Source organism: Tamandua tetradactyla, chromosome 25 (assembly GCF_023851605.1).
Source record: "Tamandua tetradactyla isolate mTamTet1 chromosome 25, mTamTet1.pri, whole genome shotgun sequence".
Taxonomy (NCBI): domain Eukaryota; kingdom Metazoa; phylum Chordata; class Mammalia; order Pilosa; family Myrmecophagidae; genus Tamandua; species Tamandua tetradactyla.
Genome location: NC_135351.1, coordinates 15,868,562 through 15,940,650, shown reverse-complemented (window position 1 = coordinate 15,940,650; position 72,089 = coordinate 15,868,562).

The window sequence follows — 72,089 nt, the reverse complement described above, 5'->3', positions numbered from 1 at the left end:
CAGATGTGACCCGGCTGTGCAGGTTGGCACTTTCTCAGAACTGGGAAGTGAGTCTCAGGGCTGTGCGCATGCGTGGTTCTAGGACTGCTGTAAAATGCGGTTCCCAGAGCTGAATGCTGTGATTGGGGAATCGTGCGCATGCGTGGGCCTGGGAGTGCCATAAACGGATGCACTGAGCTCAGGGAGGATGGGGCGAGGCTGTGTGACACTTAGGGTGGTGGGGAGGGTGGGAGGGGTGGGGAACTGGGGGAGTGGGGGGCTGGGGGTGTGGGGAGGTGGAGGTGGGGGGTGAATGTAAACTAGGTATGGAGGTTGGTGCCCGCAACCTTTACGCACTGGCAATAGCTTGCAAGGAACAGGGAAGGGCAGGTAGTACTTGGGAGGAGTACTGGAGAGGTGAGTTGGGCTGCATTTGGGGTGGGGGTGGGGGGCAAGTACGTGCACTAGGGGCTGGTGGGGTGGGGGCCCCTGGAGCATGGGGAATGGGAGTGGGTTAGGGGGTTCAGGTGTGTGGGGTGTAGGGTGAGTCGCTGGTCACAGGGCTGTGCCTGTGAGGGTAGCGCACCCAAGGAATGTGGCCTGCCTTACTTTCTAGTCCCGTGTTCCCGTCCGTGCACTCCTGTGGGCTCCACCGCTCCACGCCTCCACACAAGGCTCTGCCTCTCAGTTTCTTGGCCTCTGCAACCAGAGCTGCCACATGTGGTGCAGAAGGCTTTCCCAGGTCAGCTGCACTCCCGAATTGCTGCCTCAGTCGCCCTCTTGTCCCTTCTCTAACTTTTCCGTGGATCAGGGCTAATCTCAAGCTGCTCTAGCTGGCCATCTTCCCGGAGGTCCCCCTATTACATTTAGATTGTGGGTGTGATGGAGTTAAGTTATCAGAGCTAATGGCCACAATGTGGAGAATATGGATTAGACACACCCCAGGATATTGACTAAAATTTGTTGTTTTGAATTTTTAGATGGATTTCTATAAAGCTCCAAACAACACATTCCTAAAGGAATTATCATCAAAAGAGGACATACAAATATTCGAAAATATTTTTTTAAAATTGATGATATATAACTGGCTTCTCTTGAAGTCTCTTACACTGATGCTCACATAAAAGCCATGCTCATGATTTCTCAAAAATGTATAACCCACCCGAATTGGGGCTGGGATTAATCTCTGGTGCAAAAGTGTAGGGTAATGATCCTTTATTTGTAGCTGCCTTACACCTATTTTCTTATCACAGAACACTTTAATTTCTTCTTCTGCACAGCCTCCCTTTGCCACATCTGCCAGAATGAATCACATGGAATAGTACCCGGTATCAACATGTCACCAACGACTGCTTCCTCTCATGTCCTTACTTTTAGTTTACTAAGCTGTGCTTCTATATAAAGTTGGTCTCCTGTCTCGAGTGGACAACTGTGATGGGTATTCTGCCTCTATTCATTGCATCAGACCCTTAGATCAAGTCGAGAAGTTGAGCTCTGAGGGGACAGAGATAATCTTGGTATTCATGATATAAATGGATCAGTGAGATCAGGTAGAAGGGGGCCAAGCCACATGACTCATGGAATATTAAGAAGAGGTAGCCTAAATAAACATAGAAAAAAAATAGAGAAGATGCAAATAAATAAAATCAGAAGTGATTGGTGGGGGGCATTACTTCTGACTCCACAGAAATAAAAAGAATCATAAGAAGATACTACGAACAATTGTAGGGCAACGAATCAAACAACTCAGATGAAACAGACAAATTTTTAAAAATGCAGGGTCAACCTATATTGACTCAACAAGAAACAGAAGACCAATTACAAGTAAAGGGATTGAATCTGTCATAAAAAACCTCCCCCAAAAGAAAAGACCAGGTCTAGATGACTTCACAAATGAATTCCACCAACATTTCCAAGAAGAATTAATAACAATCCTCCCCAAACTCTTCCAAAAAACTGAAGAGGAGTGAACACCACCTAATGCATTCTATGAAGCCAACACAACTCAGATATCAAAGCCAGATAAAGATACTATAATAGACCATTACAGACCAATCTCTGTAATGAATATAGATGCAAAAACCCTCAACAAAATACTTTCAAATCCAGTCCAATAGCACATTAAAAAGAATTGAACGTCATGATCAAAAGGGTTTCATTTCAAGTAAGCAAAAGTGGTTCAATACAAGAAAATCACTATAATATACTACATTAGCAAATTAAAGGGGAAAAAACCACATGATCATCTTGACTGACACAGGAAAAAGGCATTTGACAAAATTCAGCATCCTTTCTTGACAAAAACACTACAAAAAATAGGAATAGAAGGAAAATTCCTCAACACTATAAAAGGTATACATGGAAAACCCACAGCTAACATTGTACTTAATGGTAAAAGACTGAAAGCTTTCCCTCTAATATCTGGGACAAGACAGGATGCTCACTGTCACTGCTGTTACTCAACATTGTGTCAGAAGTTTTATCCAGAACAGTTAGGCAAGAAAAAGAAAAAAAAGGGATACAAATTGGAAATGAAGACATAAAACTTTCACTATTTGCAGAATAACATAATCTTATATGTAGAAAATCCCCCAAATCTACAACAAAGCTACTAGAGCTAGTAAATGAGTTCAGCAAAATGGTGGGATATAAGATCAACAAGCAAGAATCAGTAGTGTTTGTATACACTAGTAATGAGCAATATGAGAAGGAAATCAAGAAAAAATTCCATTTGCTATAACAACTAAAAGAATCAAATATCCCAGAATATATTTAACTAAGGATGTAAAGGACCTATACATAGAAACTACAAAATATTGCTAAAATAAATCAAAGAAGACCTAAATAAATGGAAGGACATACTGTATTTATGAATTGGAAGATTAAATATAGTTAAGATATCAATTCTACCCAAATTGATTTAATGCAATCCCAATCAAAATTCCAGCAGCCTACTTTTCAGAAATGGAAAAAACACTTATCAAATTTATTTGGAAGGCTAAGGGCTCCTGAATAACCAAAAACATTTTGAAAAAGAAGCAAAGTTGGAGGACTCACATTTCCTTACTTTAAAGCATACTTCAAAGCTACAGTGGTCAAAACAGCACGGTACTGGCATAAGATAAGACACATTGATCAATGGAATCTAATTGAGAGTTCAGAAGTAAACCTTCAAATGTATGGTCAAATAGTTTTTGACATGGCTGCCAAGTCCACTCAACTGGGATAAAACAGTCTCTTCAACAAATGGTGCTAGGAGAACTGAATATCCATACCCAAAAGAGTGAAAGAGGACCCTATTTCATTTCTTATACAAAAATGAACACAAATGGATCAAAGACCAAAATATGAGAGCCAGGACCAAAAACTCCTAGAAGAAAATGTAGGGAAGCATTTTCATGAAGTTGAGGTAGGCAATGGTTTCTTAGACTTGATACCCGAAGTACAAGCAATGAAAGAAAAACAGACAAATGGGACCTCCTCAAAAGAGAAAACTTTTGCACATCAAAGTACTTTGTCAAGAAAGTGAAAAAGCAGCTACTCAATGGGAGAAAATATTTGGAAAATACCCATCTAATGAGAGTTCAAGATCCAGAATATATAAAGAAATTCTACAGCTCAACAATAAAAAGACAAACAACCCAATTTTAAGATGTGCAAAAGATGTGAATAGACATTTTTTCCAAAGAGGAAATGTACAATGCAAAAAAGCACATGAAATGATGCTCAACATCACCAGCTTTAGAGAAATGGAAATAAAAACCACAATGAAATATCATTTTTTACCTACTAGAATGGCCACTATTTAAAAATCCCAGAAAACTACAAGTGTTGGAGAGCATGTGGAGAAATAGGAGCACTCCTTCACTGCTGGTGGGAAAGTGAAATGGTGCAGCTGCTGTGGAAGACAGCTTGGCAGCTCCTCAGGAAGCCAAGTATGGAATTACCATATGATATGGCATCCCCACTACTAGGTATACACCCAGAAGAACTGAAAGCAGGAACTCAAACAGATATTTGCACACCAATGTTCATAGAGGCATTATTCATACTTGGCAAAGATGGAAGCAACCCATTCATCAACAGATGAACGGATAAACAATATGTGGTATATACATATGATGGACTGTTATCTTGCTATAAAAGTAATGAAGTCCTGATGCATGCGACAACATGGATAAACCTTGAGGACATTATGTTGAGTTAAATAAGCCAGACACAAAAGGAAAATATTGCATGATCTCATTAATATGATCTAATTATAATAAGTAAATTCATAGTATTAAAATCTAGAATGTAGGTTACAAGGAGATAGAATGAGGGTAGAGAATAGGGAGCTGATGCTTAAATTTGTGCAGAATTTTAAATTAGGTTGATTGTAAGTGTTTGAAGATGGATAGAGGTGATGGTAGCACAATACTCTGAGGGTAATTAGCAGCGTTGAATTGTGTGTATGATGTAGTTGAACAGGAAAGTTTAGGGTTGTGAATGTTAATAGAAGGAAAGTTAGAGGAAATACATGGGATTGTTTAACACAGTGAACTTTGTTGTGGGCTATGACTGGAGTGAATAGTACACATATAAGAACATTCTTTCCTGAACTAGAATAAATGTTCATCACTATTACATCATGTTAACAATAGGGTGCTGTATGGGAAAAATACACCTATTAAAACTATGGACTATAGTTAGCCTTAATATTTTAATATTTTTTCATGGGTTGTAACAGAGGGACCACACCAATGCTAAATGTCAGTAGTAAGAGGATATAAGAGGTATGGAGTTTTTCCTTTTTGGAGAAATGAAAATGTTCTAAAAGTGATTGTGGTGACAAGGACACAACTCCATGATTACACTGTAAGCCATGGATTGTACACTTTCGATGGATTGTATGGTGTATAAATATATCTTGATAAAACTGCTTTAAAAAGACAAAAATAAAGAAAAAGAGACAGCCTAAGTCAAGTGCCCAGCTACTCTGCTTTCTGTCACAGGACAGGCCTGACTCTTAAGGATTCAAGATGGAGTAAAGGGAAACATAGATATCCTCTTCACTAACCAGCAGTTGGAGAAGGAGCATGTTTGCCGCTGTCTGGGTGTTAAGTTCACAGCAGCTAGAAGGGGGTAAGTGGAGAAGCAAGAGCTGACCCCATTCCTTGGCCACAAGGTACACATCTTATGCCTTCTTCAACAAGACAGCTGTACAACAATTTGAAGAGAGTATTTAGGCTCACCCTTATTCTTTGCATTTGTCATCTTAATGTTTTGGGTTCCTCATAGTAAGTTCTGAAGTTCTGAGATGGAACCTTTCTATGGTGGAATCCAGACCCTCCCATTTGTGAGCCATGTGACCTTGGGCAAATTCCTTAATCTCTCCAAGGCACACTTTCTGCATTTACAAAATAGGGACAATAAGAGTTCTTTGCTCACATGGTTGATGTGTTAGATCGTATATACGAAGCATTTAGAGTAACTAGAAGATAATAAATACGCAGCACACATTAGCCATTACCATCCCCAACCCCACGCCCAGCAGCAACAGTAGCCTTGTGATCACTAAATCGCTCACACTGTAACCCAAAAGTTAGGATTTAAGGGATAATTATGGTTACTGAATCATTATATAGATATTCTGTTTTGCTTTCTGGTATATTGGAATATATTGGAATAAATGGAGAGAAATAGCTGAAATATCTGAACTGTAATCCAATGGTCTTGATTTTTGATAATGATCATTTAGCCTTTATTTTGTGCCCTTGTGATTGTAAAAATCTCATGACTGACCCTCACTTGCATCCATTTTATCTGTCTTTTAGCTTTTGGAGTCTTCTGATCACTAAAGACAGCCCCTAATGTTGATTAATGAAGGGTCTTGGCTCAGCCCAGAACTAACTCACCCAATTACAAAGTTATCTTGGTAAGCTAAACTGTATCTAACCAAAATAGGCCTGCCTGACATGTGCGGTGGCTTAGACTTTAACCTATAAGTTGCCTTTACCTCATTAAATACTAAAAGTCATGCCCATCGTCATATTAAGGCTGCCATTTTCTTACATATGTTCTGTGACTAAGCATGCCATCCATCTGTGCATGCTCCATGATTAGATCACCTCTAATTATATCATCTGCGGCCACTGTGTTCGTTATCCTAAAACCTGCCTATGTTTGATACCTAAAACTATCAGAATTACTGCAGTTCAGGGAATCTGTTCTCCTGCTTTCTGGCAATAAATTCTTTCTCTCTTTGAAACCCCATTGTCTCAGGAATTGGTCCTTTGAGCCCATCAGGCAAAGAACTCACCACCTCTGTCCAGTAACAACATCTGCAGAAGACCCTAGTTCTCAGGGCCTGAGATGCAAGTTGGGAGTGTCAAGCATGGCCAAGCTCCCAAGGGAGCTAACACCTGCACTCTCGCTGTTCTGCCTCATGTTGGGGCTTGTGGCTAATTTTAACCACACTTAGAGAAATAAAATCAACAACCATTTCCAGGCTATTCCATGATATTGTTTTGTAGTGCTTTTGTAATTCTAATTGATTTAGATTCGCCATTGTTTTCTGAGTATATCTTAACAAAATGGCATCAAAAGCATGAACAGCAGGAAACGAAAGGCCTCCTATTTTCTGAAACTATATTTAACTGTTAGTTTTATCAAAAAAGGTTTAATTTGTTTTAAAACAATAAGTCTCAATAATTGTCATTGTGTTTTGCCTTTTTCTATCCTATGAAATTTATGCCTATGAAATTCATTATGCCTATGAAATTTTAAAGTACTCTCTTTAACTGGGTAGACAAAGGAGATTTTGATGGGCAGCAAGGTCATGGTCTTTGGAATCCAAAATCAGAGAGAGGAAGGGACTATGGAAGAGGACAAAGAGGAACCAGATATTGAACATGGCAGTGAGCAGACTCTGCACTGGCCACCATGATCCTGTCTCCCAGCTTTCAAGCCCTTGCATGATCCCTTCTTCTTGAGTGTAGGCAGGAACTATGCCTTGCTTTTAGGCAAAAGAGCACAGCAAGGCTGGTAGAATGTCACTTCTGTGTTTACTTATATAGTGAGATCCTCCCTTGATGGCTTTGAAGAAGCAAGTGGCCATCATCAAGTGGCAAAGAACTGAGGGCAGCTCCAGACTCCAGCTTGTAAGAAACTGAAGCCCTCAATCCTGCACCCAGAGGAGCTGAGTTCTGCCAACGACCACGTGAACCCGGAAGCAGTTCCTTCTCCACTTGAGCCTTGAGATGAGACTGTGGACCTGACTGACATCTTGATTGCAGCCTTGTGAGACCCTGAGGAAAAGAACCCGGCTAAGCCATGCCTGGACCACAGAGTGTGAGATAATAAGTGTGTGTCATGGTGATGTTGTTACACAGCAATAGGCAACTAATACAGACAAATAACATTGTCAGTCACTGGCTCGTTACTTTCATAAATATTGCTACAATATTCCCAAGAATTCTGTGAGATTTTATCCTCAGTTTTATAAAGAGAAAACTCGTTCTTAGGAATGTTTCTTAACAAAAGTTAACTTACTTGCCCAGAACCATACAGCTACCCTCAGACAGAATTGCGATACATAGAGAGAAAGGGATTTTTGTCCTTTCACTTCTGCTTCTTTTGTCAAAACTATAAGTTAATCCATTTGCATACCTTTTATTTTTTATATGTAGAATGGAAAAGCTTCTTTCTTTCATCCCAATAGAGCTAATAGATCTCATGAGATAATGACTTTAGGAATTCCTTGGTCCCTGGATTTGTAAATGCCAATGATGTGCAAAATAATTTTAAAGATTTTAAATTATAAGTGAATTGCTGAGGAGGTGCTTGCTTTCTTAGAACAATTCCTCCTTCTTTGTGATTAAAAGGTGGCAATATAAAAAGTATATAATTTACATCTCTAGTAATATTACACATAGCAGTATTTCACTTAGTATTTCTAGAAATGGACCCCAAAGCTAAATGAGTTCCTCTCTGGGATTCATAATTTCTCTTTCTATCATTCTTTATTGCATTCGGCCTGGCAAATCTGCAAATATGATAGCTCAATTAGTACTTGAGGATATTCTTCATTTTCCAGTACTGAAAATATTACTGGGAACTCCCCACTCTTATATTCAGCATAATATCCTCCATGTAAGACTAAGGCAATTCACTTCCCAGAAAGGAACAGAAGAAAGGAAAGGATAATCTCTTGATAACCGAAAATTCAAGAGAAACCAAGTTTTTTACTTTGATTTTTTAATTTCACCAAACTGTGCCATCGGAAGAATTCAGACCAATTGCCTGGCCCATGGTAAAAAGAATTTCATGTGTCATCATTTATCCTAAAATTGAAACTGAGTAATGAAATGGAGTTGGCAGGAGAGAGGAAGAGAAAGAAAGTTGAAATTCAGAGCCAAGCGTTCCTTAATATTTGAAATCACTGTGGGTATTTCTCAGTGGCTCTTAGAAGCCAGATGAGATAATGGTTTCTTGAGAGGCTTCAGAAAGCAGTTCAAGCTGAAACAAAGGCCCCGGCACTTAACTCATAAACATAACGACCAGTAGTATTGCTGTTTTTGTGGTATTAAATAAAAAACCATCCTGTTCTATGGGATTTTGTAAAGAAACAATGTAGGAATATTCTGATTTTAAAATTTTTGACTCAAAAGGCTTCTAAAACTGTGTGCTTTGTAGCTGTTCAAGAAGCCAAGGATGGGACATTTCATTTGCAGTTATCTTTCCCTGCCTTTGTGTCCTAAAAATTGAGTCTTAGTTTAAATATTTTCACTAAAATATACTTAGCCTTGACTATGCTTCTGTTAGGGCTTGAATTGTGTCCCCCTAAAAGATATGTTGAACTCTTAAGTCCAGGTACCTCAGAGGATACCCTTATTTGGAAATTTGGACTTAAGGTCATTCAGATGGAATTAGGTTAGTAGGATGAGCCTTTAATCCATTAGTACTGGGGCCCTTAGAAGAAGAAGAAACAAGACAAACAGGGATTAAGGTCATGTGGAGATGGAGGCAGACATTGGAGCGATGCATCTAAAGCCTTGAAACTCCAAGGGTTGCTGGCCACCACCAGAAGCCAGGAAGAGACAAGGACGGATTCTTCCCCAGAGCCATTGGAGAGAGCAGGGTCCTGCCAACATCTTTGATTTCTGACTTGTAGCCTCCAGAACTGAAAGAACAAATTTCTGCTGCTTTAAGGCACACCAATTGTGGTCATTTGTTTCAGCAGCCCTGAGTCACTTAACTTCTCTGAGCTGGTGTCTTTATCAGTACACAAGGAATAAAAACACCTGTCCTATGTACCTCACAAGGTCTTGATAAGATAACCCCTGCCAAAGAATACATCAGTATATAAAACATAGCACACTATTAATATTCAATTTGGGCTCACATCCTCCACTCGCTTCTTTAAAGTATCACTTAGAAGGGGAACGCAAGACCTTTGTAACACTGATTGGTGGGAAAGGGATTTTCTCACTTGTGTAGCCTTTTGAAACTTGAATTTTGAAAATGAATGCATGATCTTTTTAAATATAAATAAATAAAATTAGTGCCAATAAACACATGTTTAAAAGAATGTTTCCTTGATTTGGTCTTTCCTTTGAAGACCAAAGTCTTGGGCAAAGACTACTGCAGTCATCACCTCTCAGGCTAATGGTTTCGGACAATGTTAGGTGCTCTCATGGTACCAAAGCATGAATGGTGTTAGAGGGTCAGGAAAGGCCCCTCTAAAGGAGGGCAGCATCCATATGGAGAGATGAGTGATAAGAAGGAGCCAGCCAAACGATGATCAGGGAAGACTATTCTACACAAAGGCAGCAGTAAGTGCAAATTCCCTAAGGTTGCGGTAAGTTCCCTGTGAGTGTGTGTGTGTTTCTAATAGAAAATCAAATCAGAGCGACTGGGCTTAGTAAACAAGCCCAGGAACAAATGGGAGGTTGTTAAGAGCCTTTCATGAAGGACTTTCTAAGGTAGGCTAGGGGTTTGGGACAGTATACTAAGTTAGCAGGAGGCCTTTAGAGGATTTCTACTTAAACATGCTCACTCTAGCTGCCCTGTGGGGAACAGATTGCATGTAAACTGGTGGTGGGGGTGTGGAGTGGGGTGTAAAAGTGGAAGAAGAGAGACAATAAGCAATTCAGATAACAGAGAAGGTGTCTTCTACCAAAGTGGTAGCAGTGAAGATGGAGAGAAGTTGACAGACTCAGATTATGTTAACTCAAATAATGAAGAGGTTTCTAAAACAGTGGTTATCTGGTATATCAAAAGATACCTTAGATATGCTCAGCTTTGATACAAAAAAGGAAGCAAAATAGCAGATAGTATATGGATGGGTATGTTATGTCACAGCATTTTAGAGGTAGATGGGACCTCTGAGGTTATTTAACAGAGGAGAATGTAAAGCAATTTTCTCAAGGACACACAATTAGCTGGCTCTAGAACCAAGACTAAGTCTCCTCAAATCCTGTCTTCTCCCCTTGTTCAGGCTCATTGCTATTTTGGAATTTGCCTTTTGGTATATAGCTGCTGGTTACTGAAAGTTTCAGAAAGACTATTACATAAGTACCTTATACGTTCTAAGACTTTGGTTGTAAAGAGAAAGAAGGCAAGTCCCGGCTCAGAAAGAGAAGGCATTTAGTATTTAACATAGAGAAAAATTTGATGTTTTTTCACATCCATGTGCCCATTATTGGTAACCCCCCATGTGCTTGATAATATAAAAGGTGGGAGGATTTTCTTCTTATAAGCAATAGTTTAAAGATATGATAATAAATTATTGCATGACCCAGAGAACTCTGAAACAAGCAGTAGAGTAAATTTGAAATCTTAGGCACTAAAGCAAATTTAATAAAAGTCTTCCAATCTGGCTTGCTTTGGGAGTTCATTAACTTTCATATGAGAAGTTCTTGACTTCCTAAAGAGCTTATTTGCTTCGCAGTTACCTGGGTCAGATGTAAAAAGCCCTGAAGTGCCTCCTGTTGACAAAAGATGAATTGTCCAACTATTTGAGGCATACTACAGCCATGAATTATTTACTAGTGTTTACTGTTCTATATTCATAACTGCACTATGCTCAGCTCTTCTAATTATCATGCCAGAGAGTGACAAATGTGTTGGCCTGGTAAGGAGACCAACTGTCTGCAACTATATGTATATCTGTATGAGCATTCAACTCAGTTATAGGTTATAAAGCCTAGATTTCATTTCAGATTCCTGGCTAATATAAGATGTTATTTCTAGGTACTATCCCCACAACTAATGTTGTATATTGGAATTTCAGAGCGCTTTTCTTCAGGGAACATGGGGAGAGATTCGCTTGGTTTCACCATGGTTCTGACAGAGTTGGACAAACTCAGTTTTTCAAGGTATCCAGGTTAGGGGAGGGTATTGATTAGATGATATAAGATCTCTTTGTATCCCATAATGAAAGTTCTGAGCAACTATTCTCAGAACTCATTAAAAATTGCACGGGCCATGAGAGACCAAGACCATTTCCATAAGAAATGTATTTTCCAACCCTTAGACTTAAACCTTGTCTTTTCTTATTTCTTTAGATAGCCACCATGAATTAATGTCATTACCCTGGGAGCACTAATTGACCACAATGGTCATAAATCACATAATGATTGTTAAGCTTGTCATGCCTGCCAAGGAATGCGACTGAACATAAAACAATTCCAGACTGGCCAGTCTCCTAGGAGCTAAGAAACACCTCAAAGCAGGCCACACCTGGAGGGTGCAATGTGAATGTAAACAAGACCCAACTTCTGCTCTGTGCTTTGTGTCCAAGTAGGGTCTAGTATCAGCCATTCATTTATTAAAGACAGATAGAATTTTCTTCTATTTTAAGGATGTCACCCTTCGTCCTTAGGGCACCGAAAGACCAACGACAATAAATGCATATACCTGAAATCCTGCATGAAGGGTATGTTTTGGATGATTTCCTTCATTTGACACCAAGATACTTCATATATCCTGACAAACCTAATGTCTATAACCTGCAAAGACTATATCCCCAAACGTTTACATAGTTTTAAAGAATGCACCATGACTTCATGTTCATTCATTTATTTGCTCATTTACCTAGTGATCCAATGGCATTGGTTGAACATCTACTATGTGCAGTGCAAAGGATGTTTAATAAGAAAACAGGGAGAAACATTTCAACTTCACTTTCTTTGTGGGGTAAGTTAAAATACAGTAGTTCTATAACCTTGTATGCATAAGTTTGCATAATTTAACTTTTAAAAACATTTATTTATGATAAAAAAGATAATACTTCAGTGATGCTTCAGTTTTTGCATTCATCTATCTATCTATATATCCATCTACCAACCTATCTATTTAACTATCTTTTCATCATTTCTATTAAACTGTTTAGTATAGAAATTATCCCTGTGAGTTTTAAATATGGGGATATCATAAGGCAGAGATTTAAAGAAACAAATACCTTACCATCAACATCTTTTTCACACATTCTTCAGTCTACTAAGAGAATAGAGTTAAGATTCTGGGAAATCAGGTCAGCAATCCATTTTCTGTCTTCAGACTCCAGTTAGTTGCGAATTAAATAGAAACGGCATCAGACAAAATGAACTAATGTGTCCTTAATTTTATTTTATAGTCACTTATTCACTTCGCCCATTCTACCCCTAAAATTAAAGCCCAATTCAAGTTTCATCTGGGTTGTTTTAGAATAGCAACACCTTAAATTCACTCTACTATTTACTCCACGCCCCAAGTCATTTTACCCAGGGTTGCAGATAAATTTTTCTAAAACCTAGCACTAACCTCATCACCCACTCAAAAGCTTTCAAATGAAGTCCCATCACCTCCTAAAAGCACAAACTCCTCAGTCTATGTATTAAGCTCTGTGGCCTTGCATTAGGTATTTTTTTGCAAAGTGAAATTCCTTTTATTTCTTTTTTGCTCATTATAAAAGCAATACATTTTCATTACAGAAAAATCAGAAAATGAAGAGACAGAAAGCAATAGAAATCATTCAAAAATCCTTCCCACTCAGAGACAATTACAGTTGAAACCTTTCTGTATCTCCTCCTTTTGCAAGAATATGACATTTTAAGAAGTTCTCAAACATAGATTTAAAGTAATTCTAAGGCGTCAATTATTACAAATAAAAGAAACAAAAATGAACAGAAAAGCCACCATAGAAAACCCTTGATTATCTGTTTCCCCAAATTATTTTCTTATAAAAAGAACACATGCACATAATTTTACATTGTTTTATACAATCTAAATTTATTTCAATACGTTTTCTCATGTGTAATGCTTTTGTACTAAACACATGTAAACACACTATAAAAAATGCACAGTATCAGTCCCAATGATATTTAAGTAGGTAACTACAAGAATTGGTGGCAATTTCTTATTAGTAAGAGAAACATCATGTTCCACTTTAAGCCTAGAATTTTATGATCTTCTATAAATAAATCCTTTGGCCTCACTGGCATCATACATAGCAAAATCACAGAATGACAACTCTATTGCCTGCCCACTCAGCCAACTGTGATTGGTTAAGGTTAGATAGGTAATCAAAACCCACAGTTGGTCCTTTGTAGAGACGATTGCAGCTCTGATTAAACTGACGATCACAATCCAAAATTAAGTTTTCTGCTGGAAAATAGGGACATTAAACAATTGCTAAAAACCGAAGTGGCTGACGAGTATCAAAAGGCCCAGCTATCAAATTATAATAGCTCCTAAAGATTCAGTTTATTACAAGATTCCCCTCCTCCAACTGCAGCTCGTCCTCACGTTCATTTTTATGTGGTCATAAAATGGTTGGGAGAAAGTGACATCAGAATTTAGTTCAGCTTTCTTTATATCACCAGCAGGCTAGCTGAGCGTCAGGCTTCTCACTAAGTGTGGACAATTTTAATCTTGCCTTTGCTTCAAAAATAATAAATTTAGGCAGCCCCAGGAATATCAAAATTCTGCCAGTCCTAGTAAGTTGGATTTGTAGCTCTGTAAGGATTTATGCTGCTTTTTACAAGAATGCAAATACCTTCACAGTCTTGTCTATGGACACTGATGTGGTTATTTGAAATTGAGCTCCAGAGCTATATTTTTCACATGCAAGTTTTCTTTTATTTGTATAGATCTTAGAATAACCAGTGCTAAGTAATTTAAGTTAGGATGAATGGCAAATCTGTGGGTTTGTGAATCTTGTGGACATTAGAGAGTCTATGAATCCCTAAAATAACATGTAAAAATTAGTGTTATGAACCTTTTGGCATGTTCTGAGGAAAAGGTCCATATCTTTCATTTTCTCAAAGTGTTTGTGATCCTAAAATGTCTAAGAACTCTTGTCCTATACTAAATACAGTTGAGTGAATTTGCTTTCATATTTATGTGGTGAGGTTGTAGCTACTATTTGGATAGTCCCTGTATCTAAGGCAAAGTAAAAGACAGTAAAAGCTCTTTCAAGAAAATTATCCCACATAACTGTTTATTTAAATATTTTTTAGGATGGTATTAACAGCCTTTTAAAAGGCTGTTAAAATGATTAAGACAGGGCAACCGTAGCTCAGTGACAGAGTTCTCACCTGCTGTGCCATAAACCTGGGTTTGCTTCCCAGTGCCTGCCATGTTTTAAAAAAAAAAGATTAAGTAAACAGAACTTTTTCTACTGTGAGTTTGTCCTAAGAAAGTTATTCATCATATCACAGTGTGTTCATCTTCATAAGAAGTCCCAGGAGAAATCCCTGTCTGACCTTAGTTTCAATACTAACTGCCCTTAGTCTGAATTATTATTTTTTTCATATTAATTTATGGACACTGTAAATTATGCAAACCTACAGGTTCTCTAGTACAGTGTATTTAATATGCATGCTAAGTGATTTTTTTTTTTGCATGAGCAGGCACCGGGAATCGAACCCGGGTCTCCGGTATGGCAGGCGAGAACTCCGTCACTGAGCCATTGTCACACTGCCCCAAGTGATTTTTATTATTAATATTAAAGTAATATTAGAAGTAATTAGAGAAGCTTCAAGGATATGCTATAACAATGTCACAGTCACTTGAATTCTCATATACTTTCTTCTTAAGTGATGAAGAGATGGAATAACAAGTAGCAAACTGAGCTGTAATTACTACAATTAGGATCCTGCAGAGACGATATCCCTGAGGTAATAGATTTTCTTTTTTCTTTTTCTTTTTTTTTTTCAAACCTACCTATAGAAGAATGGCTCTGGCAAATTCTGAATTTTTTTTTTTTAAGCATGAAGGCCTTTATTCTTTAATAGCTGAATGAAATGCCTGGGTATATTAAGCAGATTGTCAAAAGATTTTGGCAAAGTCTCTTGAGGGATAAGAGAGAAAATATGAAGCTATTAAACTTTACAAACAGGGAAATCTCTGATACTCTATCAAATATTTCAGACACCCAAAACAATACGCCAAGCCCTTGATCTTGAGGCTTGCTCTTGTGAATCTTATGTATATAGTGGAGAAGCTTAGCCTACCTATAGGTATGCATAAGAGTTACTTCTGGAGGACCTCTTTTATTGCTTGGATGTGGCCTCACTCTAAGCCCAACTCTGCAAGTGAAAGTATCCTGAAAACATGTAAGAAACTACACTGGAATGAAACCATATATATGTAAGGAATTTGGGAAAGCCTTCAGGTGTTCCTCATACTTTTTTTTTTTATTAATTAAAAAAAAATTAACTAACACAACATTTAGAAATCATTCCATTCTACATATGCAATCAGTAATTCTTAATATCATCACATAAATGTATGATCATCATTTCTTAGTACATTTGCATCGATTTAGAAAAAGAAATAACAAGACAACAGAAAAAGAAATAAAATGATAATATAGAGAAAAAATACAAAAAATATATTTAAAAAAATAACAAAAAAAAACTACAGCTCAGATGCAGCTTCATTCAGTGTTTTAACATAATTGCATTACAATTAGGTAGTATTGTGCTGTCCATTTTTGAGTTTTTGTATCCAGTCCTGTTGCACAGTCTGTATCCCTTCAGCTCCAATTACCCATTATCTTACCCTATTTCTAACTCCTGATGGTCTCTGTTACCAATGACATATTCCAAGTTTATTCTCTAATGCCGGTTCACATCAGTGGGACCATACAGTATTTGTCCTTTAGTTTTTGGCTAGTCTCACTCAGCATAATGTTCTCTAGGTCCATCCATGTTATTACATGCTTCATAAGTTTATTCTGTCTTAAAGCTGCATAATATTCCATCGTATGTATATACCACAGTTTGTTTAGCCACTCGTCTGTTGATGGACATTTTGGTTGTTTCCATCTCTTTGCAATTGTAAATAATGCTGCTATAAACATTGGTGTGCAAATGTCCGTTTGTGTCTTTGCCCTTAAGCCCTCTGAGTAAATACCTAGCAATGGTATTGCTGGGTGGTATGGCAATTCTATATTCAGCTTTTTGAGGAACCGCCAAACTGCCTTCAACAGTGGTTGCACCATTTGACATTCCCACCAACAGTGGATAAGTGTGCCTCTTTCTCCACATCCTCTCCAGCACTTGTCATTTTCTGTTTTGTTGATAATGGCCATTCTGGTGGGTGTGAGATGATATCTCATTGTGGTTTTGATTTGCATTTCTCTAATGGCCAGGGACATTGAGCATCTCTTCATGTGCCTCTTGGCCATCCGTATTTCCTCTTCTGGTAGGTGTCTGTTCAAGTCTTTTTCCCATTTTGTAATTGGGTTGGCTATCTTTTTGTTGTTGAGTTGAACAATCTTTTTATAAATTCTGGATACTAGACCTTTATCTGATATGTTGTTTCCAAATATTGTCTCCCATTGTGTAGGCTGTCTTTCTACTTTCTTGATGAAGTTCTTTGATGTACAAAAGTGTTTAATTTTGAGGATTTTCTGTTCTATAAATTAGGGGGTGGTGGTGGTAGATATTGGGAACTATTACTATATTTGATCAGGTTTCCATTTTTCTAGTTAATTATATGAGCTCACCCCAAAAAAGAGGTTTGAGTCTTTATAATGCACATGCCCACTTCTTAGCTCTGCTTTGACCTTTACACTATTTTTAAGCTTTTTTCATAATCTCTTTTCTTTTTACTCGGAGGAGGTACCATTTTAAATTTAGGCCCTCTTGTCGGAGAGTATATATTCTAGTAAGCTACTCAGTTCCTTTCTGGAAAAAGATGATAAATACACAAATGAAAAAAATTGTAATAAATGCACACTTCAGGGGCTTTCTTGATTATAAGTCAATCAGTGAATGCTGGGATATTTGAAATTAGCCATGGGGAAAAATTATTTTCACTTTCAACATTACAGAGCTTTGTCATTTAAGTAAATGTACCGAACCATAGAAAGACACACTCCCAACCTATTGAAATTATTAATTAAAATTCAGACACCTTAATCTAAAGGAACAATCCCATTAGTAATATAAACTTAACAGGCAGCTGTGAAAAAAGCTAAAGTATTCTTTTACTACTAATAGACACGAGCGTCTGAAGGCTGGGCCTGCATGGTTTCCTTTAAAAGCGTTGTGATATAAGATGAGGGCACATTCTAGAAGCAGCAGCATAAATGGAGTGATGGGAGGTGGTGGTGGGGACCAGCAAACAGACCCTTGAGACTCCCTGCTTCTTTGGATGCAACTTCTATAATCGAAGTGTAAAAATAAGTATGATGCGGTACTTCCAGCAGCACTTAACTTTCTGAAACTTTGTTACAATACAAATGGGCTGTGTAGCAATAGAAACATAATCTGTAATCAGCTTTGCTCTGCTCGCAAATACGGGTATGCTTCCAATAATATGGAGAAACCACCCTAAATTGTGAGCTATCCCCTAGCTCAGAAATGATCAAAGAAATACAATAAATAACGGCTACCCTTGTGGCAATGGCTCTTCTAAGCATTTCAAATATATAAACATAATTTCCCCTCCCACTTATTTTGCTGACGTGGAAACTAAGGAACTGGAGCAGAAGTAACATGCTAAAGCCCTGTGGGTGGTAAGTGAGGGTGACGCCAGGATTTAAGCCCAGGGACTTTGGTTCTAGAACCCTTGCTCTTAACTACTCTAGTTTGTTTTAGATCAAAACAACATTGTCGCAACACATACATTAATATTAATCTTCTTAAACTTCAACAGATCTTGTCGGTATACAGTCAAGAAGGGATTAAGTGTGAAATGAAAATAGAACTAGGAAATAAGACAGCATTATCTATTTCCTTTCCAGCCTTCTTGCTTTCCTTCACTACTCTTAGCAAACTTTCTAAATTTCATCCTTAAGCCTTCAACTCCCAAAGAGGGAGCTTAAGAATGAAAAGTATTTGTACGGCCTCTCTAATTGTACACAAATGTAAAATCCTATTAGGAACATCAAGCAGGTGAAAAAATTTTCCTTCTGAGGGAAGGAAAAATCATTAAAAAAAAGCAACAACACGTAATTTAGGTGTGTAGTCACACTCCAACAAAGCAGTAAATGACCCCTAATAACTAAAGAATTTTAGCCTATTTTGTTGCACAATAAGGATATAAAATGGAGGTGATGAATGAATACCAAACAGAAGCCTCTAGAGTGGGAGGAAACTACGTCACCCTATTATAAAAACTGGCCAAACCACAGGCAGGATCGAAACAGAGAATGAGCTGGAAGCCCTAACTGACAACAGGATTTCATAAAAATCAATTTGTGTAATTCACTACAACAGTGTGTTCTGAACTTGGAAGTAGGTCAGTTCGCTCCCAGTTCTTTCGCATTCCGTATGTATCTCCAATTCATACAAAATCTGACATGACAGATCTGTCAAAATACAGAGGCTCACTGGCTATGCACTTAATAACCAACAAAGTACAATTCACTTCTCTCAAAAATTCCATGAGTCTTACTGGTTTTTGAACTAGAGGAATATTTCTTATATGATATTGTTTTCAAACTCAGGGTTCACTTAATGAATGGAAGCCTTCAAACTAACTTCTTGGATAACATGCATTTAAAATATCATGTTCCCCAAGTGTCATTCACTCTTTTAAGTACTTTATATACACTAGCTTATGTGATTCCCTCCCCTATGTAAAAGTGACATTATTCTCCCCATCTGCAGATGTAGAAATCTAAACACTGAGAGCACAAGTAGCTTGGTCAAGGTTAGGTGGGTGGTAAGTGATGGTCTAAGAGCCTTGGTAATTACGTGACTCTGCAAATAGTTAGGTTTTGTAACTTTGCCTTGACGTATAATCCTTTTATGATCGGATGCCACAATACTGATCAATAAATCTATTACCAAATCACCATGAGGTTTCATTTGTTGTAAGTGCCAAACTACTTGCAGCCCCCAGCCTAAACACCATTAAGAAAAGAAGACTTGAAATGTAAAATCAAAAGGATTTTTTACGTGTGTGTGCAAGCTCTCCTGCAAACCATTTCTGTGGCCTCATGCTTATCTTTTCCCAGTGATAATGAAACAAAACAAAAATTCCTCACTTTAGACCACAAAACAACCTCCATTCAATAATTAATATCTCCAGTTTGGTTTCTCAATCTTATGCTGAATATTATTTGAAGTTAAAATTGTGAGTCAGGACTATGCAAGCCAGAAGCCTACCCTGGGGAAAGAAGGCATATCTAGTTTTCTTTCCTAACTAGAACTTCTGTCCTTATTTTTGTCCTTACCCCCATCCTCCATCCATCCATACTCTCTAAATGTTCTGTGCTTCCAAGGCTTGGAAAGGTAGAGAAAGAAGAGAGAGGTAGGGATCAGGGAATATCTCATATACTCAGAACTGTTGTGAGCTGGCACTGGTTCCTTCTGGCTGTGGCAGATTTTTAAAGCCAACTCTCTCTCCTAGAATGCTTTCTAGAGTGCCGGGAGACCTCTACCACCCAGCTGTCCCTTGGCCTCCTTTTTTTTCACTTGGTGCTTCTCCCTTTGGCATCCTGGATGTTTTGCTGGCTCCAGTGGCTTCCTCTCGGATCTGTGGTTCTCAGAGGCTCACTGCCACAGGGTCTCCCAGTTAGGGTCTCATTGCCTGTTTGAGTGGCCCTCTATGGAAAATCCCATTCAAGACAGCTCCAGGCCAGATTTCTATTTCACCCGTTTCCTCATCCACTGGAAACACTCACTTTTGACCCTTGGTCCACAGAGGTTGAGTGTTTCCCAAACTACAGACCTCTATTCTGCTGCTACAGCTAAGTTCTTGCCTTTTACATTTCTAAGACCTGAGTCACACAGCAGCCCACTGTGCCCTCCCCCCCGCAACAGCACAGGACATGTTACAAATTCACCTCGTGTTTTTTTTTTAAGCCTATTTTATTTGGCTTGATGCCAGGGGGATACCATCACCCATAGTCTCTCATGGCGCTTACAGTTAAAAATATTTTACCTAAAGAAGGCCTTTTTTCAAGGGACTTTTCAGTGTACTGAGTGATATTTATAAAGATCTAGTAAAATTTGATGGGTAATTGCATTTGCTCACAGGATCTGAGTTCCAATGCGGATCAACTCGTGTGGTTACTGATAATTTATTTAACATTCCTCATTTGTAAAATGTGCTAATAATATCTACAGCTATTTAAAAAATTAACAAAAACATTTATTTATAAAGCATTTAACTCAATATTTAACATAGCAGATACCCAATAACTAACAGGTATTACCAGAAAAAGAAACTTTTTCTCACAAAAATATCTCTTGGATCACCCCCTTTTACATATAGTCAAAGCAAAAAAAAAATGAAGGACTACAGGTTGGAGCCTACAGCATTAGAGGTAAGAAATGTCCTGGGGTTTCTGATGTGTGGTAGAGTATGTAAGTCAGATTCATTGATGCTCAATTTCTCATACATTTGTCCTCTTTCATAACCACACTGGTAGACCTCAGATAGATTGCGTGGCCAGCTTACACAATGCTGACAAATCAAAAGTCCTTCCTGAAAATACTAAATCTTCATACCACATTTTCCAAAATGGAAACCCTAATGAAGTAGTTTGAAAAGGTGAAACAAAAGTGAGGCATTATCATTCTCTCATGAGCAGACAGGTCAGGTTTCTTTTTGTATGTTTTTCCCTTTTTTGGGGAAAGGGGTTGGTGTTTGGTGGTGGTGATGATATTTTTAAAATGTTCATGCAGATAGTTCTCAAAATTTTAGCACTTCAGTTTCTATTCTTAGTTGGAAGAGGTACTTTGGAATATATTTTTAAGTTTGCAAAAGTACAGCATTCGAATTTTAAATGCATTTTCTTGGCTCTTTGATTTCAATTTAATTTCCACTTTGTCTTACCAAGGTGGAAACTGTGCCTTTGTGAGTATTCTCATTAAGTCACCCTTCTGGAAGGACATGGTACTCAAAGATAAGAGAGGATCAGAGGAGAAAGGAGAGAGGGGAGTAAAGGAGAGGAATGTACAAGTAAGGTAGGAAAAAGGAAGAAGTAATACTGCATAAAGCATTTCTTTACTCTCCAGCAAGTTTCCATTGTCTTTGGAAATAAGAATGTTTGGTGATGTATGGCAGAATGACCATGCTATTACGTATGATGAAGATTGGGGAGAGAATAAGCAATTTATACTCATGAGATATATTATCCCTACACCAGCCCCCCCCCCCCCCCCCCAAATATTTAAGTTCTCAGTTTTCACTGTCTTACCCAAGCCTGAATCAGGGAATGGTCATGTGTAGCAGAGTTGCCTAACGAATGAGTTGCTACAAATTGAGGCAGCAGCTGAAAGGAAGTAATTCATGCCTTGGATAATTAGGGTCTCAAAAACTGGAAGTCTGGCCCCTTGATAACTCCAAGGATAAACTAGAATGGAGTTGAGTACTGAGCTGGAATCAAGGATTCCTGATACACAGATATGGTTTTCCTGCACCTCACCTGATGTTAATTAATTATTTGTCCTAATCTGCAAATGGTGGAGCACACCTGATTCCCTTATTGCTCTGAATGATTATGAATATGGCCTTTTTTTGAAGCCCATAATGACTAATAATGAAGCCATCTCTATATAGATTTGTATGACTTATAAATCACTTTACCCTAAGGGATTTTATTTGATCATCACAGCAGTTCCTCCTGGGATAAGCAAGAATTTATATTCCCATTTATAGAAGAAGAAATTGAGGCACAGTGAACTTGCTTATATTGCCTAAACATATACAGTTAATAAGGAGAAAACTGAGAATTCGAACCCAAGCTTTTCCCTGACTTCTTTATTATGAAGGTATGATATTGTCACCTTATCAGATACACAATCCTATATGGTCGAAATACGTGAGGGACTCATAGACAGGCTGCTTGAACATCACCAGATCTGCTGCAGAACAAGAGAGCAACCCCAGTAAGCCAATGGAGCATTTTGTTTGCAGAAAATATAGCTGTAAGGTGTAACTGCAGATAATTTTCCATGCACATGACATACACATATGTCCCTCCTTTTATCACCCCTCTAGAATATCAAATGATTAGCCATAAAAGATCTATAAACATCCATTTTATCAAATAAAGGAAAAGCATTGTGATATGAAAATAGGACTGTAGAACTGTAGAATCTCTCGATGCTGAGGCTTTAGTCGGAATGCCCAATGACCATGGTCTTCAAGCCACCACGATTTAATGCTTTGGCTGAGAAATTGAGCAAGGCACAAAACAAATATTGTTTTGTTGGCCTCAAATATTTCCCAAACTCTGGGGTTTTTCCAACTAGGCTCTCCTACAAAGTCATTTCTGGTATTTCCCATGCCTGCATGTTCTTGAATTAATGTGGAAAAGCAGAACTGTTCCAATTTCCAGTATTTTTTCTGAACAGTTAAGAGTAGGCCAACTTATGAAGAGAAATCTAGACGTATGTGTTTGGTTAACCAACATCACCTTGGAAATTTAATACCTGCAAAGACCAAGAATTATATGCAGATAATGATTATGCAGTCTAAGAAGTGCTGTCCTTTTCCCCAGAGGCTTCAACTTTTTAATTGGAAAGAAGCCATAGATTTCACTATAGAATATTCTAAAGCGCTCTTTTTATAGCGGTATATGGAGATTAAGAGGACTGACTAAATTAAAACCCCTTTCGGTGGATTCTGAATGGTCACATATTCTTTACAGCAACTCTCACTTAGGGTGGAGTCTGTATCTCCAGCCTTTGCATCTGCATTGGCCGTGTGGCTAGCTTTGGCTTGAAAAGTGCTTGCACTTTGGGGGTTGCCCTCCTTAGCTGCTGGGAACTGTACTGCCACCAAGTGAGCAAGCCTGGGCCAACCTCTTGGAAAGACCACTTGGATACTGACCCCAGCCAGCCCAGCCATCACAGCTGTCCCAGCTGAGGCCCCACACATGTGAGTGAGGCCATCCTTGACCATCCAGCCTCAACAGGGCTGGCCCAGACTAGGCCATCCAGACAATTCAAGAATTATGAGAAATAATATATGCATTCTGTCATCGGCTATGTTTTGGGGTGATTTGTTGCAAAGCAATTGTTAATTGATATACCTCAACCCCCTCCAAAACAGAAAGGAAAATAATTCAAAAGTAAACATTTTCTCGACTTTAATTGATAGTCGTCTCACACAACACAGAGTCCATCTTATTAAGGGAGGGTTGGTGTGATATCAGCATTCATCTTTCCTGAAAAAAGATATCCAAAGTCTTTCAACTCACTGTTAGAAAAATTCCCGAGACTTGAGGTACTTGCTTTCACTTCAGGGAGATGTGATATATCAATAGCAAAAGCTATCATTTATTAGGTCCTTATTCCAACTACTATGCTTGGTGCTTTATAAAGCATTATCTCACCCAATCCCAGCAATAACACTATAAAAGTCCTACTAGTCCCATTTTCCAGATTAGGAAACTGATGTTCAGTGAGATTTACCTATCTAAGTGACAGTATGCGGTAGAGCCGGGATTCAATCCTTGATCTTTCTGACTCATAACCACTTTAATTTATGGCCTCTTAGTCAGGTTCTCTAGAGAAAGAAAACCAACAGGAGAGATATGTAAATATCTGAAAGTGTCTTATGCAACCATGGGGATGCAAGAGGCTGGCAACTCAGATGAAGGGTCTAGAAGAACTCCACAGGAGAGGGTCGCTGGGTGAAGAAACAGTGAAAATTCTCTTCTCCCTTAAAAGGCTTCAATTGACTGGATCAAATTCAACTGATTGGATTCTCTCCTTTGTGGAAGTAACATCCTTAGCTGATTATAGATATAATCAGTCACAGATGCAATCAACTGACTGATGATTTAATAAACCAGCCTTTGAGTTTATCGACCAATCACAAAATCTCCTTGCAGTAATGGTTAGGTCAGTGATTGCCTGACCAGACAACTGGACACCATCACCTGGCCAAGCTGACACCTGAACCCAACCATCACAACTCCCAAGCCATTTCTAAATACTGATATATCACTTTGAATAAGCTTAGACCACTTTCCTGCATTTTAATAGGGTGGAAAAGTGGGGACGAAGTACACAGAGGAGTAAGATATTTGCAAAAAAAAGGAGCTATAGGATGTGATGACAAACTTCACCTGCTTCATAATTTTCCCTTCTATCAATCGCTGTTTCCTTGGCTAAAACCCCTTCTGCCAAAGAGCCCCTTTTCTCATCACCTACTACAAATACCAAAAGGCAATAAGGATTTATGAATGCTCACCACTCTTAGACCACTACACAGCTGTGACCAAACTCCTCCTTGCCCATCAGTCAAGAAAGCTATATTACCTCCATAAACATCCTATCATTACATGCATGCACACACACACAAACACACACATGCACACACATATATGGACAATACACATGTATGCACACATGAGCGATCACACAACTGCACATGCATGCACCCCACTCCCAGCCTGTTGCACACACACAGCACTCTCTTTCTTTCTTTTCTCCCTTCTGAAGTATAAATAATGGGCGTGTCTTCCTGGGAGAGCAAAGTAGTTTTTCCCTTTCTTTGTAGCTAAGCTCACATGGGACTCTCACCATTAAGACAAACTAGTCCCCCACTGCACATTTTGCTTCAATCTAAATGTTGTTCTGATAATTTGGTCCTTTTTCTTGAAATGGGATTCCTGAAGTCCTTTGCCACCTGACAACACATCCTTTAATTCACCTTAGCCTGTTAATAATATAGGGAAGATTTTTAAAAACAAAGGAAAAAATTCAAAGTCTCTCTGCTAGGTTGTGGTTATTGCAATTTATATATGCAAAATCCAAGTTTAGCACTTCTGAAAAATTACATTGTACTCTAAAGCTGTGAAAGGTGTAAAACATGATTCACCAGACAATGATTCACCGACAAATGTCTCTAAGCTGTGATGTAATATAATGCAAGGCCTTCAAGAACAAAAAGCACCAGGTCTCAGAGCAGAGACTTTTGCCCCATGCAAGTGAGTCTAATTAGGCTTTATCTCTCCCTGACATAAAACCCAAGATAGATACCCATTGTGTTTAATTATACAAGTCTAGAAGACTAGAGGGAATACTGAATTTACCTTAGAAAGAACATCAGCTCAGAAGAAGAATAAAATGCTTAAGAGATGACATCCATTCTTTGAAGCACAAAAAGAATGGGTTGAAAAACCTCTCTCAGAAAGGAGTAAGTGGTTTATACCTCTGTTGGATATATCAGGTATAATCAGGTAAATCGAGGAGATAAGTTTATAACTTTTCATGGTTCATGAATCTCCATGTCATGAATCTCTGAGTTGACTTGGAACCACTTAAGGTAGCATTGAAGGAAGGCTCCAGAATCTATAATATTCATATACAACTGTTGTTCACATTCCAGGAATTATTCACCATCAGGAATCCTTTGAATTGCACATACAATAGGGGTGAAAATATGTACTGAGTTGTTAACTCTCTTTTATCTTGGTCATATTAAAGGGATTCTTCCCTTTGGAAGCTGAGTCTAGGCCCAAAGAATATTGATTCTTCCCCTCAGAAACTGAGTATAGACCCAGGACCACCTACTTTGCTCCCCTAGAAAATGGATATACAGAAAGAGAAGGGAATGGACTTTATTCCATCAAAATCTTCAGTTTCTGATGGAAAGACTCTACATGCTGTTTTGTGTTCAGTCAGGTGACAGAAATTGGCCAAGCCAGAAATGAAAGGTTTTACATATTGAGAAGGAAAAAATAACTGAAGGACAATTAACCTGATCCCTCTTTTACTACTTTCTCCAGAGTACTCTATCTGGCCCCCTATTTAAAATGCAATTTTATGAAGTCAATTTATGCCACACATCTCAACCTACGCTCATTAAAAGGGGATAATTGCTTTCTTCCTTTTCCATTTCTAAGTGTGGAGAAGTAAGAGTAACTTCATTAGCACCCACTGAATACCTGGGAACAAATTCATGTATCATATTCTCTGTTTAGTAGCAGTGATCTGGTTTCTAAGGGAGTGACCCAAACACGTTAAGTGTGGCCTAGAGACAAGCATAGAAAGTGTCAAAGTGTGAGTTTTGGAATAGAGTAGTCAACCTTGGTAGCCAGAAGGCTGTCCAGATGCGTAGGAATAAAATCAAAGGAATTCAAAACATGCTTTGAGTCACTCTATTTCCCCAGCGTAGCAGTTAGGTTCAAGTGTTAACTTGGCCTGGTGATGGTGCCCACCTGTTCTGTTGCTGCGGACTTAAATTATCAGCATGTGAATTTCATCTGTGGCTGATTACATCTGTGGTCGGCCAAGGGGAGTGCCTTCCTCAATGAGTAAGGCTTAAAAGAGAGAGGTTGGAGGAGAGTCAGGTCAGACCCAGATGCTTGGAGATGCAGAAAGGAACTGCCCTGCCCTGGGGAAAGCCATTTGAACCCAGAAGCTGGGAGGGAAAGCCAGTAGATGTTATCGTGTGCCTTATCATTGACAGTGAAAGCCAGAGGAAAGCCAGCTGCCTTTCCTCTGAGGAACTGTAAATTTGTCACTAAATAAATCCCCTTTCTAAAAGCCAGTCCATTTCTGCTATATTGCATTCTGACAGCTTTAGCAAATTAAAACACCCAGTTTGGGGAATTTCCTTGAAATAAATGTTTTAGAGAGGAAAAAAAAAAGCTGTATCTACAGTTTGTTCAAGAATATCTAAAACTGCAAACAAAGTGTAGTGGCCCTCCTTTTGCCTGAGGAATAGTTCTTCATCGAAGCATAATACAAGGCAACACAATTAGAACCAAGTACTAATTGAGCTTGATTTTTAGATGTCTACATAAGAGACTGTATCATTTCAATGACAGTTGGTGCCATGATGGATAAAGATGAAGTACTGAAGCCCAAAATTAATCTTTTCATTTTGTCACAGAGGAATTTGCAACTGTGCTCACTACAAGTGAATTGTATTGTGTTTTGAGGCAAACTTAATGGAGGATATCTCACGAAGGACGGAGGAACTGGGCTCTGGGTTGCATAAGGCAATCCTGATGACTCAGAATCACTAATGGAAGGGGAATGATGTCCACAGAAGCAGGCTTATTGAAATATATTTGTCTCAAGGGATAGTTTTCAAGACTAGACTAAGTCTATAAAGTATAGCTTTGTTCACTATTTGCAAAACATCCGGTAGGTGATAACTTCCTCTGGGAGGCACTGTGTAATATGATCTTTGGGAGAACTGTTGTCAAAGCTTCATTTTATAGGTTAAGAAACTGAAGCACACATAGGGGAAGTGGCTTACCCAAGTTCACACAAAACCATCCGAAGCCTGATCAGGGACAGGAAAACAGATTCATTAGCTACAAAATTCATTGTTCTATTCAGAGAGTACCTGTTACTGCTGAATAACTAAAATGGCAAGAAAACAGTTTTGGAATATTTACAAAAATACAAAGTACATTTCATAAGTACTTTTTGTTTAATTCTTATCACAACCGTATGAAGCTATGGAAGCTGAGACCCAGGAACATTGGGTGACCTGCTCGTGTCTCAATAGCTTAGGAAGAAAGGGTTTGGAGAACCCAGATCTGATTCCTTCCTCTCTGCTTTTCAAAGCACCATGAAAATTAGTTTAGTTGGAGGAGTTTGTACACCAGACAAGGGCTGGAGCTCAGATCACAGGTGAGGCTATAGGAGCCATGTGCTGGAGGCTGAGGCTTCCTTAGATGATACGAGGGACCCAACATGAACTCTGTCTGAGACCCAGGAACTAGATTTAGGCTACAGATGGACAGAGGATATGGCTTCATGTGGGAAAAGAGAGAGAAGGAATTGGTCTGAGAATGAATGACAGTGTCCAGAACACTGAGCCTGCTGAACTAGGTTTCTCATACTCCAATGTGCCATGAATCACCCCTGGGTCTTGTTAAAATGCAGATTCTGGTTGAGAAGTCTGGGTAGGATTTGAGATTCTGCATTTCTATCAAGCTCCATGTGAACCATGCTTTGAGTTGCAAGGCTCTGGTAATTTCCTTGTTCTATACCTTCAGAAAACTCCTCTAGTAGCTGACTTGCCTCTAGTGTTGGCCTTCATCAGACTATTTTCAGTTTTTGCTGCAGTCTTTGACCTGGTTGTTGTACATTTTGGTTTACTACTAGGAAAAGGATAGATGGAAAGTGTAGAGGACTTCGCTGAGGCTGTAGCCTCAGGAAGGGCTTTGAGTCCTTGGGAAGTCATCAGGAACTTTGGGATGGTAGAAACTCCCTCACATATTACAGATGCACCTATTCAAATCGTAGAGGGAGTTAGGGCCCTTAGACTGTTATAACACTCACATTTCTCAGGGAGTAAGAAAAGCTGTGGTTCCTAATCCAGGAAAATCTGACTAAATCTCTGCACCCTCATCCCGGAAAAATGCACACATATAACATGTTACAGACAACTTCAAGGAGTTTATAGAGCCCCTGAAACTGGTCCAAAGACCATCCTGAACTCCAAAAGGGCCCTCAACTTGTGTTTGGAACAAACAGCACAGCATAAAATAAAGACAGTACATAATTATAAAAATAAAAGTGAACTTAATTGAAATGCAATTTGTAAATATTGAAACACATTCAAAAAATAATTAGGGCCTCCTCTCTGTTTTCCATTTCTCTGTTGCATTCTTAATTCCCAAACTCCATTGCGTTTTTAAAATTTTTAAAATTTTAATTGATTTTCCTATCACTCAGTTGACAAAGCTTCACAACCAATTAGGGAAATAAATTGGCCTAATAAATTAATTATAAAATCCACCTCTTCTAAGCTGCTGCCTTCACGAGGCTCATGCATATTCAACGCACATACTTTCCTCAATAGTTTAAACAGAGCTTGAAGAAGACCCTCTTCTCGGATGCTCGCCAGGCTATGAAGGGAAATTGCTTTTAGTATAAAGTTTGAAGAAACTCCAATTATACACCCCAGAAGTGCAACAAAAATCCCTGTGATGCTTTAAGTATCTATTTTGAGAGCGAACACAGTTGATTTGAAACAAGGGAAACCATGAGCAAGTGCTTGCTCAGCACACTGTGAAATGAGCATTAGATAAGAACTCCTTGCTGTGCTGTGGTTTCGACATCATGAATATGTCTTCAGGGAATCGGGAGATAGGATAGGAAAGTAAGGACCCTAGAGATAATGGGACTGGGATGAGTTATGGACATTTAGATGGTCATAAATTTAGGACATCTTGGTGTTTTGTCTTGGGGGTCAAGGAATTTGGGAGAATTTCAATCCTAGACCTGGTTTCATTGTTTTATAAATTTGGGTTCGACACATCATTTCTTTGACTATTAGCTTCCAAAGAATTCACAATAGGTATAATAAAACCGATATCTTAGGGCTGATAGGAGAACTGAATGAGATTACATATAACGTACCTGGCATGGTTTTCGGTACATCGACAGTGCTAAAAAAAAGTGCTTTTTCATCCTTTCTATCCCTGTGGATTAGCTTCCTCTTTCAAGAAAAAGAAGGGTCATGGAACTCCAAGTGCCTTTCAGTGCTGATATTCTCTGACTCATTGCATCCTTAATGAAATCCTACTATGAGTTAAGTCCAGTGCTAGCTGTCATGAAGACATAAAAGAAAAAATAAAGTATGTTTTTTGCCTTCTACAGTACTGCACAGTTGGTACACAGGACCCATGAGTGATGTGAACAATGGCGTCTGATTAAGGCAGACACAGACCAGGGCTGCTTCGGAGTTGATGAGTGTGAGGAAGAAAAACAGGAATAGAAGACCGCTAAAGGTCGGGGGTGGGTGGTGGGTGGTGGTATTTAGGCTACAGCCTCAAACTGGAGATTTAGGCAAAGTGGAAATGGGAAGTAAGAAAAAAATTGTGCACATTTCTAACTTCAAGGAGAGGAAAAATAAAACAAAATGCATTAAATGTGCTAAATTAAGTGTACAACTCAATGATTTTACATCTTTATATACCCTTGTAACCACCATTGCATCATGATAGAAAACATTTCTGGTAAAAACGTATATTATAAGCAAGTAAAATTATTAAAACCCACCAATTTTTTTAAAACAATGATTGTATTCTCTACTGTAGCCTTATATAGTCAGGGATGCATTACATGTAATGATTAAAAAAAAAAATACAGGGCTAGATCTTGTCCAACCTTAATTGCATTTATTTTGAGGTTTATCTGACCAGGGAAATTGGAATGCATCAAATTTTTTTCAGCACTTTTCTTTGAACAAGTATACTCCCCTTCCTCTTCTAAAACTCCTTTATTAATCTATGGCTCATGATAAAACAAGCAAACGAGGTGTTCTTCCTCCGTCATGCTAAATCCCATGTCACCTTGAGCCTCACAAAATAATCTAGGAAATCAAGCTTTTAATGAAACACTAGGGAAGAAAACTTCAGAGCACCTGCCAAATCCCATTTCTGAGATGTTTCTTAGGCCTCAGAAATGCAGCAGTTTAGGAAACCTGCTCTTCACAGGACTGAAGTGCCTCAACAGGGCTGGTACGAAGGAGAGATTAGAAACCAGTAAGATGCACTTTCTGGTCAGCATGGCCATAAGGCGATGGAGAAAAGCATCCACGGTAGGACAGGTGCCACAAAACAGAGAGAGAAAGGAAGAAAGCAGGAGCATTTAGTGAGAGAAGAGGAGTTAAAACAGCTGAGAACTGAGCTGGGCACCCCATGGCAGGTCCTATCAGGGCACTATGGAGGGGCTGCTGGAATCCCCTGGAAAGGGACCAGCCTTCCAATTCTCCAGCTCCTGAGGACCTGAGTGGCTCTGTTTCTTAAATTCTGAAAGAGCTCCACTGTTTTATATATACTTCCCACGTCATATGCAATTTAATGAGAGTTTTTAATAGCTGCCTTGGCGATGCAGTGGGTGTGTATCTCATCTTCAAGAGAAACGATACTAATTATCTTAGGGAAAATTGCAGGAACAGTGGATTAGATCTTTCCCTCCATCAAAAGCCAAAAATTAAAATCAAGTGGATCAAACACTATCTTTTGTGGATAGCAAACCTAATGATACTTTAATTCTTCTGACTAAATTGTTTAAAAGTTTTACTGAACTGTATTAATTGGCATAAAGCATGGCACAATTTTGACCCTTTATAATTATCAGTGAAAGAAAATGGGACTAAAAATATCTAAATTTTGAAAGTTATAAATCTTATGAAGGGAGAAATAACCTAAAGAAACGTTTCTTTTCTTAACCCAGATAGACTGCACTGGATTAAATCTGTTTCATCCTCACCAAAACTGAATTTGTATAAGACTTAGAAGACTCCTTTAGAAGCAAATATGTCTAGCCAGGCAACAGAGGTAGGCCTGCCTAAACACAGGTGTGAAAGGAAAGTCAAACTATTTATTCCGTACCTTCACCTTCTAGCATTAGGGTCCTAGGCTATTTTGCTTCCAAGCATGAGGCTTGGGATTCAGTACCAAGAATATAGGCATGGATTTTAAATGTATTTACTAAAATAGCCATTAGTCAGAAGACAAAATATCGTAAGTTTTGCTACCTATAAGAGAGAATTTTTGATACACTTTTTTTGTTGTTGTTCTTGTTTTAGATGGATAGAAAGTTCTAATCCATAAACTTTTCCATCTGTTTGTGACTTGGTAAGAACAACTGAAATATAAGCCTATTTAAAGCATCATTTTTCCTTTAACAAAGACATCCGTCCTCACAGCTATCAATTTATTAGTCGACATAATATTTCCTTGAAGTAAAGAGACAGTTATACAAATGGAGAAATTAACACACTGTCATATTAAAAATTGAGTGCAATGTCAAATAGAACGAGTTAGGTAGTGTTCCCTTCTCTTCAATTTGTGGAAGAGCTTGAGCAGGGATTAGTGTTAATTCTTGGAATGACAGGTAGAATTCACCTGTGAAGCCATCTGGTTTTGGGCTTTTCTTTGTTGAGAGGTTTGTGATATTTATTTCTATTATGACATTTATAATAATGTTCCTCCACCCCTTGTTTCTGATTATTATTTATTTACATCTTCTCTCTCTTCTTCTCTGTCAGTCTACTCTTGATACTTGGTATAACTCATTTTTGATCAGCCCATGCTTAACTGATCAGATTTTTTCAGTGCTTCTTCATCTTATTATTGCCCTGGATATGTGGGATACCTTTTAAGATGGCAGTTTTTGTGCAATTGCTTCTCCTCCAGGGGAAAGCTTCCTTTAACCTCTTCTCTCCCTGGTGTATTAGTTAGGGTTTTCTAGAGAAACAGAATCAACAGGAAATATTCATAAATATAAAATTTATAAAAGTGTTTTGCATAACTGTGGCAACGTAGAGTCCAAAATCTGTAGGGCAGGCTGTGAAGCTGATTCCGATGGAGGGTCTGGATGAACCCACAAGGAGAGGCTTGCTGGCCGAAGCAGGAAGAGAGCCTGTCTCTTCTGAATCCTCCTTAAAAGGCTTTCAGTGATTAGATTAAGCATCACTCATTAAAGAAGACACTCCCCTTGGCTGATTACAAATGGAATCAACTGTGTGATCATGATTTAATTCTATGAAATGTCCTCACAGCAAAAGACAGGCCAGCACTTGCCCAACCAGACAAACAGGTACCACCACTTGGCCAAGTTGACACATGAACCTGACCAAGACACCTGGGAATCCTGATCTGTTCTATTAGTTTATGTTCTGCCTCTATAGGTTTTTTTACATTCCTTTTGCTGTCTCTAGCTGTTTTTGCCTGGAGGGCAAATTCTGGGAGGAGAGGTACCCCAGAGATGACTTTCCCAAGTCAGCATTACCAGGTCAAAACAGGGCCAGGGACCCATGAAAGGGGTGTAGTTTGCCCTTGGGAGGAGATCAGGATGGATGCTAAACACATCTTTGACAGCTCCCTGAAGCTGTGCTCTCCTGGCCTGGTCAGCAGATGGCACCCTTCAACAAACTGTTCCCCATGGCCTTGAGGAGGTACTGTGTCTTTAAATTTCCACTGCTTCTGCCCCTCTCCAGAATGGGGTTGAAACAGTGGTTGCTTCCATCTTTGCCCATGGTGGGTTAAGAGAGTAGCTCAGAGGTAGGACCTAGTGATACAAATTTACAAATCAAAAGTCGTGATCAGTGCTTAACTATGTTCCCTGCCCCCTCCCCCATTCTTGAGGAAAAGGATTTTTATGCTCCTTACTCTCGGTAGCAGCTAGTCAGGGACAGGATCCCAATGTATTCTGCCGAGAGAGTGGAATGGGTGGTGGAGCTGCCACAGGGACAGAGCTTCTCACAGCTCTTTCCAGTATCAGCCTTTTCCTCCTACCCTTCCCTGGATGCTGCAAAGTGTACTTCTCACCTCATCTTCCCCAGAACAATTGTTTCAGACAGTTCCTGCCTATTTACTAGCTGTTTTGGAGGAATGATTGAGTCCGAGAGCTCCCTACTCAACCATCTTCCCCAGCAACCTCCCTTGAATATTTTTGCAACCAAATCTTTCAGTGCCATACAATCATTTTACTAGAATAAATTCCTATGCACAGAATTGCTGGAAAAAAGTAAAGGCAAATTATTTCTGATGAATAGCCCCGAATGTTATAAAAATTTATTTCCCACCAACTTTGTAAAAATTGAAAGTGTATATTTAAACATCCTTAAGAACTGAATAATAGGTTAAGATTAAGAGACTGGTAACGCATTTTATTGTACAGGTTGGTAAATAGCTCTCTGCAAACTGGTTCCTATACATAGATTAGAATGAATCACATTACTGTCATATTTGGAACTATGTGGGTGACAAAATACTTTTTTTAAACTCAAAGATATAATGGGAAAGTTACCTGCTTGTCATGAATATCCTGACTCATTAGGTGGGTCAAGACTTGATACTGAGATCTACTTTGTGATATATGAGGTAAAATTATGACAAGTTCCTAAAATAAGAAGGGCAGGTTTTGCATTGTTAACTTCATCTCCAACATGACCTGGTGTATACATTTGTTTTTTTTTTTGTATGCTATATGGTGGGGTCACATTTCATTATTTTTTCATGTGACTATCCCATTATTGCAGCACTATTTGTTGAATTTGTTTGTTTGTTTGGTTGGCTTTTTGTTTGTTTTTGCTTGTTTGTTTGCTTTTAGGGAAGTGTATGGATAAGGAATTGAACCTGGGTCTCCCTCATGGCAGATGAGAATTCTATCACTGAACCCACCCTTGCACCCCACCCTGGTGTATACATTTAACAAAAAACACTAAAAAACATTAAAAGTATGGAAAATTTAATCACTGAAGATTATACTAGCAGACTGCAAACCTGCTTAAAATAATGGAGGCTGAGGCGTGACTATCTAAATAACTTTCCCCTCCCCCCAAATCAAATTCAGCAAACTGTATTGGGAAATCACATTACACTAGACAGTGGAAGCAAAGATTATTACAACACAGTCTCAATCTTTAAAACAATCCAAAGCTACTGGGGTTACATCCAAATAAACACTTGGGGATCAGAGAAATAGGTTCCAGAATAGACTTCGGTAAGTGCCTAGCTCAGGGACAAAAAGAGCAGCAAACTATGCCCATGATGATTAGTGAAGACTTGACAAAGCAAAAACATTTTCAAGTGTCTCTGAGCAGACTGGGCTGATGCGTGCAGGTCCCCACCTGCTGTTTGTAAGGATTTCATATTCCTCTGTTTTAACTCAAACAGTCTGCAAAATAAGATATATGGAATCAACACTGAACAGCAGCATTCATCTTTCCACTATCCATGCCAACTTTCTCAGTTACTTTTATTTCCTTGGGTTGACATAATTAACATGGTGACTCAAACTCTGCAATGCCCACTAGCATCTTTCTTGATATAAAATGGTCCAGAGTAACACTATCTATCTCTTTAATGCCTATTGGGGAAGAAAAGAAAATGGCATCAATGAATATTGTGATTTTTCTTTTCCAGTTGCTATAACAAAAAATCCTTTTAAAAAAGATATGGTTAATCCAAATATAGGGTGACTCAAGTTCATTTATTCACTCATTTATTCATGAACTACTGACTGAGTACCCACTCTGTACTAAGCACTGCATGAGATAAAAAAAGCCCATCTCTGAAAGATAATTAAGCACTGAAAAATACAGGAAAGCACATATGTGTTACAGTATCATATTTCAGAATCGGCATCTTTATGTTTTCGGAAACAGAGATTTGTTTGACAAAATACTGTAGCATGGGAAGAAAAAATAAGAATCTTTGTGTTTTTAACTATAACAGCTGTTTTGGGAAAAAAATCATCATAAAAATAGTTAACCATGGAATGCTAATTGCTCAACTTATCATCTGACTGCTAGATTAAAAACTCCAGATTTGTAATTGCAGCTATCATACAAACAAATTCACAGTTCTCAAAATATATGTTCTAATGATTATGTTCTTTAAGGACAGTAGTTTTATCTAGGGATTTTGTTGTAAATTAAGTACTTCAATTGTCTGAAAGATTGACTTCAGAGTTATTACTGGTGAAAATATATAACACAGAGCTGATTTTTTTTTAAATTTTTAATGTTTTCATTGTGAAATATATACAAAAAATAAACAAACTTAAAAAGGAGCAATAATTTTCTGAGTACATTTTAACAGAATTGCAGAACGGATTTCAAGGTTTGGTTATGCGGAGCTTATTTATAAGAAGATTCATTGTTTGACTAAATACTATGCCATAAAAGATAATTTGCTGGTTTATATTTTAGGAGTGGCAGAAGGATTTTTCAAAAGTGTAAAAAATCCATGATTCAACATTTCAAAGTTCCTGTTGGCCACATTTCTGGTATGTAATAGATCATATTCCATTACACAATCATTGAAAAGATATGAGATGATGTCTCCAAGGGATCCTCAGTATATTGTAATCCTATTGCCTATGTGCTGTTAAATTGTTATCAGTGTGTAAATACTGAGTTGAGAGAATCTTCAACAAGGTGTAGAGGTGAAATGTGCAGCAAAGTTTAAGTTGCATCAAAGGAGAGTCTCACATCCCATTACAGAAACGGTAAGAAACAAACCTCCTGCACATGTCAGAGGGCAGTGGGAGCCATACGCAGCCCAATCAAGATCCCCAACATGGAGAGAGGCACTCAAGAGCAGTAGGAGGACAGCTGAAGGTACTCGCATGGACCCCCTGCCTGGTTACTGCGGAAGGGTCTCCCCTCTGGTTAGTGCTGACTTAAGTTGTTTTCAGTCTTTTAATTCCTTGAAGTGCACAGCCAAAATGCCTGGGATTCAAAAGAGCTTTAAACACAAAGTGTTGAGAGCCACTGAAGTTCATCTTTCAAGGGGACCATTGCAAGGTGTAGGCTGAATTCTGGGCGGGTTTCCTCAAGGCTGCCTGTGGGACCCTGGCCAAGTGCCTTGAGCGTCTCCATTTGTAAGCTGGGGAGGATTGCAGCTAACTCCCTCTGGGAGGTTTTTAGAATTGAAATGCCATTTTTTTGAAGTGCTTGATACTCCGTCTTGCCTAATTTAGGAATCATTACCTTAAATTCACTTGTTCAATCAATTGGAAGGGTGAATTAGCAACTATTTTAATTGCCTCCTTCTTTCAGATGAAGAAAAAGCTATAATCAGGTTTTCAGCAGTTGCTGGCTGTATTCTAAAATTGTGGGTTATTTATCACAACTCACTTGGTACCACTAGTTCTTAACCCTCTTCTGCCTTGCTTTCTTCTCTTCCTTTCTGTCCCAGCTCTGCTCCCTACCACTGAGAAAACAGTGAATATTATCTTTTGCTGAACAAGGAAAGGTCAGAGAGAGAAATAAGGATAGAGGCGGCAGCCAGAGGGCAAACTTCAATGGGACAGGAAGCTAAAGAAGAAGCCAGGAGAGGCCATGTGTGCTTTGCCACATGACAAAAAAAGCCCAGGACCAAGGGTCACTGGCAGCCAGCCCCAGAGCGCCACAGTCTTCTGGGAGAAAACACTACCTTGATGAAGCCTTGATTTTGGACTTCTAGCCTCAAAACCATGAGCCAATACATTTCTTTTGTTTAAGCCAGCTCATTCCATTGTATTTGTTTTAGCAATGAGGAAACTAAAACAAGTGTGGAATAGAAAAATGAGACTTCAAATCACAGATACAGGACTATTGGATGAATTTACATGTATTGATTTTAATGCTTAAAGTTTGTAATTGTCTAAGAAAATGGTTTCCTTTGCCTCTATACACATGTTTGGGTAAATTCAACTGTGTAAAGAGTGGTAGTAGCTATGGGCTTCATAGGAAATGAGAGACATAGTCAGAAAATGCAACTTCCTGTCCTTGTTGAATTTTTATTTTCAAAGATCAGTCAAAATGTTCTGAAGAAAACATCTCTCACAGTTGTATGTGCCTGTGAGAATAGAGTGGATTTATTTTATTAGACATATAAAGCTGCCTTTATCAGAATGTGAAGGCATTGGAAACTTTGAGGGATCACTGAAGGTTTCTGAGCATGGGGAAGGCATGACTTGAACCATTCTGTAGAAGGAGATGCACTGTACCAATAGCTTGTAGGAATGATTAAAATGGAGAAAATCAGGAGGGGGCTTAGTCAATAAGAGGGACTTAGGATCATAAGACCAAAAAGGAAGGGAAGAGATATCACAAAAGTTTCTCTGATGCTGGACATCCCCAGGATGTCCCGGGGAGTTCTCAGAGAAATTGAAACCTCAAAGGCAGGAAACAATTTAAGGACTAATCAGTGTGTACAGCCAAATAGTTTAATAGGCTTGTGCTGGAGAACCCTGGGAGTTCTTGGCTGGATGCCAAAGCCCTGGGAATTCCCAGCTGCATGCCGGAGAGCTGTGGGAAATTCTCGGAGAAGTCTAGACCTTGACCAGGGCATGACAGTGTGAAGGTTCTTGACTCGGCAACAGGAAAGAACTTCAGGACTAGTCAGTGTGTCCAGCCAAAGAATGCAAAGACGAGCCGGTGTGTACAGCTCCAAACTTTAATGCGTAGCAAAAGTACACTCTCGGAGGAAGATGAGCGGGGGTGTTCTCCAAAGGAGGAGAAGCAGTCTGAGGTCCAGATCCTTGCATTATAAGGACTTGGAGGGGACTTTCCCCCTCTGTCTCTGCTAATAAGGGATTGATGTGTTGCACTTTTCATTGGTTCTTTTCAGGTGCCGACCTGAGTGAGGGCTGGGTTTGCAGGGGGCTAGGTAGGTGTGTGTGCACCAAAAGGAACTTTTCTGCTATGGGTTTTAGGGTCACTTCCCCCACCCTCCTCCCTTATCTAACCTGCCTCAGCTCCTCAGCTCCTACATGATTTGGAACAGATACATTATGTGGCATGAGATTTAAAGTCAGGACATCTCCCCTGCAAAGACAGTGGAGATGTCATAAGACTAGAATTCAGGGAATGGGAGCACATTTAAATGAGATGATGGACTTGGCTCCATAGTTGTAAAAAGCGAGGCCCACCTAGGTTGCAAAACACAGATCAGGAATTCAAGAAGAGCTCGTGTAAGGTGTATGCTTTGGAGAAAGGTAAGAGATTATGATGGGATGTTGGATAAAAAGAGTATAGAACATTGTGATATATTTAGTAGGGAGGGAAAATGGGATTGGAGGAGTAGGAGAATGAGAAGAGTAACAGCATTGAAAAGCCAAGGGATAGGGTTTCGTGATGGGAGTTGACAGTCAACAGTGAAAAATGCTACTAAAATTGAGGATAAGCAAACAAGAAGCCATTCAAGGTGACAACTGGGGTCTTTCAGAAGATGCCATTTTAAGCACACTGGGGCAGAAGCTGGGGGTTGAGAACGGGGTATGTGGAGGTTGCTGAGGGCTGAAGAGATTATTTTAAGAAGTCTGAAGTGGAGAGAAAATAAGAGAGAGTTTAAAATGCATAAATGTTTCACACTTCTAGAAAAGCGAAATAAGGGACTAAAAATTACTTGGTTAAGTTGTATCATGACCTCAAGTCAACTAGATCATTTAGGAAGAGAGTTATTCAAAAAGATGATGAAGAGTTTGGCACCTAAAGAAACATTGTTAAATAAATTCCATTCAATGTGTTAATTGATGAACTCCAAGTGTGATGTTTTCTAGAGCACAGATGACTCATTTCCATCGTGATAAAATTTTCTGACTTAACTAACCAGATAACTTGATAGATTTTGCCCCAAACTTTACCAAAAAACGTTAAAAGCCAAGTCCCAGATAAAACCACATATAATCAAAATGTTAAGTTCCTTTGCAATTCATATCTTGAGGATGAAAGAGGGGTGAGATTCTGAATAGCATATAAAATAGCAATCACTGTTATTGCACAATTTTGTAACCATAACCATGTAAATTAGGCAAAAATTTTTAACACATTTCTCTGGATTAATTTTTGCCCATTTGTGGAGTTTTTCACACCTATAAGATTCTAGCATATGCAACTGATAGCTATGGAAAGTATGACATATTCACAGCCACAAAAATAAGAGAAGATCCACACTTTACTCACATTCTGCCAGCCCAAGATGCTGCGTCTCAGAAGACAACCCAGATATCCTCAGAAAAGTGCCCCCAGGAGAAACAAGCTTGACCACTATGTCATCATCAAGTTCCCCAAGACTGCATTAGCCGTGAAGACCGAAGACAATAACACACGTCTGTTCACTGTGGATGTCAAAGGCCAACAAGCATCAGATCAAACAGGCTGTGAAGAAGCTTTTATGACACTGACACGGCCAACGCTCGATCAGGTCTGATGGAGAGAAGAAGGCATATGTTCGACTGGCTCCTGACTATGACGCTTGGGATGTTGCCAACTAAAGGGGAATCATCTAAACTGTGCCCAGCTGGCAAATTCTAAATATAATTTTTTGACCATAAAAAAAACAAGTTGGACATATGGAAAGATCAAAGGTGATGGTGGGGTTATACAGTGAAGATAGGATTTAACAAATGAATATGAATGCTGAATCATGAAATTGATATCTCTTTTAGTCTCCAGTATTTTAGTACAGCTAGAAGTAAAAACCTAAAATTGTGAAACTAACCCATGTCAAACTCTGACATATGTTCTACAACTAATTGTGGTGCTGTGCTTTGAAAGATACAGCTTTTCTTGTATATATGTTATTGTTCACAAAAAAAGAAGGAAAAAAAGTCGATTGTCATGATAAAAAAGTATTTAAGCCTTCTAGCCTCTTACATTCTGGAGCAGCTAGAAGGAAAAATATAAGAGGATCGTATGGTCCCATGACAAACTCCGGGATCTGTTCTGTAACTACTTGTTGAAGAGTGCTTTGGAAACTACTGCTCTTTTTTAGTTCTTTGCTTTGTATATATGTTATACTCTGCAATAAAAAAAGTTAAAAAAAAGTTTGACATAAATGATAGTTTACAAAATATTGTTTAAATCCCTATAGCAAAGAATATTTCTGTAATAGGAACAGCCACCCCCTACCTCTCAAATAAATCTGATTTCAGTGAATTGTTTCCTTTTAGGTAGGTAAACCCATACACAGTGCTTCAGCATTCCTCTTGGGCTATCATCTCCTGGGCCATTCCAAGCAAGACAGCAGCTATGAGAAAAATTTGGAAGAATTCATGGAACAAAATAATTTTTAAAGACATATAAACCTAAGTCAACATTTAAGAGAGTTTTCAAGAGGTCTCTAAGCAAGTTTCAGAATATTTTCTTTGAGCTAAACATAAAACTCATCAGGTAAGTCAATGGACAGATAATCCAATGGGCATTTGGTTTTAAACTAAAATGGCAAAAGAAATTTAACAGCCACAAGGCTCTTCCAGACAACATTTTGCACATCTGTTTTGTCATAGAGTGAAATCACCTCACATATTTACACATGCTAAGGTCAGACTAATAGTGTAAAGCAGCTCTAATCTTATTTTTTCTCCCTCTGCATGATATTGGTGAATTCCAGATTAAGGAATCCTTTTCAGCTCTTTGTAGAGGAGCAATGAATAATTTGTTACTGTCTGGAATTTTGCCCCACCACTTAGAGCTTTCATTTCTGAATAGATTTGAGTAGTGGTTTTCACACTGGGGAGTTTGATTTTACTTCTCAGAGGATACTTGTCTGGAAACATCTTTGCTTGCCACAACTGGAGGAGGGGTGCTGCTGGCACTGAGGCTACTAAGCAACCTACAATGCTCAGAGCAGCCCCTCACAACAAAGAATTATCCACCTAAACATCAATAGTGCCACAGTTGAGGATCACTGCATTAAAGCACAGCTAAGAAGAATTTTAAAAGAGTATGGCTGCAATCTCAATACTTCTAGCATTCTCTAGAATGAAATCAGTGATATTTTTCTTTTTCCTATTTATGAAAATATATTTTACACTTTTTCAGAGTTCAAGTTTTAGATTCAGAGGTGGAGTTGTTTGAGAGTGGCATAGTTTTAGAACATTTTTGTGATCTATCAATTCATCTTCTTCCTTTAAGGTGACCCAACCTTCTGCAGAATGTTTTACCGCAGCTTCTCTCCCTTTCCCTAATCTGCCTCATTCTTTCCTTTCCACCTGAAGGATGACGGACCAGGTCAGAGGAGAGAGATGGAAAAGGCCTTTGATCTAAATGCTGCCACAGTGGGGCAGGCCACAGTGGCTTAGCAGGTAGGAATGCTTACCTGCGATGCCAGAGGACCCTGGTTCGATTTCTGGTGCCTGCCTGCCCATGAAAAAAAAATAAATAAATAAATAAATGCTGCCACAGTGTCCTCCCAGCACTAACATCTGATTAGCTTGCATGCTGGGATCGGATCAAAGGCACTAGAGTTCTGTAAATTATTGAATGTGGCAGTATTTACAACAAGAGAACATACACAGACAAGAGATAAAATAATGGAATCAAACAGAAGAGTGTCAACATTGCACAGATAAGACAGCATATCTTGTCAAATGATCACAACTTCATATACAAGCGCTGAGAGGGTAAAAGTTATAGTAGCCTCATATTTTAACACCTTCACTTATTACACACACACATATATAGAACACCATCACTGGGTGGTGCAACGATGGCTCAGTGGCAGAATTCTCACCTGCCATGACCGAAACACGGGTTTGATTCCCGAGCTTTGCCCATGCCAAAACAGAAAAGAACACCTTCATTATATATCATTATAACACTTTCATTACATTATGAAATACATCTCCTCCTCCCTACAAAGCCATCTTCATATGTTTTTATATTGCCACACTTGTCATCCAAGAGCAGAGAATGGATTGAATTGATTTTCTTTTAAAACAGCAAAACAAATCTCAAAATTTGTGGTCACTTTAAAAATTCCTGTCTCATTAAGAAGATAGAGGTAAGGGTCGTGTGTGCCAAGGGGCTTTCCAATGAGAAGATTGTCATCAGTGTGTTTAGAGAAGAAATCAATTCCTATGTGACTAAGCACACAATATCATATTTCAACAATTCTAAGATGCGTTTTTAAGAAAACATTTTAATATTTAAAAATTAGGAGGCATCTCATAATTGATGTGATGAGAAAGCATTGTGGCATAGTTTAATTGATTTTCTCTCTTACGGTGGCAGATAAAACAATGGTACATCTGACAGTTGATGAGTATTTTAAATTCAATGTAATAAAGTAAATGCTTTCAAAATGTCTTAGAATCACTTGAATCAGGCAGGCTCTAATTGCCCCCTTTATATATATATATATATCTTTTATTTTCTTCCCTTTTTAGCTTCTGTTTTAGCCTATTTATATATTCTATTTGCCAGCATATAAAAATTAAGATTTTGTTTGTAGCTTTTTCTTCTTAAGACTCTTCCATTTCCTTCTGCTTTATTGTGAATTCCTAATGAGGACTATAAACCGATCAGAACTAAGAAATATTTATTTTTTCAATAAATTAGCTATTAGGCTGGAAATAGAAGAGCATAGGAAGAAGTTGGTATACGCTCTTCATCTTTGGCTTTAACTGGCTATATAAATTCTACTCTAATTATATAAAGTAATATGTAGCTCAATTCTCCTTTAACTTAGATAGTATACAAATTCAAACAAAGGGTTGTATGAGGCTAAATCAGCACCCTAGAACTTAGAAGTTCTATTCTCTGTATGTGATTACATACATTTGAATGAGATGAGACGATTAATAGAGTATACGTAATGCTAAATTAGGACATCAAAAAGCCTGGATTTGACAATACTTTATAACATTCCAAGGGCTCACCTTACTGTGAGGTTATTTCATGGATTTAAATCTTAGTTGATTGCACTATGGCTGATTACATCTACAGTCAGAAAGGAGATTGCCTTCAGCAATGAGAGAAGTCCCATCCGATCAGCTGAAGGTCTTACAGGGAGAAGTGATCATTTCAACACTCAGAAGGAAGAATTTCTATCTCTCCTTCAGCCTGGGGAATTCAATGAAAGCTTCTTTGAGGTTCTCATCGTGTGGCCTGCTCTATGTAATTTGGACTTGCCAATCCCCAGGGCGGTGGAGGTCAATTCCTATCATAAATCTCCTAACATATACATATATATGTATATATGAAGATAGATAGATGATAGATAGATAGATAGATGATAGATAGATAGATAGTTCTGTTTCTCTTGAGTACCCTGTTGGGGAATAACCGAAAAGAATTTCTAATTTGTTCAATAAAGCTTTATTGGATTGGTCTCATGTGCAGACGATTTTTCTTGCTGCTCTTTCTTATATCAAGTTTCTTTAGCTTAATTTAGTCTCATTAATTCCAACCAAATCTCCAGATGATCTCTAGGATGGGTTACAGCCAAGATTCTGCAAAATGCTTCCTTCCTCAACTTCTATAGACTTCTTATGCCCTTCTTTGCAATTAATTCCTCCCTCTTCTGCCCTCCATGCCATGGCATAGCTGTCAGCCAAGCCATAAGAATTTTCTGGCTTGTTTCATTTTTATCCTATGCATGAACCTGCCTAATTATTTTTGCAGCCCTTTTATGAACTCTTTCTAGTACGCCTACTCTTTTTTTATTCTAATGAGATGCTCAAGCCATCCAGTGCAAAGCAGGTGAAGTACTACCAACGTCAGGTCCACAGGGACACATGGCATCAACACTGCCGATTGGACCACAGGTCACGTGACCCCTGCTGACCATCTCCCTAATTTGACATATACAGCTGTCACCGATGTAGATTGTTTCCCACGTGATTCATCTGCATCCATCTTTTGTACACTCTCCCCTCTAGACTATTATAAAATTAAATTAACATGCTCTAAATCTTCGTCCAAATTATTTTACTAATAAAATGAATAACTGAAGTCACACCACTGTTATCTGCTTCTCCCTCCCAATCCTTGAATACAAAAATCTAAGGCCCCAAAGAACACCAGGACATAACACTGCATTTCATCTTCCCGGTAACTATATAGCATTTTCTAAAATACTATATTAAAAATTTCCTGGCACAATTCCTTTCTTAGAAACTGAGAACTGGAAGGGTCTTTTAGGAAATGAACAAGTCAAACTGACTTTTAAACTCCTGTAACCAATATTTCCTAGATCAATCAATTCCCTCTTTGTTAAAACTTTCCTAGTGAATATATATATTAAAATTAGGCATCACCGTGTTGACTTTAAGAGAAAAAAACAATGGTACACAGTGAGACACAAAATCAATCTGTTTAACTCAGGGCTGGGAAAAAGCTTATAATAGGCGCAAAATACCAAAAGGATGATATTAATCTTCCTGCGTGTGTTATTTGTCTTGCTATTCTTTTTGGGTTGCATTCTTTTGGTGAGTTGCCCAGACTTTGAGATTTTTCTCTTGCACATATGGAATGATGATCCCTGTTAAATTCATTCCAGGGTTTAATCCCCTGCAGCTCATTCTAACCAAGGAAAAGATAAAAACATCCAGCCTAGAAGCCTGTAAAGTTAAAGAGTTTAAAATTTTTCTTCACCTCTACTTCTTGCCATTAAGGCTGTACTTTGTTCTTTCTTGATAGATTAATGGAAAGAACATGGGATTTGAGGTCAGAAGACCTGGGTTCTAGTGCTGTCTGCCATTTATTTATTTTGGCCTCCATGCTTTCATCAATAAAATGGGCAACTTAAAACTATCACACGTTGTTCATGGAAAGAGTAAAGTAAATAATATATTTGCAATTTTCATGTCAACTGAAGAAAAGTCTATGCCATTAGACCATAATGATGTGACATGCATTAGGACATAATGAATTACGAATAATAAGCTATTATTATTGTTACTATGAGAATCATCTTCAGCTATTTCTTCAATGTCTTTCAGAATAAATGGCCACTTGGTTAAAAATCTGTTTATGAAAAATTCTATAAGAATCCACTTCTCCTTTACTATTTTCAAGGTCATATTAAACTCAGGTTATCTCATGTGTGCACATTACTGACATTAGATCATAAAGTCTAACCATATGGCTTTACAGCTTGGACAGGACCACCAAGATTACTGATGCATCAGAAATTTATAATATGTTCATTTCTAGTGGATGATATGTCAAGTTAAGAGAGGCAAATGCATTTCTCCTAGATGCCTTGTCCACGGCTCAAAAATTATAATTAGTGTCTTCATTTCTTGTGGAATCACTTTAGCGACCATCTAGTATTGTGAGATGCTATTCTTATTATAGCAGGAAAAATAGTCTTTTTCACCCAGGAAAGGAATTATAAGAAAAATCTAAAAATTTGAAGAACTCTAGACTTGAAAGTTGACAATGTCTAATTTACATAATCCTTTTTTATTTTGGAGGTATTGTACAGGTATTAAATTAAAATGTGAGAAAGTGAATTCTTTCCAAATGGGTACCATCTCTGTTGTGGACCCAGCTTGTAATAAGATCTTACCTCCTTATCTTTCATCACACCATCACACTCCAGCATTTGTAAAACATTCTCTCCACAGATCAGGATTGAAGATCAGGCTGGTTAAGAACCTTTTATAAATCTTTTATGTAGATGACTTGAGGAAAACTGAAGTGAATCACACATACCAAACATAATGGCAGAAAGGTTAAATGAAAAAATGGATATTACTTTTTCCAGTAATGGCTATGGTAGAACATGACCTTTAGAAGTTGTCACTCAGCCTTTCATAATTTGTCATAACCTTAAGTCATTGAAATGCTTCACTTTGTACATGGAGAGCTTCACAAAGGAAAGAAAGAAGGGTACAATTTTAAATCAGAAAGTATCAGAGTATTTTTTGAACGGAATTAGTGGATTTTTTTTTTTGAGAAAAAAAGCAACCAAGTAGAATAATAGAGCAAAGAGAACATCCATTGCCCTTATACATATTCAGGCAAGGGTCAGAAATGATTGAAATGGTTTACATTTCAAGTCATGTAAATTTGTCTTAAATTCTGTGCCATGACACTCATGCTGATTATGCACCAAAAATTAAAAGGCAGTGGAAAGTTATGTTCTGAGACAACCCACCATTAAAAACAGTTTCCTTTGCAATACCCTTGCCCTTTTAGGCAAACACTTAAAGTTAACAGGACAACTCACCAACCCCATATGACAGAATACAGGATGTACACTCAGGAAAACAGCCCGAAGTTAGCAGTTGATGGTGTCACCTAAGTCCTGATTTTAAATTGGTTGGTTGTTACTCAAAGCCAGTTACACTATAATGCTTTATTTACTTACAATTAAGTAGTTAAATTTGGGCTGTTTGCCGAGCCTGGCATACCTTTCTAATATTTACTACATTTTGAATCACATTAATCCTTTGTAACCTCAAATCATCCTTTCCCTAGGTTTCCCCTCCATCCCAGACATTAGTTCTCTCCATTTCTCAACTTCAACTTTACCAACATCAATATCTCCAATACAGCATCTTTTATATATGGCAGTCCTCCCCTGTGCTTGTCTTACTGAAAAATCACCTGCTCAAACCTCTCAGTTCAACTGCTCTTTTCAGTGGAACTTTCTTCCCTTCTCCTTCCTTTTCTCTTTCCCTCATTCATTCAATGAATATTTAGTGACTGCCAACACTGTGCTAAACACTCTTTTCTCAGCATTGAGAATATGGCAATTAACTAGACAAAATCCCTTCCTTTATGGAGCTCATCCAGTTGTATGTCTGTACGTGTGTTTGGGAGAGGGTGAAGGATGGGGTATCTAAACATGTATAAATGATATTATGTTTAACAGTGGTAAGTGTAATGACAAGGTAATAAAGACTGATGGGAGAGGCAGGGTACTTCAAAAATGGTGGTCTGAAATGGTGGTCTTAATGAAGTAACGTCTGAGCTGAAACCTAAGTGATAAAAACGAGCAAGCCCTGTGACCATTTGAGGAAAGAATGTTCTAGGAAGAGCAGACAGCTGGTGCAAAGCCTCCAAGGAAGAATGATCTTGATGAGTTGACAATCAAAAAGGATATCAGTGTGGTTGGAACACAGAGAGTGAGGGGAGAGGTACCCAAGAAGAAATTGGATGAGATGGGCCAGGGTCTCCGCCAGTCACGGGAGGGGTAAGGCTTACATGCGTCTCTTCTGTGCTCCCACGGCATTTGGTATCTCTATCAAAGCCAATTATTATCTTGCATTATTATTGTTCATTTCCTTTTCCTGCTGATACGTAAGCTCTTTAATATTATGGAGTAGATGCGCAAATAATTATTTGTTGAAAGTTAATGAATGAGTTACATTTTCATTGCATGTCTTATGAGTAGAGCCACTGCAGTTATCAAACTGTGCAAAGTGACATATTTATTGACAACTGGATAGAAAATGCAATGAGAGTAGTTGTTCTTGAATTAGTATAAATACACTGTTCATGAATATATGTTGTTTTTTATTGTAGATCTTTGTTATACAACCTTTTCCCAGGGGCCGCTTCTTAGCTGCTTACAAGCTGGCTGTTACAGAATGTTCAGTGGTTTTCATTTTATCGATCTGTCTTACTGCATGTATCATGTACACCTTAGGCTAGTCACCTCCATTACTCCTGGAAGCCATCAGTTCCCTTCTCTCTAACTAGAGTTTCTCTGTCATTAGTCACTCTGCTTACACACACACACACATGCTACTAGGCATTGGAGTTTGACACACCAAGGCTAAGATCTAGCTCTTCTACCTATAAACTTTTCCCTCTTGAACAACTCAGTATTTCTGACTTTCAGTTTTCTCTTCTGCAAAATGGAGGTGATATTACTGGCTCTTGAGTGTCAGTGTACAAGGGACATGAGAATTTTTAAGAAGTGTTTAGTGTAGCATCTGGAATACAATCGGCAAAGAGAGATGTCAGTTACCTCTTTTGAGTTGTGCTTAAATCCTGTCCATGGACTCTATCCTGGGGTGCTCCACTCTTCACCTTTTCCATGTGAGGTTATCTTTATTTATCCCTAACCACACCCTGCACCATGGTGCCTTCCTTAGGTGTCTGAGCATCAATGCTAGCAGTCACGTTGGGAATCTGACCTAGAAATCAGTGATGAGGAGACAGTTTAGCTACCAATGAAGACCACATGTCTGTAGGAATTTAAACTCTAGGGTTCCTTTTGCAGCATCTTAAACATCCATCTCGTTGCCCACAGCATCAGTAGGAAAGAACTGGGTTAGTACTCAAGGAGTGGGTAGCTAACTGCTGTCAGTTCAAAGTCCAGTCTGGGAACTAGGGATCATGAAATAGCAATATTACAGGCAGTCCTGGGCATCAAGCAATGTCCAAGTTACATGCCCTGGGAAAAATACATATTGTCTGTCCCAATTTGTTTAGATCCAATTGACTTTATACAAAATTGCTACAAAAAGAACTGCATGTGCATGCTTACTAAAGTCAGAGGGCCCTAAAAATAATTTAAAAGAAAATGCATTTAATATTTAGAAGTGACAGCTATTAAATATTCCTACCCCATACATCCCCAAATGCTGTTTTTTTCCTTCAAGTCCTTTCAACTTAATCAAGAAAAAAAAAATCAGTTTTGTTGGCCTTGCCAAGAGTAAGCTACACTTTGGATTCTAAAGGAAAACAGATGTGCATTTTGGAATTCTTCTAACTCAAACACTTATTTCTTTATTTACTTAAATTCATAGAATGGCCACAAATCCTTTGGGAGTGGTTGATAAATTTTGAAAGCAGTAATCTATGTTTCTTCATGAACTTGTGGACTCATTTTCAAAATATGCAAATTCTGGCTAACTAAAGAAAAATATTTGATGAAAGAAATGTCCCTGAAAAAAATTTTCACTCTATTACAAAAGAAAAAGCATGATTGAGTAATTTACTTCCCTTTAAAAAGTGGAGGAATAAAAAATAATAAAATAAACTTTGAAAATCACGATGCTATTCCTTATCATCTGACTTCTCCCAAACCGCTTCACTTGTTGGAAACAATGGAAAATTCACAGGTTCTGTTGACACCTCCTCAACACCCTGCATCCCTCCCACCTCCAGTCTTTCAGCCGTCACTTGATCGCGCAGACTTAGTATCCACATCAAACACTAGGTCACATTAGTCAGACATCCAACCTTTAGATAGGCATTACAGTCCTGCAGGCCGACTCATTGGTGAATCAAAATGTCCTTCCCCAGAAGCATGAAGTCACGAACAGTTTAGTTTTGCTGAAGATGTCCTTATCTTTTTTTTAAATCAGAGATTAATGAGTTTCCTGGAAAAGTTTAAAACTTAAATGCAACAAAGTCGTCATTATTTGCATCCTTAACTGACACAGCAAGTGACCCTCAAAGGGTAACCCGGAAAGGGGGTCAGTCCTAAGTAGTTCTAGGCTGTGAAGTGTTTGTATTATTTGTTTTCAGTTTGATTATGAACTAGGATTTCTCCCTTCTCTCTAGGTAACATAATCTTTTAAATTAATTTTCATTTTTTCCTCTAGATCCTTGCTACTCAAAATGGAATCTTTGGATCAGAAGCATCGCCATCAACTGGGAACTTAGAAATGCAGAGTCTCAGGTCCCACCCCAGACCTAGAAAATCAGAATCTGCATTTTAACCAGATCTTCAGATTATGTACACATTTAAGTCTGAGAAGCAAAAGTCTTTCTAGATCATTGTGACACCCTCCAAGGTGATATCTGTAGCTTTCCTACCCTTCCTTCCCCAGAATGATGTTTATAAAATACAGATCTGGTATTCTCCTGCTTAAAAATGTAAATTCCATGTTTATAATTCAGCCTACAAGGGCTTCTGTATCAGCTCCCCGTCCTCCCTTCTATCCAGTCTCTCCCTCTCTTTAATCCCTGGACACCTTCACACCTTTACATCCCGTATCTGGGCTGTGCAGTATGGTAGCCATGAGCCACATGCAGCTATTGACACTTGAAGTCTAGCTAGGATAAGCTGAGATGTGCTGGAAGTACAAAATCGACACTGGGTTTCAAAGGCTTAACATGGAAAAAAAATCTCATTGATTTTTGGTATCAATTACATGTTAAAATGATAATATTTTGTATATTTCAGGGTAGGTGAAATAAAATTAATTTCAAGTATTTAATTTTACTTTTAAAATTTGACTGTTAGAAAATTTAACATTTCAAGTGTCTCTATTGGAGAGTGCCACACTATGCCAAATATTCAGGTTTGTGACCTGTTTGTGCAGTTCCTTTGGTTTGGAAACCTCCTCTTACCCGGTTTGCCTGGCAAACTTCTCCGCAATTCAAATACGTCCCCTGCTTTTCCTGACACCTCCTTCCAGAATAAAGTAAGGATGCTCTTAGCACTTTAGTAATAACTCAACTGCAGCACTCATCAAATTCTATCCTAGTCATCTATTCACAGTTTGGCCTCTTCTACAAGATTAATTTGTGAGTTAAAGGAGGGAAGGGGAGTTTCACAGGTGAGGTGTATTATGTGTGAAGTGTGCTAGGCATTTTACACAGTGCCAAGTTCCATTTTGTCTTCACAAGTAGGTGAAGTGGGATGGAGCTCAGAGATTCCCAAAGAACACACAGCTGCTAAGTGAATGAATCGGGATTCAAACACAAGTCTTGCAGACCTCAAACCCTGTCCCCTTTCTGTCTCATTTCCCTTTATAACTCCACGACTTAGCCCAGTGCCTGGCATTTTGATGGTGCACAATAAATGCTTCTTGGACTGAATTTTTTTCCAGTTCACATGAATTCATACTTCATACCCGGACTCAAATTACTTACTGCCAAAAGGTTGTTTTAGAGGAAGCTTTGGGAAAGTGATATTGATCAGATTGGAAATTTGATGACTCTTATTAAAGAAAATAGAAATTTTTCTTTTTATCTTAGAAAAGCTGATTCATACCATAAATTCATGTCTGATGGTTGAAACACCATAACTCCTGGGTTCCACTAAATTAATTTTCAAAAACCACTCCACCTTTCTTGGGTTTGATTTCTTAATCAATACAGTTAGAGTTTGTAACACTAGGTGTCTTTCAGCCCTAAGTTTCATAAAAATATCTTAGTTTCTCTCTGATTTTGCATTTCCTTTCAAATCTCAAAGAATAAGGAATGACACGATTTATCAAATTTTCCTTTTGTTCACTTGATATGCAAAAACAAAGGATAGAAAAAGAGGCATTGGGCCTGAAATCCAATTCAGTTCCGTCCTGCTCCTTGCCAAATTGCTTTATTTTTAAAATGGCAATCATGAAAAGAATAAAAAATCTGAATAAAGGAAAAAAATTATATATAAAGCTTTGCACTTACAAGATTTTATAACCAATAAACTCAAGAATCGGTACTGGTGGAAACGGCTGCCAACTTTCTGGCATAAAGAAACATTCAACATATGTTCAACTTTGATTCTGAAATTCTTATAAAATACCAACTTAATAATCTCATATCAAAGTCCTTGAGAAATACTGTGGCAAAGAATGAAACCACTAATGCGAACACTACTTAATAACTGTCCTTCATTTTATGTTTTTAAACAGGGTGAGGGTTGATAATGCCCTTACAGGGAAAAATACAGCTCGGAAGATAAAAATTAAAATAACAAATCTCATGAACTTGACTGGCAGCAAGAAAATCTAAAATCTAAGCAATGTCTGACTAAGAGGGGAGCTTGCTGAAAATAGCAAACATGTAGGTGTAGTCAAGAGAGAAATGCTTCAGCATTTCTTTGATGATTGCTCCTTGAGAAAAGCTTTTATTTAAGGTATAAATAAGTGGGAATATCAGGAGTCAAGAATCCACAGCTCCATTTCATATACCTAAATCTTGAATTCTATTTTAACGGATTCCAAAAAGCTTCAGTCCAAAAGAATCCAAGCCCAAGTTAAATTTTCAGGATTCTGAATAAAAATTAGAAAATCATGATGATAGTAGACTAATTTCTAAGATATAAGACACACTGAAATTCTCATTTCATAAATACGTTGATACATACAGGTATGAATGAGATGTCTGTGAAAACTTTATGTTTGAATTTTTACAGAATTAAAAATTATTCTGTATATTTTTGTATTTTCAAGACAATGTTAGAACTCTTCATACTTTTATTTCTAGCCACAACCTAGGTACTGTTACACACATATAAGTAAATACATAAATAAACTTATTTTTATACATGTCTACTTTTATTGTTTAAAAACTTGATTATTTTTCAAATAAGTAAATGGTTAGAATGATACAGCAAATGTGTCAAAATATTAAACACTTGTGGACCTGTGTATATGGGTGAGGGGATATTGGAATGGGTTTTTATGACTTTCCTGTATACATTTGAAATTATTTTAATAAAGCATTGTAAATGCTTTATTAAAAAAAAGAAATGCCCAGAGCTGGTAAGAAGGACTCCCAGGAGTGGAGAGAAAAAAAACAATAGCAACACTAGAATCAGAAACTGAAAGCAGTGGAACCCAGGAGCAAAAAACCAGCAGATGCCAACCTTATGCCTTCCCATGTGACAAAGGAACCCTAGATGCCAGCAGCTTTTCCTCAGATAAGGTATCTTCCTCTTGATGCCTTAATTTGGACATTTTCATGGCATTAGAACTGTATATTTATAAACCAATAAACCTCCATTGCAAAACCGAAAAAAAAAACTATTTATTATTTTTCATTTATTTATTTATTATTTAAAAATAAACATTTTTATACATGTCTACCTTTATTATGCATACATACATAAAAATATTTCTATATTAACACCTTTGGATGTTCTGTTCAAATGCAGCAATATTAGAGAGGCCTAACTGATCACCTTATATTAAATATTTATTACCCATCTCTGCCTATTACATTCTATCCCCTTGGCCTTACTTATGCCACCACCTGCATATTATGGAACGTATTAGGTATTTACTGTTTGCTTTCTTATGGCTAAGCCCTATGAGAAGAGGGATTAGTTTTTAACTTTTTATTTTGAAATCATTTCAAACTTACAGGATAGTTGCAAAAATTATACAAATCACATACAGAGAACTTCGATAGATAGATAAACACCTAGAAAACAGACAGATGGACAGAGAGGAGGAGGGATTATTTTTTTCTGTCTTGCTCATTGTTATATCTTGAGCAGCATCAGGAATAGAGTTGACCAACAACATTTATGGAAAGAATGAACATTTAATGGTTGTCTATTTTGTGGGGGAGCACGGAGCTAGTCAGTCTATACACAGTAGCCCATGATCTCATTAAACTTCTGAATAAAGGCCATGACCTTTGTGCATTATTATTTCCTTTTAAAGAGATGAGTCTTGGAGAGGTGAAGAATCTCTCCCAGGCAGAAGGAGGCTTCAAGCCCATGTAACCACTCAGCTCTGCTGCCCCATTTCTGTTCTGTTAATAAGTTACTGGACCTCCAACTTTTACAGAAGGTTTGGTCTCTTCACTACTTCCTGAAGACATTGTGTTCATACTTCACTGTAAAGCTTTGCTCAGGTCACTTCCTTTGTTTACATCCTCTAAAAAACTTTCACCTCCTTCCCTTCTCTCTCTCTGCAGAAAGTAGCAGCCACTGTTTTTCCATATTCCCATAGCACTTTGTATAAACCTCTGAGGTTAGGCTACTGTATCATACTTTAATTGTTTACAGGACAGTTTCACCTGCCCTGCAATCCGTCTGTGCAGCCCAATGCATGAAATAAAGTTAGAGGTCATTAAAGGTCAAGTGGGTAATTACTGGATAGGATGTCTAGCATGTTTGCCTTCTTATTATTCATTCTCCATTATTTAATAACAGCACAGTAATTTTAAAAGGGAGGAATAAATCTTTCCCCATTTGATTCAGTCTTGATAGATCTGTCAATTAAGTTGTCCAAACTCCCTGTCCAAGTGTCAGGTGACCAAGGGAGGCCAATCAGAAGCTCTTATTTTGGAATTTCAGTCTTGAATGGAACGGTACAAGTGATGAAATAGTTGGAGCTCATGATTTAGCCTTATGGTGGGGACCTGGGGAGAAGGGGTCCCAAAGCCTAGTCCTTCACTTTCTTTTAGATTCCGTAAACCATACCATGTACTTCCCATAATATTCTTTTGCTCATAAATTAGCTATAGTCCGTTTCTGTTCATTCATTCAACAAATATTGATTGAGCACATACTCTGTAGTGTTTATCACTGAACAAAACAGAAAGGATCACTGGTCTTACGGAGCTTACATTTTATATAAGAAGAGAGACAATGAATAATACAAAGGTAAGATCCTAGGGAGTGGGCAAGTAATTTGCAATTTTAAATAAGGAGGTCAGAGTATGACTCATTGAGGTGAGTGACATTTAAACAAAATGTGAAGGAGGTGAGGGAGTGAGCCATGTGATATCTGGAGGAAGAGCATTCCAGGTAAAGGAAGAAAGCAGCAAAAAGACTCTACCATGGGAGCATATCTCATGTGTTCAAAAAAGAGAAGGGAGGTCAGCGTGGTTACAGCATAGGAAAATTTTAGGAACTGCGATGAGAGAAGTAGCAGGATCCCAGACAATGAAGTGTCTTGTAGGTCGTGGTAAAGATTCTGGGTTTTATTCTAAGTGAAACTGGAAACTAATGAAGGGTTGTGAGCAGAGGATTGACTCCACCTGATTTTATTTTAAAAAGAGCACACTGCTTTTTGTTTTGAGAACAGAGTTTTGGAAGGAAAAAGTTTAAGCAGAGACTTATTCACAGGTATTGCAATAAGCCAGGTGAGAAATGGTGGTGGCATGAACCAGGATCGTTGCAATGTAGATGGAGACATGTGAGCAGATACTGGAAATATTTCTAAGGAAGACCCAACAAAGTGGTGAGAGAAAGAGAAGAATCCAGAATGACTGCAAAGTTTTTGGCTTAAGCAACAAGAAAAACGGAGTAGCCATCAACTGGGATGGGAAAGACTGAGGGTGGAGCAAGTTTTTTTAGTGGTAGATGAGTTCAGCTTCAAACATACAGAGTTTGAGGCATTTATTAGGCATATAAGTAGGAATGACAAAAAGTAATTAGATATATGAGTAAAGAGTTTGGGGAAGTGGTCTCAGCTCAGGATGTAATTTTGGAAGTTGCCTGCAAAAATGTGATATTCAAAATCATGACAATGGATAAACTCACCCCTTGATGTAGTTGGTGTAGTTGAAGAAGAGGAGAGGACCAAAGACCTAGGACCAAGGCGCTCCAATACAAGAGATCAGGGACAGGACAGAGACTATGAATGGAGATTGTGAATAAGTAATCGTGACTCTGGAGGGAAATTAGGAGAAGGGGCTGTCCTGGAGGCCAGTCAAGGGAAGAAAGCTCACCAAGAAGAGGAGGGGTCTTTGGTGTCAACTGCTGCCCTTTAGATTCAACAGCATCAAAGTACTAGTGGTCTTGGCAGTGTCAGGGGGATGTGAAAGTGATTTCAGAGAAAACAGGAATAAAGGAATTGGAGACAGAGTATTAACAAAGTAAAGAAAAGAAATGGTGGCTTGCATCATCCAAAGGTCCTCAACCGATGCCAGTGCCAGTTTTCCTGGAATGATCTCTTCTTTTCTCTTCCAAATATTCTTGTCTCCATTTCCTTCCTTCCTTTCAAAGTCTAACTCACCATATAATCCTTTTCTTTGATATGTGCTTTAGCATTTCTTTCCTATGCCCTCAATCCAACATTTAATTAAATCCTGCCTCACAGTGTTAATATACTCTTCTATGTCTTATCTTCTCCCCGAATTGGTTCCTGGAAAGCAGAGACAATTTTTTTTCAATTTCTTTTGTGTTCTTATAAATGACTACTAGAATATTATGCACACAATGGGCAATCAGTAAGGCCTTGGTCACTGTTCTCTGTCAGATCAATTTGTATCCTCAGATATAATTAATTCCTCACTGTATTAATATTTAGATAAGTTAGAATAATAACAACAATTATGAAATTAACATTGGGATCTTATTTCATCTAGAAATCGGAACAACGTATTAGGGTGAAACAAAACGTAGCCAAATTGACACATGAAATTACCCATCACAATCCCCATTTCTCAACTTGGCCAGGTTATGGTGTCCAGTTGTTTGGGCAAGCAAGCACTGGCCTATATTTTTACTGTGAGGCTATTTCATGGATTTAAATCATTAGTCAGCTGATTGCATCCATGGCTGATAACACGTATAATCAACAAAGGAGATTGTCTTCAGCAATGAGAGAAGTCTCACCCAGCTCCTTGAAGGCCTTAAAAGGAGAACTGAGGATTTCAGTAGTCAGAAAGAAAAATCTCTTTTTCTACTCCAGCCAGCCAGCTCTCGAAACCTTCATCATAATTCCCAGTTTATGTCCTGCTGGATGGAATCTGGATGTGCCAATCATCCTGGTCATGCAAACCAATTCCTATAATAAAGCTCATTACATACATAGATATATATCTTATCAGTTGTTTCCCTGGAGAACCCTGACTAATATAATACCGAATTGCCCTCTTACAGGAATCCCCAGACTTAATCCAGGATGATGGTTGCAGTCATGGTCTCCACAGTTTGCTCCTTTACTGATACTGGGATGCTGGTTCCAGTCTAGAAACGTTACTCCAGATAAAGCAGTTCAATTGATAAAGGCCCAGGAGTTTTCAGGGTCAACACACCGGCCTCCTTCCTGCCAGAACCCCTCTACAAAGAGCATTGTGATTTAGCATTTGATCCCTGCCTAACATGGCAATTGATTCTGAGCAGCATCTGTCATTTTCTTACAGGATCCAGACTATAAATTTTAGCTAAACCAAAATTTTTCCCCACTGCCTTCCTAACCTTTGTATAAAAGTGAGTTGAAATAAATTTCCAGAATATATCTCTGACTGTTCTTACCCCAATCTTCTAAGAAATCATTTGCTCAGTGTTCTGGTTTGCTAGCTGCTGGAATGTAATATACCAGAAATTGAATGGCTTTTAAAAACAGGAATTTAATAAGTTGCTAGTTTACAGTTCTAAGGTCTTAAAAACGTCCCAATTAAAGCGAGTCTATAAAAAATGTCCAATCTAAGGCATCAGGGAAAGATACCTTGGTTCAAGAAGGCTGAGGAAGTCCAGGGTTTCTCTCTCAATTGGAAAGGCACATAGCGAACACAGCAATGTCTGCTAGCTGTCTCTGTAGGCTTCTTGTTTTATGAAGCTCCCTGGGAGATGTTTTTCTTCTTCATCTCCAAAAGTCGCTGGCTAGTGAACTGACTCTGTTGCTCTCTTCAAAATGTTTCAGTAAACTAATCAAGACCCACCTGGAATAGGTAGAGTCATACCTTCCCCTAGTCAAAAGTTAATACCCACAATTGGTGAGTCACATCTCCATGGGAACAATCAAAAAACTCCCAGCCAATACTGAGTGAGGATTAAAGGACATGGCTTTTCTGGGGTCCACCACAGATTCAAACTAGCACACTCAGGGTATATCAAGGTACATCCAATTTTGGCGTTGGATATATAAGATTTGACACACAAAAAGAGTTGCCTTCTTTTCACATTCAAATTATAGGAGGATACTGGTATCTTTTTCAAAACAAGAGCTTTTCTATAGAGACAGTACAACTTTGGGGAATGTTTAAGTAAAAGTCAAACATATTCATGCTTTCTACCTGCTTTTAATCTCATCCCAATTAAGTTCTAACTTATGACAATGAATAAAAAGCTCTAAATTAAAAAGGTAGCATTATTAGTAGAAAAAATATGTACATTACCCTGGCATTGAATTAAAAAAAAAATTTTTATTGAGAAATCTTCACACACACACAGTCCATACATTGTATATAATCAATGGCTCATGATATCATCACATAGTTGTGTTTTCATCAGCATGATCACTTTTACAATATCTGCATCACTCCAGAAAAAGAAAAAGAAAAAGAAAAAAAAGAACTCATTGATCCCAACCCCTTACTCTTCCCTCTCATTGACCACTAGTATTTCAAACTGCTCAACTTTTTACAGTTTATCCCCCTATTATTTATTTATTTATTTTATCCTTATTTTTTTACACATCTGTAAAAGGAGCATCAGACACAAGGTTTTCATAATCACATGATCACACTGTGAAAGCTATATAGTTATACAGTCGTCCCAGTTTCAGGTGTAAAACTTTCCTCCAGCCACTCCAATACAAAATAAACTAAAAAGGGGTCTCAATATAAGAATAAGAGTAATTTCCAGGATGACCTCTTGACTCTGAAATCTCTCGGGCACTGAAACTTTATTTTGTTTCATTTCTCTCTTCCCCCTTTTGGTCAAGAAAGCTTTCTCAATCCCTTGATGGATGGGAATCCTGTCCCACATTGCCAGAAAGATTTACATCTCTGGGAGTCATGTCCTACTTAGGCAGGGGGGCAGTGAGTTCACTTGCCATGTTGGCTTAGAGAGAGAGGTCATATCTGAGCAACAGAAGAGGTTCTCTGGGGGTGACTCGTAGGCATAAATATAAGTAGGCTTAGCTTCTCCTTTGCAGGAATAAGTTTCAAAGGGGCAAACATCAAGTCTGAAGGCTCAGACTATTGAATTGGTTGTCCCCAGTTCTTGTGAGAATATCAGGAATTTCCCTGATGGGCAAGTTAATATTTCCTCTTTTCTCCTCAGTTCCCCAAGGAGACTTTACAAATACTTTCTTATTCTCTGCCCAAACTATTCTGGGATATATCACTGCATCACACTAACTTGTACAAACCAACAGGATCTCATGCCCTATTCAAGCTTCCATATAATTATGGTGTTCAAATGAACTGATCAAGTTAAATTAGATAATGTGCTACCCAAAATACAAATTTTGCACCAAAAAAAATCTTTTGGTCTCACATAGAATCTGAAGTTTTAAAATATGGACCATATCATTCATCACCCTTTATTCTGATTTACCTTAGTCCTATACAAATCAGCTTCATTCACATCTCTAGTTGAATTCTGAGCGCTTTTCCAGCATTTTTAACAGTTGCTATATGAAATAATGCTGACTTTCATAGCTTCGGTGCTTTAACTTGAGTCTCAGGTGTCACATACATACCTAAAGTTTCAGGGAATGACCAATTTATATTCAAATGGCTCAATATCTCAGAATTTTGAATTAACAGTTACAACTCTTGAATACATATGACTGCTATAAGAGTTTACAATCTAGGACCCTTTACAACAGGCCCCAAATTGAAAACCCATGTTCTTGACTTCAATTCTCTGAGTTTGTACATTATACTTAATTCATATGAGTGAGGCATGATAATATTTGTCTTTTTTGTTTCTGCCATTTCATTCAACATACTATCCTTAAAGTTTATTAACCAAATTGCATGCCTCACAACTTCATTCTTTCTTGCACTGGCACTGAAATTTGATTCAGCCCTTTCCTGTCTCCTACTGGTGTTTCCTAAGCTGTAAAACGAGGGGGAGGGGTGGTGGTATGGAGATCTCTTAACTCCTTTTTGTTCTCGTATTCTATAAGAATGGTCCATTCCAATCATATCTTTCTCGGTCATTTGGAAAATGGTCCTGATTTTCAATTGCTTTGCTAATTGAAATATTTCCTTTTGTGGGACTTCACTCATTCCCTGACAACTTACTTCCTAGCCTTGCTGAATTTATAGAAGACTTAGGATTTTCTCTTACCTATATAAGTTAGGGCATCATATCCAGTCATCTTGTATCCCAAAACTCACTGTCATAACTGATTTAACGTGAGAGTTATAAAACATGTAATTTTATAGATATAATATTTATATACATGATAATACGTTCATGTGTGACTTTTTCTGTCCCTGGAACTTAGCTACGTGTTTCTAAAGTAGGATCATAAACAAACAAAATGTCTACTTTTATCTGTGAGCAGTGAAGAGCTTCTCTCTTGGATTTCTGAAACAGCTGTCATTTTGAGCTTCTTTGACACTTTGAATTCTTACTGCAAATAGTGTGGTAAGGAGAGCCTGTCAGTTAACACAGATCTCAAGCACACCTGAGGTAGATACATCCCAATCACTAATACTTTTCAAAAACAAGGAATTCAGTTTTCTCCCTTTCTACTTTCTATTATTTGAGTACTAGTTTCTGAAACTTGAACTACTTGAACTCAACCATATAGCAAAATTACACTCCAAGTTCTATTAATCTTTGTATTTGATGCTTTGTATTTGATGACTTGGTTGTCAAGAAAATATCAGAATTTGACCCAAGAACTATCCTTCTATTTTAAGGAGTCACCTTAGAGAAGTATGAATTCATAATACTGCATTGCTTGCACACACATATACAAGAAAAAAAGAAACTCTTTTGTTTTTGGATTGCTTCTGTTAATAAATGAGTAGTATAAGAACACGAGTCTTATTCCCTTATAATCAAACCTTGTATTACATTTAATGTATGGAGTCAGGCACAATTATTGGGGAAAAATATGCAATCTCTACCATCACCACATAGATATTTTGAATATTTGGGGGAAAGGAGGAGAAATTGCATTAAGAAACGTTTTCTTTTACTTTTGAGTAGTAGCTCAAAATCTCAAAACTATTAAGCTGTTAGCTGCACAGTACAACTCTTGACCTTTGAGGGGTTTTGTCAAGAAATAATCCACTTTGGGGATTCAGATTAGACATCAGGAGTGGGGTGAGTATAAGCAAGGAAACATATCCACTGCCTTGCACAGAGAAGACCCTCAATAAATATTTGTTGAGTGCATGGATAAAAGAATAAATGCACGATAAAACTATAATGGCAAAGAAAAGAGCCCAATTTGTTCTGGAAAAAATGTGTTAAGTACCTTGGAGATGAGGCTTGCTGTAAAGACCCCTTCTCTACAACAGTCGGATCTAAGAAACTTCAATGCTCAACAGTCTGACCCAGCACAAGGAAAGAGACCTGCATCTTCCCTGTGATTCTCTGAAGCGTTCAGTGACTAGCCGGGCAGGTCTGCAGTGATTATCCAACCCTTGTACAGTGTCTGTACATTGCTTTGAGACATCCGGGCACAAGATGTAACAGCTGTTGGAGGTTTCCTACCTAAGCCAAACAGGAAAAATAATTTCTACCCTTATATGCCAACCTAACACAGAGACTTAGATTTATCATGTTATGTAGAGACAAAGGGAGGGCGGATACAGCAACTCTTTGATGCAATGAAGTACAGGCAATTATAGTGGGTGAGGTTCAATATTTGACTGTTTCGGCTCTGATGAAATGCATGTTTTCATGGGAAAGTTCTGCATTTTCTCTTCGACTTTAAACACCCAGAAGGAGTTGAATTTGCCTTCTCTGTCGCTCTCTGTTTATAACTATGTATGCGTGTACCATATATGCGTGTGTGCGTGCGTGTATTTATGTATATTCTGGCAGTGCCTCCTATAACGACTAACAAGCAAACAGAACCAATTGACCTCTTGCATGAATCTTACATTTCTGTAAATTCCTAGGGCAATTACCCACACAACTGTTATTTATTGTTATTTCACTATTATATTTATTTAACAGGATAGAGCAGAATATGTGGATTTGAACATTATATCTGCTTATTTGGACTGGTCACTTAACCCTTTACTCTTAATTCTTCCTGCGTGGAAATGAGACAGTAATTTATAGGATCTTGTGTAACAGCTAGAAATAATATATGTAAAGCATCTAACATAATGTCTAGCAATAAATAGTCACTGCTATAGAAATTGTGATTTTTATTATTGCCTTTCTCTACAATTTGATCAAAAGCTCCTTGAGCCTGTGTATGAAAAATCCTGTTCTGGAATCCAGCACAGTATCACTTATCAAAGCAGTAAGCATATGGATAACACCCCATAACAGGTCTTTACTTGCGTTGAAAAGTTCATGAGATTGGGACTGTAACAAAATAAGATTATAAATGAGGTAAAGTTATTTTACTCTCATCAGAACATAAGTGAAGCCCAATAATTTCATTTTGGCATCTTTGTCCCCTCACCTGCCATTGTGCTGCGTGTTACCCTGGTCAAGGGAGCAAAGAAATATTTCTTTCAGTACATACCTTAATAAATGGACATTGTTAAATATAATCATTATACTTCAAATGGACCCTAATCCAGGGTGGGTTTCATTTTTTAAAATGTGAGATGTTTGAGCCTCACACAGATGCTGATTTGTATATTCCTAGTTACCTGCCAGACCACAGAACAAAAAAAGAAGTCTACATTTGGTGCAACCCACCTCTTGTAATGAACTCAGGAAGATGACAAGACACCATGATTGCAAGAAACCTGGGTTCCTGTTTTGAAACAAGTCTCACAAGCAAAGTAACAGGCTGTTACTGCCCTTTTCTTGTATAACTCATGCAAACTGAAAACATTTCATCTGTTTTGCTCAAATCGTGGCCAAACTAAATGTAGGCGGTTATAGTTCACAATGAACACCAGCGCTGGGTATTGTAAATTATCTGACTCCAAGAAATGATACTGGCTATCTCTCTTTCCTCTCTATCTTTCAACTGAGTCTCCAGCTGGCTACATATTTCATAAAAGAATAAGCACTGAGATAATTACTATGTCTTCTGGATAATTCTTTTTTTTGTGTATGCTATATGGTGGGTTCATATTTCGTTACTTTTCTATGTGAGTATCCCGTTATTGCAGCACCATTGTTGAATTTTTGTTTGTTCGCTTTTGGGAAGTGCACAACTGGGAATTGAACCCGGGTCTCCTGTATGGCAGGTGAGAATTCTACCACTGAACTACCCTTATACCTTCTCCCTGATAATTCTTTTTGCTAGCGACATGACCCCACATTTCTATCATCAGGGTGCCATACAAGGTCTTTATTTTCTGTTTCTCTATTACTCTATCTAATTCATAGCAGTACTGTTTTTAAATTCTATTGCTGGCCACTAGCCAGCCTTATCTAACAATACTTAAAGGCTAAACATGTCTCTTTTTAGTTCTTGTATATTATCATTCCTACTTGTCCTATAATTATCCCATATGCCATCACAATATAAATTTATGAAAGGTAAAAAGTTAGATTTAAATACTTACATGGAAAAAATTTATGAGTTTAAATGTTTTTGTGGAAAAGCTTAGTGATATTCTTAAGATTCCAAATCTATATGCAAACATTAGGAACAGTCTTGTACGAAAGCTAATATTTTTTCCTGGTGAATAGAGTCTTGGCTTGGTACTATTCTGAAAGGGTCAGCCATAATATTTGTTCCATACAATGTGCCCTCTGAGAGCACTGGCCCTGCTCACATCTTTTGCTGAAGAAAACAACCATAGCAGTGTCCTGTGCAGGGGCTCATGTTCTGTGTCATGCTTTAAATTTCTAGATCTAATGGGTTAGACATATAAGAGGCACCTGACTGCCAAACCTTAGGTTGACCAGAAACTTATAGACAACCTGGGATAAAATGCTCAGCCCTAACAGAGTCAATATCGGTTTGCTAGGAGAAATGCACTCTTCTGCGTGCTATCTTGAAGGCAAAATTTTTAAATAAACAGACATTTGGTAGTGGGAGAAGAATAAGTATTTACTGCTCCACCTCCTTCCAGGAAGAAGTAAAGACGGCCAGAAGCAGAGCACCAGAGAAAAGGTTCTTGAACACTCTTGCTGCCGAAGGAACAATGATGGGAAACAACTGCCCTGGTCCAGGACAGCTGACCAGGACCAGGCTCCATGAGGGCCTGTGGACAGAGACTGATCTCTGACCATCACAGAACATCTGCTTATCTTGCAGCTGTGCTGTTCATTAATGTTATCCCCATGAATTGAGATAACCAAAGCAAGCCTCGCTATTCCTCCTAAAGGAAAAGCCTAGCATTGGACATGCTTGACAAAAATGTTCTCTTGCACAGGGCAAGCCCAGAATCCTGCTTAACAAGGTCTCTTGCAGATGCAAAACCAACGCAGTGGCTGCACCCTCTTCTAGGACTTGCAGAAGCTGTCTCAACATGAGTGGGATAAAACTCAGGATGCCATGGAAGCAGCCAGGGTCCTGGAAGAGACTGAACCAGGCCCCTTTGGATTGGCATGCCCTGGATTCGGCCAACACGGACCCTCATCTCTACGAGAACCTGCTTCTTCCCAGACACGGTGAAACTCATCAAGAAGATGTTCTGATCACCTGCCAACTTCTGCAGGCTAGCCCGCTCACGGGTCAGGCTGGGTGATGATCTCTTTGAAAGGCTCACCCTCCAGCAAGACTAGGAGCCTCTGGAACTCAGAGGCCTTTGGGGGGACCCTCTGCATTCCCCTGGCATCCAGGCTTCTGCCTGAGCCCCTTCTTCCACCCAGGAAGTATCTTTTTAACCAGCCACTCTGTAGCCCTCTCATGAACCGTGAAACAAGTGTATGCGCTAAAAATTTTTGCAGCCAAAAGAAAAAAAAGTTTGCCAAACATTTTAAGAGCGAACCCCTTTTTATTTCAGTGAGCATGGATTTGAACATACTGCTGTCACTAGAGGTTCATATGCTGGGTAGAATGGATGTATCGTAGTGATGGAACAATCACAAATGTTCTTCCTGGCAACAGGTGCGCAAGCTGTCTGGAGTCTCTCCATACTATAGAGCTAGGTAATCTCCACATGAAAGTTTTTATAGGATAGGCGAATCACAGATCCAAAACATTGGAGAAGAGATGGGGAAAGTCTCTGCATCCACTAGCCCCTAGGTCCATGCATGGAACAGTAGGGATTCAAAACTATTTGATAAGTTAGTTACTTTGCATTCTTTAAGTCCTCCAGAACCAGAGTGGAGAGTGATGAAAGGGAGGTCTCTGCATTCCTACCTGGGGTGCAGAATTTCAGCTTTAAACAAGTGCCTGCCACCAATGTGTCTGACAATAGTCTAAGTGCCAAGCAGTGCAAAGTGCCCTTTAGGTGGCTTCATGTAGCTCAGGGGGAAGGAGGTAGAGCAGTAATGTGTCTCTCCACAGTCCTTACCCTCAATTCATCTCCCATTCCTAACTATCTAGCATATGGGTGACGACAGGGATGAAGCAGGGAGACAGACTGCACCTTAGTATTTCAGAAAAGTACCCATTTAAGCTTTGCATACATTTTTAGAGTTTTGGGATCACTTTCCAAAACTATGCCTGGATGCCTTGTTCTAGTCTGCTAGCTGCCGGAATGCAACACACCAGAGACGGATTGGCTTTTAATAAAAGGGGATTTATTTTGTTGGTTCTTCAGAGGAAAGGCAGCTAACTTTCCACTGAGGTTCTTTCTTAGGTGGAAGGCACAGGATGGTCTCTGCTGGTCTTCACTCCAGGCCCCTGGGTTCCAACAACTTTCCCCGGGGTGACTTCTTTCTGCATCTCCAAAGGCCTGGGCTGAGCTGCGAGTGCTGAGATGAGGAATGCTGAGCTGCTAGCAGTGCTACATTGCAATCTCTCATTTAAGCACCAGCCAATTAAGTCAAACATCACTCATTGCAGCAGACACGCCTCCTAGCTGACTGCAGATGTAATTGGCAACAGATGAGGTTCACGTATGGTTGGCTTATGTCCGCAGCAACAAGACTGGGTATGCTCACCTGGCCAAGTTGACAACTGAATCTAACTAACACACGCCTCTTTCAGCCGACCTTCAAGCAAATTGGATAAATGTACACAAATACCAGAAAGGCAGCTTATAAAACTACCTGTCTTGAGCATGCAGTTGTTTATTTTCTTGCCCAGGGAAGGTCATTATGCATGCAGATAGAGGTCTTAGGGGTATACTCAAGGCTTTGACTCTTTCAGTAGAAGGCAGCTCTTAATGCTCTATCCCTTTTGCAGTGATCTGGCAAAGATAAACTTAGTGATACATGTCCATAATCCACTAAGTAAAATCACTTCTGCATAATTCTGCTGGGTAGGAAGCTCAGAGAAGAGAGGATTTACTATTTAAGCTCACAATCACATAACAGCAATGGTCTGTTTCTTATACCAGGTCCTGATGCTCATATATAAAGTTGTCTCTGTAGAATGTTTAGGTAAGTACACGTGGCAGCATTCACAGAGAAAAGAATGGCTTCCTTCTCTGTCTCTCTGTCTCTTACTCCTTCTGTCTCCTGTCTCTGACTCTTTCTCTCTCTCTCTCTCTCACACACACACACACACACACACATCCACACAAAACGGTGGAATGATTCCACTGATCCATTTTCTAATTGGGCATTTAAGTCCATACCTGTCAAGGATTTTTCAACATTTAAGAAACAATTACAATGATAATGTTACAGTTATTGAGTTATTGTAACATCATAATCAGGAGCTTCAGACAGTCTTTTTCAGAGGAAATACTGATTGCTAATACAGTATCACAATAAACACGATTAACTTCTTTAAAATTCTTCTTTCTCTGACAGGTGATGGACCAGGTGATAACTATAGTTACTTGAACTCTTGAAATACATTATTCCATGTGGAAGAAACAAAGTCACCTCAGTAGACAAAGGAAAGCCCTACCTGGTAAGCCCAAGAGTTCATGAAGTCATAGATTTTTGTGGCTGGAATGGAGCCTTAGCGTTCAGGACCCAAGCTTGTCCTTTCACAGACAAGGCACCAAGAGTTTAACAACTTGCTGAAGATAATATAGCAAGTCAGCTTGTTTGTTGTCTGTATTATTATGTCACTTCAGTTGCCTCTGGGATTTTTGTATAAAGGCATGCACTGCAAATAATAAGTTAAAAAAAAGATCTGGAAGGATGTAGAGAAAGGGGATAACCAAGGTTCCTTCTATGTTGGTGAGACTATGGGTAGCACTAAAGCTATCTATTTCTCCTTTTGCCTGTCTTTATTTTCCAGTTTGTTTAAAAGTGATTCATATGGTCTTGGTAATAAATCAAATATAAGTATTTACATGCACCTACACTTGTCCCTTTCACCCCGCATCCAGTGACAATGGGAAGGTGGCTGTCAGCCACAGAGTACAAGAAGAGTCAGGCAGCCCAGCGGAACACAGAGTATTTCTATAGGCACTTCAGCCCAAGAAAATCTTCCTGCTTCTCCTTCTCATCTGTGAGCTACAACATCCTCTTCCTAGTCTCGGCCATCAGATTTGCTTCTACCTTTAAGACTCTAATACTCACTGGAGAAAAGTCCTCCCTCCTCCTGCCTCACCCTCTCTCCCCAACAGGCTACCAGGGACGCATTTTTGCTGTTTCCAGAACCATGTGCTCCAGCTCTTTCCAATGTTTGGGGAAAAAGGGACCTAGAAAGAGATTGGAGGCACTAAAGACCAACTTCACAATATTTTTGCCATCAAACACTGAAAACAAGTGGATCTGTGATAGAAGAAGAGACTAATAGAAATGTTTCTGTTCCATTGCCCTTCCACTTGAACTCTTTGGAACACTGATGTCATTGGAGTTTGAATAAAATTTTAACTTGGAAGCTGCCTCATTTCACTGGCACCAAATCTAGACAAAATCTAGAAAGAGAAATTAAATAGTTTCTCACTAACTTGACCCTGCAGCAAGCTAAACACTTCAGAAATCTGGGGTCCATTCTGACACCGACTTCAAATCCAGAAATATAAAAGTCTGTAACTGAGCAAAATGTAAAAGAGTGGACCACCATAAAATATTAAAGTAATTAATAAAAAGAAAATCTCAAATACATGCCTTAAGTTGCTTCAAGATCTACCTAGATTCTCATATATATGGTCATTCTGAGTGACCTATGATCACTCTTTTAAATAATTCTGAAATTTCAGACCTGCAACTCTTAATGCAGGGTCATGGCCCTAAATCTTGCAAAGCTTACTGGGTTTCCACCCTCATATGTTCTTGATACATTTCTCTCTTCCCTCCTTCTCCCTGGGCTAGAGCAGGTTGGAACCCAAGGAGACTTCATGGAGGACTCGCACATTTAGAAATGGCGTGTAGATGACATTCAAAAGCTCAGTGAATTATATTCAACATAACAGTATTACATAATTCTCCATGATGTATTCTTACTTGAGATGCTATATCTATATGGAAATGACTTTATTTAAACTAAGATATATATATATATATATATATATATATATATATATATGTTGTGTGTGTGTGTGTGTGTGTGTGTATATATATATATATATAGAAAGAGAGAGCAAAAGAATATATATATATTCCTGCATTGCTGCTGAGATACACTGCCACAGAAGATAGTACAAACATTTCTTTCTATTTCCTATTATGTAACAAGCAAGTGGTTTTTCAATAAATAAACATTGATCAAGAAGGGGCTCGGGAGCTTGAAATTAGGGTTTGATTATCTGGTCAATTACATCAAATGCAAGAAAATGGGGAGAATGCCGTGAAATTAGGGAAATAAGTAGAAATGGAGCTAATGCGGAGAAGGTATCTTTTACTTAAGAAGAGGTCACCAGGAATAATATCCTAAGGGGAACTGAACGAGTATCTCCCAGTACTTTGCTTTAATTAACTCAAGTAAATATGATTAAAAAGAGAGGTTTAACTCAAATAATGAGCCAATTTGAGAGTCAGGATTTTTTCTCTTGAAAATTAAATGAGAGATAAGAAACTTGCTTCTTCCACTTGTTAATATACCAGATCGGCCATGGACAGCTGTGTAGGCTGTTATTGCAAAAGGACATTGAACCGAGGGCCTGAAGTTCTTGCCTGTTCCCTGTGGCTGAGCCATGGCCTTGGCATGAAGTGGTACCGTCTACTAATTTGTACAGAGGAACTATATGGGTTAGTGGTGACCCATAGCATACTTGTGAAAAATCAAGCTATTCATTTAAGTGTGTTCTATTATGACACTGAAACTTCGAAAGTTTGTATTATTATCGAAGAGGCTACTCTTTCACATAGTACAGGTTCAGAACAAGTTTTAGTATCTTCTAGGAAAGGTGTTGTTTTCAAACTGGAGTCCATAGTCATCAGGAATGGGGATGGCAGAATGCTTGGACATGCCTCTCGGATTCTGCAAATGATCTGCAAATTCTCATTGAATTGCATGCTCTTATTTAGATGATAATCTAAAAATATATAACCTCTGTACAATCCCAACAAGAATTATTAATTAAAACTAAAAGGTGGACTTTATAAATAAATGATTTATTTGCACCAAGTTTATCGAAACAGATAAGTGAACTCTGACCCATGGTCTACAGACAACTATCTCCTGGGTCCAGAAATATAAAGACATAGAGAATTCAAAAGCACTGTTGCCACAGTAAGTCAAAGCGATATTCCCATTCTGAGCAGTAATTTAATTGTGGGCCAAACAACATCTTTTGCCACATTCAATTAGTTCTGTTAATTTGATTTTAATTGATTTTGTAGCTTGTATTTGATTGTCAATTTGTTTTGATTTTATGGTAGTACAAGGGCTCTGAGTGTAAAGAATTTATAACCAGGTTTGCATGTGTACATGTTTCACATGTTTATTATGTGGCCTATGTACTTCAGACAAAAAAAATTTAAGTCAATTCCAGGGATCTAAGTCACATTGTTCTCCTTTAAAAGGATCCACATGTTATATGAACTTGAAAACCCTATCTCTTACCCCTGTACCCCCTAACCACCACCTGTGAACAACTTTGGGACACAAAATTATTGCAAGAGGTCATCCTATCCAGGTGAAAAGACTAGATATAAACGTAGTCTGAATAAACTTCAAACATATGCTTGCTCCTATTTTTCAAGTGAGTGTAGATACTGCTGCATTGAATACAGCTCAAACATGTTTAAACGTGTTACCCGGTGCTTCATCATTCCACCAACCAGTTGATATTAAAACAATTGCTACACACACACCACGCAGATCTTTATGGAGATGCCTCAAAATCTCTAACACTGAAAAATGAGTATTTTCACTAAAAAAAAATGAATAAGAATAATTGTTCCAGGAGCCTCTTCTAGGCCATTATTATTTGGACTACTTTGCGGAAAATGTACGGTCATAACTTCTTTATTTTTTATGCACTAAAGATGATATTCTGTTACAGACTATAGCATGCAGAGGGCCATAAGTCGTGCTTTTCTTTTCATAAAGAATCTAAGAACCTTGACTTTATTCTCCAGTCTAACATCTCAGTTCCTCAATCTATGAAGGTGAATGAAGAAAAGAAAAACCAATTTGGCTGCAGAACTAATGCTTGAAGTTTCTCATTTCTTAAGTTAGAGGTGACAAGTATGTATGAATGATCAATGAAAATAAAAACAAACTTAAAAAAATAAATTCATATAACCTCAGTGAAATAAACTAGACACAAAAGGACAGATTCTATATAATCTTGACCTTATGGATCTGGTAAAGATGACAATGTCAGGCAACCGAATGAGTTGCTCTGAATAATAGGCCAAGAAGCAATCAGTCTCCAGATGGAAGGTCAACGCAACTTCCTCTGATATTTTGCTCTAGTATGAATTGGATGCAGATTTTAAGGACAAATGGAGACTGTGGTGCTCTCCTGCCCACATTACCCTCCCTCCTTCCCCCTTCTTTCCTTCCTCTTTTCTCCCTTTTCTTATCCTCTATTTTTCTTTCTCTCTCTCTGTCTCTTTTTCTTCCCTCCTTCCTTTCCTAAAAAAAAAAAAATATATATATATATAGAAAGAAAGAAATTCATTTTGTCTAAATAACCATCCATTGAATATTCGGACTGGATTATTCTCAGAATACGTGAAACTCTGATTGTGATAGTGGAACAATATAACTGATTGTCATTTGCATGAGGCGTGTTGATTTTCGCTAGAGCCTGAGTCCATGCTGTCTCGTGATGGCTGCTGGACAGCGCTTCCCGAGGTTGAGTGGAAACTTGTGTGCGCTGGCTGTGTACCAAGCACCTGGGGTGCTGATGGAGAAGATGAAGCACCTGGCTCACCAGTGGCTGCTGAAGGTACTGGCTCAGCGCCTACTGAGCGCGCTTTCTCGGCATAAGTAGGAAGATTGTTTCCTTATGTTGGACTAACCGAAATTTGTAAATGGTAATGAGAAGTGTGTTAAGACAACAGAAGAAATTCTCACTTTTTTCTTCAATCTATAAGTAAACAAGAAGAGGAAAATAAAGACAGAGCTGGCTACACAACCAGTACTTTTTTATGTTGATGTGACTATGCATATATTTTTTTAAAAATCCCACTTAGAGCCAAGAGATAGGGAGAAAAACAACAACTCAAGTTTGCTTGTGTGAAATATTGTATATGCATTTTAAAGAAGAAAAGATCTTTGGACAATAGGTTCTTTTAAAAAGAATTTTTCCTTAATTAGAGAAGTTGTAGATTTACAACAGAAGAGTCATGCAGAAAATACAGAGTTCTCATCTATTCCCTGCACACACACTGTTTCCCCTATTATTAGCATATTGCCTTGGTGTGGTGCTTTTGTTACAATGATGAAATGATAGTATCTTTTTGTAAAATTTTCAGCCATCACTTGAAGGTTTGGACAGAGGTGACTAAGTTCCATTAGACCAGGAATGTGACTATACTGCTCAGCATTGTCTTGCCATTTCCCGGCATAATGTGAATATTAATAAATAATTGTTAAATGCAGTAATTAATTATTTTTATTTGGTTC